The sequence below is a fragment of the Miniopterus schreibersii genome (genome assembly GCF_964146895.1).
Source record: "Miniopterus schreibersii genome assembly, chromosome: 6".
In the NCBI taxonomy this organism is placed as follows: domain Eukaryota; kingdom Metazoa; phylum Chordata; class Mammalia; order Chiroptera; family Miniopteridae; genus Miniopterus; species Miniopterus schreibersii.
Window position 1 is genome coordinate 1,721,329 of NC_138107.1, and position 72,089 is coordinate 1,793,417.

At 44.5% G+C, this 72,089-nt stretch overlaps 1 pseudogene across 1 annotated transcript; it reads left to right on the forward strand.

The window, feature by feature from the left end:
• Positions 1 to 17,580: 17,580 nt before the first annotated feature.
• Positions 17,581 to 27,375, forward strand: LOC308558664 (pyruvate dehydrogenase [acetyl-transferring]-phosphatase 1, mitochondrial pseudogene; annotated as a pseudogene). The gene is made up of 2 exons: positions 17,581 to 17,710; positions 25,763 to 27,375. The product of its transcript is annotated as a pyruvate dehydrogenase [acetyl-transferring]-phosphatase 1, mitochondrial pseudogene (transcript).
• The last annotated feature ends 44,714 nt before the right edge of the window (positions 27,376 to 72,089 follow it).

Here is a 72,089-nt window from a genome sequence, read left to right on the forward strand (position 1 = left end):
CATATTCCCATATGTATGAGGCTATTCCTTGTCTTCTTAATGTTTCACAGGAAATCAGGTGTCTAGGCCTGACGGCAGTCACTTCCTGAACACTGTCCTCTTTTCATGATGTCATAGTTTGTCTCTATATGTAGCAAGAATCCTTTGCTTCATGTCTTTTTACATCTCTGTTGCTGTTTAACATATTTTTATTGATTTCAAAGAGAGGAAGGGAGAGGGAGAGAGAGATAGAAACATCAGTGATGAGTCATTGATCAGCTGCCTCCTGCACAACCCCTACTGGGGATAGAACCCGAAACCCAAATATGTGCCCTGACCTGGAGTCGAACCGCCATCTCCTGGATCCTAGGTCGATGCTCAGCCGCTGAGCCACGCTGGCCGGGCTGTTTTTACGAAGTAGTCTGGGTGGGACCCCTCAGTGTGTTCAGTGGTTTCTGTTTCTTGGTTTCTTCTTTAAACTTTCCACATAAAGCTACTTGGATTCGAGACAAGGGACTCTTCTTTGAAAGCTCTGTGGCTTTTTCCTTCCTCTGTTATGAGCTATTACTCATTTTCCTTGGAGAAAAATTCCTCATCTGCATTTTAGCACAATAGGTTCTGTTCACTCAGAGAGCAAATCGCAAAAATATGACAAAACCAAAATCCATATGAAGATAAGAGGAAGAAGGAAGAATGTGAATGGGTGCCTAAAAAAAAGGACAGCAGTCGGGCCAGTACATTAATGGTGACCATTAAGGGCCAGCGTTGGTTTGCGTCACACGCGCTGCACTCGTTCTTATGGGAGATGAGGAACGAGCAGGGCACAGGCGCCCCCCCTAACCCCCACGCCCCGATTCCTCATCTGTAAGTAGGGACAAACATATTTACTGCGTACAATTGCTATGAGTAATAAATGAAACAATGCACAAAAGTGCTAAGTCAGTCTATTACCCCTGAGTCTCCCTCTCAGGATGGCTGTTGCTGTGTCCCGTCATTTTGGGGGGCTGTGTTCACACTTTCCTTTGTTTCAAGGTATCTTCTGGTTGTTTCCTTGATCTCATTGCTAACTCATCCATGTTATTTGGCCTCCATGTCTTTTTCAGTTTTTTTCTTGTGATCTATGTCTAGTTTCATATGATTATGGTCAGAGAAGATGTTTGATATGATTTCAATCTTCTTAAATGTATTGAGGCTTGTTTTATGTCCTAACATGTGGTCTATCCTAGAAAGTATTTTATGTGCACTTGAAAATAATGTGTATTCTGCTGCTTTAGGGTGAAATATTCTGAAGATATCAATTAAATCCTTCTGGTCTAGTGTATCATTTAAGCCTGCCGTTTCCTTGTTGACTTTCTGTCTGGAATATCTATTCATTGATGCCTGTGGGGTGTTCAAATCTACTATAACTGTGTTACTGTCGGTCTCTCCCATTATGTTCATCAGTGTTTGCTTTACATATTTAGGTGCTCCTATGTTGAGTGCATAAGTGTTTATGAGGGCGATATCCTCTTGTTGCATTGCTCCCTTTATCATTATGTAGAGCCCTTTGTATCTTACCATTGCCTTTGATTTAAAGTCTATTTTGTCAGATATAAGTATTGCTACTCCAACTTTTTAAAATTTTCATTTGCATGAACTATCTTTTTCCATCCCTTTACTTTCAGTCTGTGTGTATCTTTCATTCTTATGTGGGTCTCTTGTAGACACCATAAATACGGATTTTGTTTTTTTATCCATTCAGCTACCCCATGCTTTTTGGTTGGAGTACTTAAGCCATTTATATTTAAAGTGATTATTGATAGGTATTTATTTATTGCCATTTTATTCTTTATAACGATGATCTTATTTTTCTTCATCTTCTTCCCCTCCTCCTCCTCCTTCTAAAGGACCCTTTGGCCCTAGCTGGTTTGGTTCAGTGGTTAGAGTGTTGGCCCTCAGACTGAAGGGTCCCGGGTTGAGTCAGTCCCCTACCAGTGTGTCTCTCTCACCTCAATGTCTCTCTCTCCCCTCCACTCTCTCTGAAAAGCAGTGGAAAAAATATCCTTGGGTGAGGGTTAAATAAAAAAACACTTTAACATTTCTTGCACTATTGGTGTGGTGGTAACAAACTCATTTAGCTTTTTCTTTTCTGGAAAGCTTTTTATTTCACCTTCAACTTTAAATAATAGCTTTGCTGGGTAAAGTAGTCTTGGTTGTAGGTCCTTGCTTTTCATCACTTTGAATATTTCATGCCAAACCCTTCTGGCCTGAAGTGTTTCTGTTGAGAATTTAGCTGACAGTCTAATGGGAGCTCCCTTGTAGGTAACTGTCTTTCTCTTGCTGCCTTTAAAATTCTCTCTACTTTTACCTTTGCCATTTTAACTAGGATGTATTTTGGTGTGGGCCTTTTTTGGCTCATCGTGTTTGCAACTCCCTGTGCTTTCTGGACTTGGGTGTCTTTTTCCTTCACCAGGTTAGGGAAGTTTTCAGTCATTATTTTTTAAATAGGCTTTTGATTCCCTGTTCTCTCTCTTCTCCTTTTGGTACCCCTATGATGTGGATATTGTTACACTTCATGTTGTCTCCAAGGTCTCTTAAACTATCTTCACTTTTTAAAATTCTTTTTTCTTTTCGGTGCTCTGATTGGATATTTTCTTTTACCTTGTCTTCTAAATCACTGATTCAGTTCTCTGCTTCATCCAAACTACTGTTTGTTTTTTATGGTTTTTATGTCCTTTTTATGGTTACTATCTCTTTGGTTAAGTTCCCATTATTTCACCTATTCTTCCCCTTTGTTCCTTGAGCATGCTTATAACCATTATTTTTAACTCTACATCTAAGAAATTGGCTCCATTTCATTTAGCTCTTTTTCTGGAGACTTCTCCCATTCTTATTTGGGGCATGTTTCTTTGTCTCGCCATTTTTGCTGCCATTTGTGCTTTTTTCTTAAAAAAAAAAAGTTTTTTGTTTTTTATTGATTTCAGAGAGTTCAGGAAGGAAGAGGTAGAGAGAGATAGAAACATCAATGATGAGAGAGATTGGCTGCCTCCTGCCAAAAGCCAGGCATGTGCCCTGATAGGGAATCAAACCATGACCCTCCTGGTTCATAGGTCAATGCTCAGCCACTTAGCCACACTGGCTGTGCTGTGCTTTTTTCTATGTTTTAGGTAGATCTGCTATGACTCTCAGTCTTGGTAGGGTGGCCTTATGAAATAGGTGTCCTTTGGGAGCCCCTGCACAGTGTACTTGATCACTTGTGCTGGGTGCTCCAGGAATGTCCTTGTGTGGGTTATGTGGACCCTCCTGTTATAGTTAAGTCTTGATTGCTATTGGCCCATTCATGTGTGGGGTCAACCCTCAGGCAGGCTGACTGTGAGGATCAACCCCAACCGCAGTGCATGAGCTGCTGTACAGGTGCTGACCACTCAGAGCAGAATTTGCCTCGGTAGGGTCTCATGCCTGCCAAGATCTCTCTTTGGACGTGCCACTTGTAAAACTAATTCGATCCTGCTCTGATATTTTCTGAAGTTGACCTCTGGGTATGCCGATTCTGGGACCTCTTGGGAGAGAGCCTGGTGCAGGTCCATGTTAGATGCTGCCTGTGACTGGCCCTGGGCAACCTGTGTGGAACTACAAAGCAATTGACAGTTTGTGGCTGCCTCTGCTGGGCCTTGGTGTGTGCCAAAAGGATGAACTACACCACTGAGGCTCACTTTTGCCAGTGCTGGTCCCGGGGCAGGTCAGCAAAAGTCCCCAGGAACCCCAAGGTCTGCTTCCACTTGCTGGCTGCCTTTTAGGTTCAGTCACTGAAAGAGCCTCTGGTGGTGCTCGAGCTGCATGCAATAGGTTCTCAGTGACTCACCAGGTAGGTTTGGGAGGTGTTCTCCAGATCTATATGGATTCAATCTTGGTGCCAGTGCTGGGTCTAAAGCCACTCAGCAAATATCCGAGGATATACAAGTCTAGCTGCCACCCACCGGGTACTTGCATATCTTTGTGGTGGGGCAGTATCTCAGGGAGTCATCAGGGTGAAGCCAGCAGAGTTTATCAGGTTTAAACAGACCAGGTTTTGCCATGTGAAGGGAAGGCTCTGCACTGGTCGAGCATTTGAGGTAAACATTTCTTCTGTCCTAGAGCCATGCAACTCAGTTTTTCCCAGATTCTGCCAGAAGCCTAATCTCAGCAAGGAGAAGCCACTGGGAGGGGGAGATGCCAGTCAGGGTGGGGTAAGTTGGGGGGTTGTGGTCTCTTCCCTAGAGCCACACACTTAAGACTGTCCCAGATTCTGCCCTCCCTCCACTGGGGCCCAGGATGAGTGGCTGTGAAAGAGACTTTGTGTGTTGGCCCTTTAAGAGGGTGCCTGCGTTTCCAGCCATCTCTCCCTCATAGACAAAACCTTGCTGCTTTTCACAGCCAGATGTTATGCGGGTGCGTCTTTCATGTTCTGGTGCTGTGGGGTGGGGAGACTTGGGCTTGAGACCCCAAGCTTCACAGGGAACCCACCCTACCTTCCCCCGACCCCACTGTGGCTGAGACATCCCTGTGGAACCTGCTGCCGCCTGGGGAGCAGGGCCAGCCTTTCTGCATCTTCGCAGCCATCTCAGTGTGGCTTCTTCTGTAGATCCCTGCTTCTCAGGCTTCTCTTCAGCTAGGCTTTGCCTGGTTGCTTGGGTTATAATTTTAGTTTTGCTTCCAGTTTGGTCCTGGCAGGAAGTGGGTGTAGCTATGTTCATGTCAAATATTCAGGAAATATCAAAAGATTTCTGGACTTCACGCTAGTAATTTGAGGTTTCTTACTGCAGGATTGAGAATCAGTGGAAGTTTTTAAAGCAAGTGTCAGGATCATAGCAACATTTTAGGAAGACAAACATCACGTTAAAGACAGACTGGAGTGTAAAAGTATTATAACCGGGCTCAATACAAGGGCTTCTCAGGTTTTACAACAGAGTGTCAGCCTTGCCACTCCCTCCAGCAACTGGTGTCTGAAGAATGTGACACAATGAACAACACAAAACATCAACACTCTAGGGTTGTCCAGAACTGAAACCGGAATTGAAACCTTGCAGATTCTGTTAAGAGACTGACTAAAGAAGTAATATGAGGTGATGCACTGTAAGGTTTTCAAGATGGGTTGGGACTTCGAGTGAAATAAACATCTTCAACATGTATACACATTTTCCAAAAGCATATACATGCTGCTGTGATCCACAAAACCTCAGATTCCCCAGGAGGGGGCATTTTGTCCTCAAGCATTAAAGTACAGCTACCATATTGTATGTGTGCATGGGGAGAGGGTGCTGGGGAAATTTGTTGATCACCAATTAAGGGTCTTTGTACTAAAAATCTCCTGGAAAATCACTGCCAATTCTCCAGACGTATCCTAAATTCTGTCATGTTGTAGCATCTCAAAGCCACACATCGAGTTTCATCCTTCATAGAAACAACTATATTAGGAAATGGCCATCTAATTAATAGGTTCTAATTTCCTGTTGAAATAACATAAGGAACAATGTTTTAATCTGTCTTTTGTGTAATAAACTGTGGTGACAAGCGGCTACGTCTTATGTGGCCACAGAATTTGGGGGTCGAATAAGCATTCACCACACACACTTGAGACAGAGTTGAGGCAACAAAACACTATTTATTGGAGCATTAAGTGAAACAGGCAAAGTAAAGCAAAGTGAGAAAGTAAAGCAAAGTGAGACAAAGAGTAAAGCAAGTCCTTACCAAAGTGTTTCCAGGACGCAGGGGACTGAGGCAGTGCCTTGGCTTCGGGGGTGTCCGGCAAGCGCCCCCGTGGGAGAGTTCCGACTAGGGACTCGGGAAGCTATTCTTATAGGATTTCTTATAGGTGCTTGATTTATGGAGTCTCAACAGCTGTATGCTGTGTGTGAGGTTTCTATAGCAAGGGGGCAGCCCACAAGCGGTTACCAAAACTCCGGGGGGGGCACCTCTGCGTGATCCTGTGCATGCGTTCCACCGGTGGGTCAGCTGTCAGCCACCCAGGGAGGCTGGCGAGGCCATTTGGAGCTCGCTGCTGCTGACGAAAGAGTCAATGCCCGGGTGCCCCCAGGCAGACGTTCCTAGGACACAAGTGGAAGGCACAAAGGGACACCTGCTTCCTATTGTCTTTACTTAAGGTAAACCATGTAGCCCAGCTGGCGTGGCCCAGTGGGTGAGCGTCTTCCCAAGCACCAGGAGGTCACCAGTTCAGTTCCCCCCAGGGCACATGCCTGGGTTGCCAGATCCCCAGTAGGGGGCGTGCAGGAAGCAGCCTGTTGATGTTTCTCTCATTGATGTTTCTTTGCCTCCCCCTCCCTTCCTCTCTCTGAAATCAATAAAAACATATTTAAAAAAATAAATCATGTCATTCCCTTTGGCGTTTATTACTAGAAAGCTGCCTCCCTTGGTCTCCTTGTTCATTACTGGACAATGTATAACCATTTCCCAAAGTGTTTTCTGTGAAACAGGAATCTATAAAGATGCTCCTCTGAACAGGATTCTTTCATCAATTACTTTTGGAAAGTAATGCTCTTTATAGCTCCTTTGTTTAAGATTCAGAAAGAACATTAGCATATTATAATCCCTGAGAAGTCTTTAAGGGAATAAAAAAGCCTCACTTAGCCAGCATTTCTCAAACTTTTTATTTAAAACGGGGTGGGCAATGTCCGGCCCTCGGGCCATATGTGGCGTGAGAATCATTTGGTCTGGCCCTGCCAACGTAACTTCAGGTGGGACTTGAAATTCAATAAATCTAGGAGCTTTTTTCATAGCTAATTTTTAAGTTGATAATTTTGTGTGGCCCTTGAATAATGTTATAAATATCCAAATGGCCTTGGCAGAAAAAAAGTTCCCTACCCCTGGTTTAAAAAAACAAACAGTAACTTGTAAAATAGCTTTGAGAAATGTGGGGTAACCCATTGCTCATCCCTTTCTTTACCAGCCAGAGAACTTAAACTAGATTTAATTCTCAGTTACAGTCATTGTGTTAATTTAGCTGATCAACATTTGCCTCCTTTTCTGGGGTCTATGATTTCACTTTGATAGCCTCACTGTATGTGGGTATTTTAATTCCATCTGCAGTAAAGTCCTCTAACATCTGAAAGAGAAAGGATGGATGTTAAGAGACACCGAAAGGCTTGAATAGATATAAATTAATACATTTGAAAGATCATTTCATGTTATGCAAATAGACATAGCAAATATATAAGAAATCAACACCTTGAAGAAGTTTTGATGTATTTATACCAAAGCGGGGCAGGCTTCATGCCCCTTCTGTGTGTAAACTGCACCTTAAGCAGTGTGCAGCTGACTTCCACTTATCTGTAACTTTTTTTTTTTTTCAAACAGTGGACAGGTAAAGACAGATAAAGTGATGAAAAGTCTGAATATCAAAGGGGAGGATTTTTAAAATATATATATATATCTATTGATTTCAGAGAGAGGAAGGGAGAGGGAGAGAGAGAGAGAGAAACATCAATGATGAAAGAGTTGCCGGGGTCCAGCCCCAGCAGTCCAGGGGTCCCCAAAGGTGTGGACGGCGTTGGCGAAGAATGAAGGACACGGAGACAGCGTTCAGAGCATCAGGACAAACAGGTTCTTCCTCCTTTATTGCCTTTTTTCAACTGCATTTATACTAGTTGACTTTGTTACCGGTTAGACAACATGACATCATGCTTCATTCTGGTTTCTGTTTTGACCTTTTACAATTCCTTATTTTATGGTTACACTTTCTTATCTGACCTTTGCTAAAGAATTTATTACTGTTTAGCTATGTTGATTTTAATCTTATCTATGTTTCTACTGTCTATTCTAAAGGTTAATCTCTAGTTTGCTATTTCTATTCTAAAGTTACCATTCTATTACTTTCACCCTTAAGCTATAAGGCAACAACTGAGGCAGATTTTCCCAAGCAAAGGTTATGCAAGTACTGAGTGAAAGTTATGCAATCTGCGCGTGATTATTTTTAACTGCGGTGGTTACCCGCCCGTCTGGCGCCTAGCCTTGGTCTCTTCGCTTACAGTCCTCGCAGCTGTTTCTCGGGGGAACTGCCTGCATAGTTTGCAATGGTATTTTTTAAGTTGTCTGCGCAAAGCCTTTTTTACCTTCTCTAACGGGCACCAAGGAGGCCCCGTCCCCCAGCCTTTCCAAGCAGCTTGGGATGTTTTGTTCCCGTGTATGTTTGCCTTTGTACATGACTGTGCCGTATCCGTCCTCACTGTAATATCCTGTGAAGGTAAAGGCATTGGAGTCTGAAACAACCTTAGTCCTAGGCTTCTTTTTTCCTTGTGGGGATTCCCAGAGTTTTCCATTAATATAAACATCCCCCAGTAGTACATTCCTTGGTGGGAGCTCACTGTGGCCTCCTGTGGACGGCCCTGTGCTGCCGAGTCAGCGGGGGCCCCAACCCAGGCCTCTTCCCTGGGGGGAAGGCCCCCGGGTAGTGGGCCCAACAAGTCCTGACTCTTCTGCTGACAGTCAGGGTCTGAATTCCTGTAAGCGGCACATGATATTTTTGCAATGCTCGGGGCTTTTACTGAATCATTGTCTTTTCCAGTCCCATCCAGTCCCCCTGCTAGGGAAAAGTTTCCAGCTAGAGCAATGCCCTTTCCTGGTGCAGTGACTCGGGTAAGGACACAGTGTCAGGACGGGGAACAAGCATGGAAGAGGGACATGCCAACACCCAGTCCCGTGGACCACTGGCTGTGCAGATGTCTCCTCCTCGAAGGACTGTGTCAAGCAGCAAGGACGGAACGGCTTCCGGCAGAGTCATTAATTAGCTGCCTCCTGCATGCCCCCTACTAGGGATCGAGCCCACAACCTGAGCATGTGCCCCGACCAGTAATCGAGCTGCGATCTCCTGGATCCTAGGTGGATGTTGAACCGCTGAGCCACGCCTGGCTGCGCTGTCTGTAACTTTTACATCTGCTCTTGCCCTACCTTTTCCCCTGAATCTCAGCAGTTCTGTTCCTATATGGATCCCACATGGAGAAATACCATTGATGCTTTATGCTCAAACACAACAAAAACTTGTTTAAAATGATCAATGTTTATCAATGAAAATGTTCTGTGTTGAACTGAGGTATAGCTTTACGTGTGACAGCTGTGGTGACGCACAAGGGAACTGTCCAGGTAAGTCTGAGAAGTTGGACATTTGTGTGGAACTTATTAGCTGAATGATCCTGAGCAGGTTTCTTAATCTTTTTATGCTTCAATCTCCTCAACCTGTAGGGATGCTGTATGGAGTAAATGAGTTAAAACTGTAAAGCCTTTAAAAGAGTGCTGGCATGTGGCAAGCACTAATAAGTATCTAATATTAGTATTTCTGATAGACAAAACCTTGGCAGTGAATGTGCTCCCTGAAGCAGCACTGCAGGGGAAGGTCAAGGACAGAGGCCTTGGGGTGTCACAGTTGGGGGTCAGTAACCAGGAAGGACCAGACAGGACACAGTAAGAACCCGTCGAAGGAGAAGGAATGAGAAAGTGAATCATTACTCTCAGGTGTTGGTGGCCAAAACCCTGACTAATGAGAAGGTCTGAGAAATGGATACTGGACACAGGGACTTCCGACTTGGTGGGCTTCCCACGCTCTGTGCTTTCTTTTATGTTCAGTAAGGTCTGACTCACTCCGAAATCTTTTCCACACTGCTCACATTCACAAGGTTTCTCTCCAGCATGAACTCGCTTACGTCCAGTTAGAGCCGAGCCCTGACGGAAAGATGTGCCACACTGAGTGCTGGGTTTGGCTTCTCTCCAGTGTGGACTCTTCTGTGCTGCCTCAGGACAGAACTATGATGAAAGGCCTTTCCACACACCTCACGCTGCTAAGGTCTCTCCTCACTGCGAATTCTCTGATGGCTGGTCAAGTTTGACTTCCCATTGAAGCTCTACCACACTGAACGTTTATAGGGTTTCTCTCCAGTGTGGGCTCTTTGAGGGATGGTAAAGCAGTGCTGATCTTGGAAAGTCTTCCCACAATCCGCACATCGACAGGGCTTCTCCCCAGTGTGTCTCGTTCATGAGCCCTGCATTTAGTTATGACAGAAGGCTTTCCCGCACTCCTTACACTTGTAAGGCTTCTCTCCAGTGTGGATTCTTGTATGTCTGAGGAGCTCTACCTGGCTGCTAAGGACTTTCCCACACTGAGGGCACCCATAGTATTTCTCCCAAGAGTGGATTCTTCTGTGTTTTTTAACTCTGAGCTCTAGCTGAAGGCCCTCCCACACTCGTCGCACTCATAAGGTCGCTCCCCACTGTGGATTCTTGTGTGATTGGTGAGGTCTGAGCTCCCACTGAAGGCCCTCCCGCACTCCTCACAGTCACAGGGTTTCTCCCCCGTGTGGCTTTTGCCATGGATGGTAAGGGAATGCTTAAACTGAAAGGCTTCCCACAGCTACTACATTCATAAGGCTTCTCCCCAGTGTGCGCAATCTGGTGCAGACGGACGCGGTTTCTGGCCTGGAAGGCCTTCCCGGTCACAGCATTTGCGAGGCTTCTCCCCACTGTGGGTTGTTTTATGTTGGCAAAGAGCTGATCTGTTGTTAAAGGCCTTCTTACACTGGGTACAGTTAAAGGGTTTCTCCCTTGTGTGGATTATCTGGTGCATGGAAAGTTGATTTTTGGTCCTGAATACTTTCCTACACTCACAGCACACGCAGGGCTTCTTACCGGAGTGAACTCACTTGTGGACAAGTAGGTCAGACTGACAACAGGAGGCTTTGCCATATCTGGTACATCCACTGAATTTCTGTTCTGTAAGAACTCTTTTGTATGGAATATGTTTTGAATTTGGATTAAAGTTTTTTCTAAGTCCCTTCTGGTTCTTTCCTTTCTTGAAGCTTACTTTCTCACAGCTTTCTTTCCCTTCTCAGTCTCTGCCTCATAGTCATCTCCCACAGAGTCTCTAATTTTACATCGTATACACAAACTTCTCTAACCTCAGGGTCCTGGGAAACAACTTTTAGGAGACTTTTAAATTTTACCCAGTAGACTTCTCCATTTTCAAAACCCTTTTGTTCTGAACTTGCCTTCTCATTCTCAGGCTGTGTCTTGCCAGCTGATACGTAAACAAGAAAATGAAAACGTCAGGTGCCCAGAGAAAAGGAAACCAGTGAGGTGGGGAGTGACACAATGCCAGGCTGTGGGAAGGAGAAACAACATGCCCATGCTGGAAAAGGCTAACATTATGGCAAAGGCCAGGACAGGTTGAAATAAAGAAAAGTGCTAAGATATTTCAAACCCAGTGAACTTTATAAAAACCTTTACAAATGTTCTCTTTCTCTAGAATCTCCCAGTTTAGTGAATAGCAACTCCTTATACCATCACCAAAGACAGGAAACTAGAAATCATCTTCAACTCCTCATATTTACTCAGCAAACATTTTATAAATTCCCTGTGAAGTGAGCTGCAGAGGGTGCTAGAGAGCCAGTGCAGTCCCCTTCTGCGGATCTGGGTGCTGGGCTCCAGGAGCGGGTCCTGGAGAGCCCTGCTGCCGTGGTGGACCTCTGCCCCCCCTTAGATCGGGCCAGCACCTGGCCTGGAGCAGGCAAGATTCTCACTTCTTGGGCTTTAGAATCATGATGTGGAAGCAGGTAAGGCCAGGTTCTGAAGAGAGCGACTACATCTTTAGCACTGAAATCTAAGAGTCAGTGGTGGTGGGACAGTCTATTGTACAGGAACGTTCTGCTATCTGGACAGAGAAGAGAAGAAGGTCAATCTGCCAAGAAAGAAGGATAAAGCCAACCACAGAGGAGCAGAGAAGACAGCTGCAGAGGGGCCTGGGGCATGCCTGTCCCTCCTTGAGCCCGATGGGTACTTGCCCTTAAGTTCCGTGACACACCCTGAATGATACATAAATTCCCGTTCGTTTCTTAAACTAGCTTGAGTTAATCTCTACTGTTGGCAACCAAAGAGTCTAAATCAATCTCTTTATTTATTTATATATTTTTAAAAGATATTTTTATTAATTTTTAAAGAGAGGAAGAGAAAGAGACATTGATGTGAGAGCAAAATATCAACTGCTTCTTGCATGGCCCACACTGGGATTGAGCTTGTAACCTGGGCACGTGCCCTAACCAGGAATTCAACCAGCTGTGCAAAATGCTGCCAACCAACTGAGCCACATTGGCCAGGGCTCAAATCGACCTCTTATTATCTCTTAACCCTATTCCTTCCTCTTCATTTCTACCACCAGTGCATTCTCACTTGCTAACTTCAACCCCCCCCCCCCCCATGTCCTTTAGTCTGGCTCTCCTCTAATCCATCCTTTATACTGTTTCCAGATTATTCTTTCTAAAAATCAATCTAACCATGTCACTCTTTAGCTTAAAATACATCAATGGCACTTCATAGTTCACCAGACAGAAAGGAAGCAAAGCATATGTCCAAGAGCCCCAGCTCTAGAGGAGGACTGTCTGGGTTCACATCTTAATCTGAGGTTTAGCTGTGCAAACGTGGGAGGATGACATAACTCTCGGGCCTCAGCTTTATCTATAAAATGAAAAAATATAGACTACCCATGATAATTAAATGTCAATGTATGTAAAGCACTTGCAGCACTGAAGTAAGCACCTAATCAGTCTCAGCTCTTATTTTAAGAATAATGTTTAGGGCTGGCAGTTTATAAAAAGTTCAGTCATGACCTTGCCTGGCTACTGCTCCTGTGCTTTCCAAGCTGGCGACCCCAGGCCTTTGCTCGGGTCACTTCACAGCCTTTACTCCTCAATACTTCCTTACAGGTAATTCCTTCTGCTTAGAATGCCCCTCCCCAAAGTGGTCTCACTCCACATGACAGCTCAGTTGTCACTCCTTCTGCAGTCTTTTGGTCCCCAGGTCAGATGTAGATGCTTCTCTTCTGTTTGTATCTACCAGCGCAAATCTCCACCTACACATCTCTACAGCTCTTTGCATGCTGCGCAAGATAACCACCTATTTATGTCCCTGCCTTTCCCTAGAAAATAAGCTTCTGGAGGGCAGGGCTGATGTCTTAATTGACTCTGTATCTCTAGTACTTTTTCCAGTGCCTGGTAGACAATAGCTGCTCAATAAATGTTTGTAATGTGGGAAAAGGAAGGGAGTGAAGAAAAGTAGTTATTGCGATAGGGTAGCTGGAGTTGGCCTATAAACAAAGGACTTTTTTTTTTTTTAAGGACAAACGTAGCAAACAAACAAATGAAGAACTGATAATCGTTCATGACTGACTAGACAAGAGGGCCAGGGAGAAGGGAAAGGCAACGTTGTTCTGGGGTGACCCACCACAGACAACAACCAGAGTTTGTGTTTGAATTTTTGGAGCCTTCATTAGCTGGCCAGCGGCTATGGTTGTGGGATCTCACCCATGTGAGAGCCGAACTGCAGCCCCGACCCTCAGTTCTTTCCACATTTTGTACTCAGTAACCACAAAGGCAACTACAAAGGCACTGTGGTAAAGGGGCTTCTAATAATTTGATAATTTGTTAGTTTGTCAGCTTTTGTTACATGAAACAAGAGGGCACCTTTAGCAACATAAAAGGGACGATTTAAACACAATGTCTTACAGTGAGTGACGGGGTTATGCTTGGCCCGAGTGTGACTGGTTGGCTCTTTCTATGGGAACTGGGGGGGGGGGTAATTATTGGGCTGGCTTGTCCGGCCTTGTCCTGTACAGTAGGGATCTTGCTCTACCTTTACTGTTAGTTCCTTAGGGATATTCCTCTGGCCATTGTGGCCAGAACAGTCCCCACTGGTCTTTTCGGGGGATCAAATCCTTGATTCCTCTTCTTCTGAACCTATAATGCGCTGGTACTGGGCATGGAGAACCATGAGTTTTCCTGCCTGAATCCTTTCCTACACAAAATCGAGTAGGCATCTAGTGAAGCATGGCCCAAAAATCAAGAATAATATAAGGAGTACTAATGGACCAGCGACTGCCGAAAGGAGAGTAGTTAACCACGGGGACCAGGTGAACAAGTTCTCAAACCAGTTCTCTCCGTCCCTACGCCTTTCCTCCTGATCCAGGAGTCGCTTCCTTAGCTGGCTTAAACTCTCCTCTGTGACACCAGAGTGACTGGTGTAGAAACAGCAGGTCTCACCCAGCGCGAGACAGAGCCCTCCCTCTCCAGGGTAATAATACACTTGAGGTAAAATATGGGTTAGGATGCATATGCCAGGATGGCATATAGACTGTAGGGCAGGAGGGAAAACGCAGGAGGTCAAACCGTTACTACATGCCCACCAAGTACCTTCTGGGGCAACTAGGTAAACAGGGGTCCTGCCACCATCAGTATAGTTAACAGGGAAGATAATAGCCTGGGCACAGGACTGGGCACAGGGCGAAGAATGAAGGGGGAAATTCTCTGGGTATATACAAGCCCCTGCTCCTTGGCGTTATCTAAGGTAAGTTGAGGCTTATGTCCCCAGGTACACAACCCTGGGGGTGGAGTGCTTGTTACAGAGTAGTTACGAATTTGTGAGCTCTCCTGTCCTATGGAGATATTAGCCCTAATGCCAATATAGTGGGGAGGTTCGGGTTTAGGCATAACCAACAATCCTGGGTTATATTTGGGGAAGTCTTATTCAAAAACATAAACGGCCTCCAGAGTCCTCCTGAGTCCACGGTGTGGGAGCTCCAGGGGCGGCGGTGAGATGTCCTCTGGAGTCCTTGGTGCCGCATCCCCTCCGGCGCCGGGGGCCGCTGTGCGATTCCTCAGCCTTGGTGTAGAGGGTTCCCCAGCCCAGGTCTCCAGGGAGCAGGCGGATTCGGGGCCTGTGTCTGCAGGGTGGCCCTCTTGGTGTCTGCCTCGCACGATGCGCCTCGGGGCGGCGGAGCTAGTCTGGGCGCCTGCAGGGGTCTGGGGAGATGGTTAGAGGACTTTGCCATTTCCTCTTCCCTCAACTGGGAAAGGAGTGGGGGCGGCCGGCCGAACATAATCTCAAAAGGAGTTAGCCCCTTAACATCTGGGGTACACCGAGCCCTGAGGAGGGCGAAGGGGAGGAGACTCACCCAGTTTTCCCCAGTCTCTAACTTTAGCTTAGCCAGTGTTTCCTTTAGAGTCCGATTCATCCTTTCTACCTGCCCTGAGCTTTGTGGTCTGTAAACACAATGTAATTTCCACTTAATCCCAAGAGCCTTTGCTAACAGTCGGGTAATCTTGGCGATGAACGCCGGGCCATTGTCGGACCCCGTGTACAACGGGAGGCCGAACCGGGGAGAATTTCAGAGAGGAGTTTCCTTGTTACTATTTGTGCCATTTCAGTTTTGGTCGGATATGCTTCTGGCCAGCCCGAGAAGGTGTCCACAAATCCTAGGAGGTAACGGTAGCCCCCTATCCCTCTGGGGATCTCGGTGAAATCTACTTCCTAGTGTTCTCCCGGTTCGGTGCCCCGAAACCGGATCCCAGGAGGGGCGGACACTGGGGGCCCGGGGTTTACTCGCGCACAAGCCCGGCAGCGCCTGGCGATGTCCTTGGCCACCTTGTGCAGTCCCGGGGTGTGGTATTCTCTCCCTAGGCGCTCTACCATCTTCGTTCCTCCTCGCGTCAAGCTGGGTGGCTACTTTCTGCTCTTCCGGGGAATACGTGGGGCCTGACTCCAAAGTTCGTGCCGGCATGGTCACCAAAATTTCTAGAGGCCCCACTGGTCTTTTTGCCGCCTCCCGGGCCGTCTGGTCCGCGCACCGGTCACCCCTCGCGGTGGGGGAGCCGTCTTCCTGGAGTCCTCTGCAGTGCATTGCAGCCACTTCCGTGGGGCCCCACGTGGCTGACCAGAGGCTTCGGGTTTCCGGGCCACTCTTTACATTCTCCCCGCCGAGGTTAAAGTCCTCTCCTTACAGAGAGCCCCAGGTGTGCGCACAGTGGCCAAAGCACACCTGCCGTCCGTGTAGATGTTACCCTCTTGTTTCTTCCCCCCTCAGGGCCTGGCTGAGGGCTGTAAGTTCAGCCTTCTGTGCTGACGTCCCCCGGCCGAGGGCCTGAGCCCAGAGCACCTCCTTCTGGGTGACCGCTGCGGCCCCTGCATGCCGGACACCTTGTTCAACGAAGCTGCTGCCACCCGTGAGCAGAGTTTCGTCCGGGCTGGCAAGGGGCTGGTCAGTCAGATCTGCCCGCGGCGAAGTCAGGGCTGTCAGGGTTTCCTCACAATCGTGCAACGGCTCTGTTCCCCTGGTCCCATCCTCGGGAAGGAGAGTGGCAGGGTTCAGGGCCACCGTCCTCAGGAAAGTCACTCTAGGGGGGTCTAGCAGTTGCACTTGGTACTGGGTAATGCGTGCGTTGGACACCCAGCGCTCTGGGGGGCTGTGTAGCAGGCTCTCGACATTATGGGGAGCTATTACGTGCAGGTTTTGTCCGAAAGTCAACTTGGAAGCCTCCTTGACTAAGATCGCGGTGGCGGCGATGGCCTTCAGGCAGCCGGGCCACCCTGCCGCTACTGGGTCTAGCCTTTTGGACAAATAGGCTACTGGCCTCCTCCAGGGTCCCAAAGTTTGAGTTAGGACCCCTTTCGCTACTCCTTTGGTTTCTGCCACATGTAGTGTGAATGGTTTATCTAGATCGGGCAGAGCCAGGGAGGGGCGCTGGTCAGAGCGCCTGAGCATCTGGAAGCCCTCTTCCTCAATCTCGGTCCAGATTAAATCGAACCCTGGGCCTCCTGCAGCTGCATAAAGGGGTTTGGCAATCTCAGTGAACCCCACTATCCAGAGCCTGCAGTACCCTGCTGTGCCAAGGAACTCTCTCACTTGCCTCTTTGTCCTGGGCGTAGGTATGGACAGGATGGCCTGGATCCTTCCAGCTGAGAGAGTCTGTTTTCCTTCCTTTATTCGATACCCTAGGCATGTGACCTCAGTGGAGCAAAGCTGGGCCTTTTTCACAGAGACCCGATATCCTAACTGGTCTAGGGCCACGAGCAGATCTCGTGTAGCTTGTTTACACCCCTGTAGGTCCTTTGTGGGGAGCAGGAGGTCATCAACATATTGGAGTAGGGTAACCTCAGGGTGTTGGAGCCAGAATTCCCTAAGATCTGATTCAGGGCCTCGTCAGACAGAGTAGGGGAGTTCTTAAACCCCTGGGGTAACCGAGTCCATGTCAGCTGTCCTGATTCCCCTGTCTCCGGGTCAGTCCACTCAAAGGTGAAAATTGGTTGGCTCTGGGCTGCCAGGGGAAGGGAGAAGAGCGCGTCTTTTAGGTCTAAGACGGTGTAGTAGCAGAGCCCAGGTCCAAGTCGACTCAGTATAAGGGTGAGGGACTGTTGGGTGTGTCGTCTCTACTCTTTTGTTTACTTCTCTTAAGTCCTGGACTGGCCTGAAGTCCTCCGTGCCTGGTTTCTGAACAGGGAGAAGGGGGGGATTCCAAGCCGATTGGCAGGGGACTAGAATTCCCGCCTCCCAGAGTCTCTGGATGTGCTTGGCGATCCCGACCTTCGCCTTTTGACCATCGGGTATTGTCTGATGCGGACAGGGACTGCCGCACTAGTTAGTTGGATGACGATGGGAGGCCTGTGGGCTGCCAGCCCAGGAGGGTTCCCTTCCGCCCATACTCCCAGGATCTCCTGCCTCGACTGCTGCAGAAGCGGGTTGGGGGCAGAGGAAGCCGGGGGTGTCTCATGCAAACGGTATTCTTCCTTGAGCGGACATGTTAGGAGGACTGGGGCGGCATGGGCCGTCGGTCCCCCAAATGTCACTCGCGGTTCCCCTTTCGCAAAGGTGATGGTGGCCTGCAGTTTGCTGAGGAGGTCCCTACCGAGGAGGGGATGCGGGCCTTCTGGCATGACGAGGAAGGAGTGGGTAACAGTCTTAGTCCCCAGGTTAGAAATGCGGGCTTGGGTCCAGGGGTAGGATTTTACTCGTCCTGTGGCTCCCTGAATTGGGACTGTCCCTTTCGACACCAGCCCAACCAGTTGCTGTAGACTGAAAAAGTGGCGCCCGTATCGATCAGGAAGTCTACAGGTTTGCCTCCTATCTCTAACGTTACCCGGGGCTCCTGGGGGCCATCAGAGCCCTGACGTCCTCAGTCCATCTCTTCTACCAGTACGGGGATGGGTCTGCCTATCTTCCTCTTGGGGCATTCGCGCTTCCAGTGCCCTTCCTCCTTGCAATATGCACATTGGTTCTTGCCCAGCCTCGGTTTCGCTTCTCTCCTATTTTTGTTCCCCTCCTTCCTGCCTGACCTCTCTTGGGCTCCCCTGTTCTCTTGCATCACCAACAGGACCTTCGCCATTCGGGCGTTCAGGTTGGCGGCTTGATCCTCCGGATTATTAAAAACCTTCTGGGCTATTTCGACCAGTTCTGAGAGCGGCTTTCCCTCAAAGCTTCTAACTTCTGTAACTCCTTTCTAATGTCCGGGGCTGACTGGGACGCAAAAGCTGTGTTAACCGCTCAACGGTTATTTGCGGCCTCTGGGTCTATGGGGGTGTAGACCCAATATGCCTCGTATAATCTTTCAAGAAATGCCGCCAGGCTTTCATTCGGTCCTTGGACCGTCTCGGTGACTTTCGAGAGGTTTGTGGGCTTCCTGGCCGCAGCCCAGAGGCCCCTCAAGAGAGTCTGGCAAAACCTGTCAAGAGCCTCCCTTCTCTGATCCTAATTTGGATCCCAAGTGGGCTGGCCCCTGGGAAACACAGCCTCTAACCTGGCAGGGTCAGTGGCTGGCTGGCCATCTGGCCCCAGGACTAATTCCCAGCCCTCCGCCCTCATACTCTCTCTCCTCCGAAGTAAAAAGGGTTTGCAAGAGCTGCTGGCAATCATCCCAGGTCGGCTGGTGTGTGAAAAAGATCGATTCAAGGAGGGAGATCAGGCCCTGGGGTTCCTGAGAAGAAAAGAGATTCTGCTGTTTCCAGTTATAGAGGCCGCTGGTGGGAAAAGGGACATAAACCATAAAGGGCCTCCCGGCAGGGCCACCTGCCCCTACAGGCCCGCTTGTCATAGGGGGAGAATTGGGGCCTCCTGATCTAAATTATCTCCCTCCGTCACCAGGACTCCAGGCCCATAGGAAGAACCCTGCCTAGTGTGGGGAGGGCTCAAGGGGTCTCTAGGTGTTGGGGCTGAGGGTCCCGTGGAGTCTGGGGAGGGAGGCTGCTGGGGGCCAGCGGCCGGCGGGGAACATAGGGAGGCGGCCAGACAAGGGGAAAGTCGTCTCCTCCCTCGGCCTGCAGAATGGGAGGTTTCTTTTCTTTCTCTCTGCCCTTTGGTCCCACTAATAGGACCGTCTGTCTCTGTCCCATTTTCTTTTCAGAATTCTGGCACTTTTTTAGCCAACGGGGTCTATCAATGAGAAAATCAACCCATAACTGAATGTAGGGGATTTGGTGGGATGGCCAGGATTCCCATAGGCCTTACTGTGTACTTTATAGGCAATAACCAGATCAAACGTTCCACTCGGCGGCCACCCCACCCCAAATGTTGGCCATTCACGGTCACAGAATTTCTTAAGATCAAAGGCATTTATTCAAATCCATAGCTGGCTGCCCGCTGTTGGAAATCTTTAAAATTATTGAGAAAACATTGTAACGGCGCACAGGGAGACGACTGTCCCTGACCCATTTCGACAAACACAATCACAACAAAAAACAGACAGACCAGAAAGGTGCCCACTAAGGAGGCACACACCAGAGACCCCGGCCACCGTCGCAGCCGAGTGTCTGGACCTGGAGGTCCCGCTGCGTCCAGCCCTCCGAGGGTCCTCCGGAGGAACGTCCCAAATAGAAGACAGCACGTGCTCACCTCCCCGTGGGGGGCCCAGATCGCTCTCAGGGTCAGATCGCAAATTTAGGAGGAGATACTCGGCCTCCCTGGAACCTGGGACGGAGACTGGAGTATCCTCACCTGGGGCATCTGCCGGGCCCGTGGCCGGAGTGATCTCGCTGGGGCCTCCAAATGTTCTGGGGTGACCTGCGACAGACGACCACCAGAGTTTGTATTTGAATTTTGGAGCCTTTATTAGCTGGCCAGCGGCTACGGTTGCCCCGTCTCACCCACGTGAGAGCCGAACTGCAGCCCCGACCCTCAGTTCTTCCCACATGTTATACTCAGTAACCACAAAGGCAACTATGGTTTGATAATTTGTTAATTTGATAATTTGTTAGTCAGCTTTTGTTACATGAAACAAGGGGGGACCTTTAGCAACACAAAAGGGACGATTTAAACACAGTGTCTTACAATGAGTGACGGGGTTATGCTTGGCCAGAGCGTGACTGGTTTGTTGTTTCTATGGGAACTCAGGGGGAGCGGTCATTATTGGGCTGGGCCTTGTCCTGTACAATAGGGATCTTGTTCTACCTTTACTGTTAGTTCCTTAGGTGTTCTTCTGGCCACGGCGGCCAGAGCAATGATGGCCAGAACAAAGTGAGGAAAAGGTAGAACCAGATATAGAAACAGGGAGAGCTTAGTGAAGAGACAGCCTGTGGGGAGAGGTGAGTTTGACTTTAGCTATGTTGCTTTCCAGATGACAATGTGGTATCCAAATAAAAACCAGAACTTAGAAACATAAGCCTGCTGCCCTGGAAAGAGGTAAAGGTTAGAATTACAATGTGGCAGGTATCTGCATCAGAGCCAAGAGCTGAAGGCATGAGAAAACTAATGTTGCAATGAGAGAATAGAGGAAGTCAAACGACAAGGCCCAGGGCTCACAATGGGTAAGGTCTTGAACAGAACTGAAGGCAGAAAAGCAATGTGCTCTGACCACTGGAGTAATTGATACACAGAAGGAAGGTGAAGGCTCTTAACTGTTTCTTTGAGGACCAAATTGCAAAAAGCCTATTAGGTTGAAAAGAACCAATTAGATAATCACAGAATAATGTTTTTACTTCCTTTAAAGTTTCATAAATGTGTTTCTTTCTGAGCCCTCCAGGATGGATGACCCACCACTTAGAACATTCTATAACCATTTTGCCACATGGAACACAGGAGGGGACTGAAAGCTCCTGTCACTGACCTGGGCAGAAACAGCTCACACTCCCTGTCCTCAAGGTCCTCAGCACAGGGCTCTGCCCCGCACTCCAGACGGGAGACTGACGGAGCTGAGGCAACGGGTGTCCTGGTTGCAGTGAAGAAATGAGAAGACAGTGTGTGGGGCGAGTCCCGCCTGCCTCCACTCGGTCACCTTTGTATGAGTCCAATGGGGTGTGGTGGGTTTTTGTTTGTTTTGCTCTTTCTTAAACGGTTTTTAGGTGATATTCATGAAAAGCAGTCAGTATCTAGAACTGTGCCGCTAATGAAAGGAAAGCTTGTCTGAGAAGGTGCGTTTCTTCCAGAGCTGTGGCCCCACCCGGGGCCTCCGCTGGAAACAGGACCGAGCCTCCAGCGTTGCCTTCTTAGCTGTGTCACACCTCTGCGCGTGCAAAACATCTGCCCCTGCTTCATGGTACGTAGTAGTGACCGGGCTCTGTCAGAGCTGTTTTTAATGATGTTTTTCTAGAATGTTTTCTTTCCAAATGATGATGGGAGAAACTAATAAAAAAAATGGCGCCAGGCACCACGACAGGAACAGAACTCTGCTGTTTCCTGGGGGTTGTTTTACCTTTTTTCCTTAACGGAGTGTGCTGGATGTCTCTGTAATTTCGGTCAGATGGCTGCAGACCCTGGAAGAGCGGCTGCTGCTCTCGATGCCCAGCACAGCACTGCTGCTCTTTCCATATAAATACGTGTGTAACTTGAGCTTTTGGAGACTTTGTGCTCTCAACTTTGGGCCGGCTGTCCCAGCCGCGCCGTGCTGGGCTGGCACTGCACAGAAGTCAGCAGCCACATTGGCCTAGAAGCGTCCAACATCATTCTTCCATCTGTGCAGGAGCGATGCGCTGGGTTAGACATGTGAGGTCTCAATCCGCACGGTCTGCTTACAGACACTAACCAAGTATTCTCTAAAAAAGAAGACAGTGTGTGCAGCACACAGACTGTCCTGACCCTGCCGCGACTGCTCCGTTTGCTCACGGAAACAGGAAGGAACACCCGTTTGGACAGAGAAGGGTTTCCTCAAGGGCCTGGCAGCAACAGGCTCAGGGACTCTCTCAGACCGAGAGGGCAAAGAAGGAGACGGTGGGGAACAGCATTTGCCTGCATTTCCTGTCCTCTGCCGGAGGACGGGCCTTTGTGTCAGAGGCTGCGTCTGCCTGGGCCTCTAGGAATGAGTTCACCACCAGGAGGTGAATACAAGAGCAACCGATGAAAAACAAGAGGCTTGAGGAGGCAGGAATCCAGGGAGGACAGAGCCACGTGTCTCCCTTTTCACCCAGGCAGAGTCCCAGTCCAAAGAACTGGAAAACAGCAGCTGGGTTAGCCAGACAGAGGCGCCTCAGAACTCTAATCGGCCCGGCCGGCGTGGCTCAGCGCTCGAACGTCGACCTAGGATCCAGGCGACAGGGGTTCGATTCCTGGTCAGGGCACATGCCCGGGTTGCGGGCTGATCCCCAGTCGGGGGCGTGCAGGAGGCAGCTGATCAGTGACTCTCTGATCATTGATGTTTCTCTCTCTCCCTCTCCCTTCCTCTTTTTGAAATCAATAAAGATTTTAAAAAACACAAAACAAAAAACTCTAATGGGGCCCTGGCTGGTGGGCTCAGTGGTCAGAGCATCAGCCTGTGCCCTGCAGGGTTGCAGGTTTGATTCTTGGTCAAGGGCAGGTACCTGGGTTGCAGGTTCAATCCCCGAGCCCCTAGTTGGGGAACGTGCGGGAGGCAACCAGTCCATGGTCCCTCTCACATGGATGTTTCTCCCACCCCCTCCCTCCCAACCTCCCTTCCACTCTCTCTCTTAAAAAAAAAAAAAAAAAATCAGTAGAAAAAAATACCCTCTGGTGAGGTAAGAAACAACACAAGCCCCCTAAAACTCTAATGTTGGGAGAAGACCCTAATGGCAAAGAATGAGGGCTCCGACTTTCAATATGACACCCCATGCACGTCAGTAAATGAAAGCGATTAAAGGGAAAGGAAGGGAGAAGGTGCCCGGCCAAGCACAGGCAAGTCCTCCCCATGATCCCGCAAGTTCCTAAAATCGCATCTTTACAGGGCGCCTCTGAGGGCTCCGACGCTGCCATGCCCGGCACCGAAGCGCACGGCCGCCGCCTCGGCCGTCAGGACTCTGGAGCAGAGCTGCTGGAGGCCAGGCCCAGCGCGCTCGGGACGCAGCGGACAGGGACGGACAGGGACGCGCGGGGCCTCGGGACGCAGCGGACAGGGACGGACAGGGACGCGCGGGGCCTCGGGACGCAGCGGACAGGGACGGACAGGGACGCGCGGGGCCTCGGGACGGAGCGGACAGGGACGGACAGGGACGCGCGGGGCCTCGGGACGGAGCGGACAGGGACGGACAGGGACGCAGCGGACAGGGACGGACAGGGACGCGCGGGGCCTCGGGACGGAGCGGACAGGGACGGACAGGGACGCAGTGGACAGGGACGGACAGGGACGCGCGGGGCCTCGGGACGGAGCGGACAGGGACGGACAGGGACGCGCGGGGCCTCGGGACGGAGCGGACAGGGACGGACAGGGACGCGCGGGGCCTCGGGACGGAGCGGACAGGGACGGACAGGGACGCGCGGGGCCTCGGGACGCAGCGGACAGGGACGGACAGGGAGGCGCGGGGCCTCGGGACGCAGCGGACAGGGACGGACAGGGACGCGCGGGGCCTCGGGACGCAGCGGACAGGGACGGACAGGGACGCGCGGGGCCTCGGGACGCAGCGGACAGGGACGGACAGGGACGCGCGGGGCCTCGGGACGCAGCGGACAGGGACGGACAGGGACGCGCGGGGCCTCGGGACGGAGCGGACAGGGACGGACAGGGACGCGCGGGGCCTCGGGACGGAGCGGACAGGGACGGACAGGGACGCGCGGGGCCTCGGGACGGAGCGGACAGGGACGGACAGGGACGCGCGGGGCCTCGGGACGGAGCGGACAGGGACGCGCGGGGCCTCGGGACGGAGCGGACAGGGACGAACAGGGACGCGCGGGGCCTCGGGACGGAGCGGACAGGGACGAACAGGGACGCGCGGGGCCTCGGGACGGAGCGGACAGGGACGGACAGGGACGCGCGGGGCCTCGGGACGGAGCGGACAGGGACGCGCGGGGCCTCGGGACGGAGCGGACAGGGACGAACAGGGACGCGCGGGGCCTCGGGACGGAGCGGACAGGGACGAACAGGGACGCGCGGGGCCTCGGGACGGAGCGGACAGGGACGGACAGGGACGCGCGGGGCCTCGGGACGGAGCGGACAGGGACGCGCGGGGCCTCGGGACGCAGCGGACAGGGACGCGCGGGGCCTCGGGACGGAGCGGACAGGGACGGACAGGGACGCGCGGGGCCTCGGGACGGAGCGGACAGGGACGGACAGGGACGCGCGGGGCCTCGGGACGGAGCGGACAGGGACGGACAGGGACGCGCGGGGCCTCGGGACGCCCCAGGCAGCGACGCGCGGGGGGCAGGCTCGCAGGAAGGGAGGGCGGCCGGGTGAACGGGAACACAGGGTTTCAACAGCGAGCCACAGTGAAAGAAGAAGCGGCCCCTCCGTGGTCTGCCACCGGCAGGCGCCCCGAGGCCGGGCGCGGGCTGCGGGAGCTGCGCGGCGCGGCTGCGGGGAAACGGCCGCGTCAGAGGCAGGAGGGGCGGGCTCCGGGGCGGCTCGGCTGGAGCCCACTCCCCGCGGGTCCTCGGCTTCCCGCTCTGTACGGCGGGGCGCGGAGGAGGCGGAGGCTGGGAAGAGGAATAAGCCCGGAGCGAGCCGAGCGCGGCGCCGAGGAACCGCGCGGGCCCCGCCCGGGCGCAGGCGCTGCGAGCCGGGAAAGGGCCGGGCGCGGGCGCGGGCGGGCCTGCCCCTCACCTCTAGCGCCCCGCCTCCTGCGGCCCCTCGCCCCTCCCCCAAGGCCGGGTCCCTGACGGCGGGCCCGGGGCCGGAGTGCCGGCGTCGTTTCTTCCGGGAAGACGGGGCGGCGGCGAGCGGCGGGAAGGCAGGGGAGGAGCGGGACCGGAGCGCCCAGGGACAGGCCTCAGCCTCGCTTCTCAATGGCCGGTCTACCTCCAGTTAGTTTATTGGAAAAACTAATGTTCCTCCTAGATTCCCTCCGAGTCCTTCATCCTCCCGCTAACTCTCTAGCATTAGCCGTCTTCCCCACACCGACGGGCCGGCGCACGCAGCTTTTCGGGATGCACAGGAAACTTCCTCAGGATGTAGTGTCCAGGCCGGGCCCGCGGGGACGGGGCGACTCGGCCTCTCCCCGAGGCCGGCCGGCTTTGCTCCCTGCAGGCCAGCTCACCCTCTCTTCGTGCAGCTTCACGTTCGCCGGGCCTGACCTTTCCCGAAGCTTATCGACACAGCCCTGTCCAAGTCTAAACTTCTTTCTGGTCTGAAGATACCAGCGCGGTCGGCCACCTGTTGGTAAGACTCTAGAATCACCCCTTGGCCACAAAAACTATCATTTCAACTTTACCAAAACCCCAGTTTAGGAGCAAACTGGCTTCTCCCCGCAGAAACTTCCCGAGAAGGCCGTTCTCCGGCCTAGGCTGCGCTTAGCGCTTGACCAGACCAGGGCTGCGTTCCCGTCCCCGTGACTTCGCCTTCCGCTGTCTCCGGGAGAAGCCCGCGCTGTAGAACTCTCAAGAGGTCCCAGCCCCTGGGTGTCACAGAGCTAACAGAAGATGCACGCTTCGCTCCGTAATGTTACATAATAGCTCTTTTCCTTACAACATCAACAAACTTAAACATCTCAGTTGGGTTTTTTTTTCAATCAAAATTTTACGGTGAACATTTAAAAATATACCGAAAGGTGCAGGACGGGTGGCCGCAGCGGCAGGGACAGGCCCGAGCTCCCGGTGTGCGGGCTGTGGGGGGGTGCTGGGGGCCCGGCGGGCAAGGCCACGGTCAGGGCCGGGGCCCTCGGGACGCGAAGGGCATCCCAGGCAGAAGTGCCAGCCTGCGGCCGTTCTCTGATGCCAGCACCGACTCAGTCGTTGCTCCCTCTGATTCGGAACCGTGCACAGAGCAGGCCCCAGGGCGCTGCCAGGGCCCCCGCATGCCTGCGGCGCCCGGCGCCCGTCCGGCCTGTGCGGCCTCCTGCGGCCAGGGGCGAGCTGGCGGCACACCCAGGAGAGGAGGTGCGCCTCCACGCCTCAAGTTTACCTCCCTCCCCACAAGCCAGCAGCATCCTGAGGGCCAGCGGACAGTTTCAAAGGGCCAGACTCTGATGGCAAAAAGGACAGTTCTGTCCTTGGGTTTGACAGCAACCAGCTACCTGCAAACGCACCCACTGAGGACCGGAGAAGCGCAGCCACCTGCCTGCAGACCAGGATGCCCCGGGCGGTTTTCTGTGGCCACAGAGGCTGTGCTTGCTCCCAAGCGGTCAGTGACAGACTCTATTCTAACGCTGTCTCTTTGTTACCCCACGAGTTTGCCAGAGATTGAAAATGCAGTGGAGGGTGGGCGGGCACTGCTACCCCCTCGCCAGTGGCACGAGCACCCCAATGATTACTTTAGTAAGGAGGCCTCCAAATTGTACTTCAACAACTTGAGGACTTACTGGCAAGAGCTTACAGACCTCAACACAGGGGGGTCGGCTGATGTTGACGTTAAGGAGGCTCTGATGCTTTCAAGAGGCTTGATAATGACATCTCCTTGGAGGCTCAAGTCAGCGATCCCAATTCTTTCCTCAACTACCTGGTGCTTTGAGTGGCATTTTCTGGGGCCACTGCTTGTGTGGCCCACGTGGGTGGTATCAACCTTCATGTGGTCAATACTGGCGATAGCAGAGCCATGCTGGGTGTGCAGGAAGGACGGCTCTCAGTCAGCGGTCATTCTCTCTAATGACCACAGTGCTCAGAATGAAAGCGAACTGTAACAGCTAAAATTGGGACATCCAAAGAATGAGGCGAAGAGTGTGGTGAAACAGGACTGGCTGCTTGGCTTGCTGATGCATTTTAGGGCTTGGAGACGTCAAGTTCAAATGGAGCATTGACCTTCAAAAGAGAGTGATAGAATCTGGCCCAGACCAGTTGAATGACAATATACCAAGTTCATCCCTCCTAATTATCATACACCGCCTCACCTCACCGCTGAGCCAGAGGTAACCGACCACCGATTAAGGCCACAGGGTAAGTTCCTGGTGCTGGCTACTGATGGGTTGTGGGAGACAATGCATAGGCAGGATGTGGTTAGGACTGTGGGCGAGTACCTAACCGGCATGCACCCACAGCCAATCGCTGTTGGTGGCTACAAGGGGACTCTGGGACAGATGCATGGCCTGTGAACAGAAAGGAGAGCCAAGATGTCCTCAGTATTTGAGGACCAGAATGCAGCCACCCACCGTCATCACCATGCTGTGGGCGACGAGTTTGGGACTATTGATCATGAGCGTCTTTCCAAAATGCTGAGTCTTCCCGAAGAGCTCACGTGGATGGACAGAGATGACATCACAATCATTGTTCAGTTCAATTCTCATGTGGTAGGGGCATATCAAAACCAGGAATCGTGAAAGCTTACCCTGGTGGTTCTCGAGTGAAATAGACTTAAAGGAAAGATTTTTTAAAGATACTAAAGTAATAAACCTTCCTGGTGGGTATTCTAAGCATTTACCCACTTGATCTTCTAGCTGGTCAACAACTCCATGGCCTTGGCAGCAGGGTGGCAGGAAAACGAGAGCGTCTTGCCTGGCTCAGACCTCGGCTCCTGCACTTGAGGCAGGTCAGTTCCTTATTGCACACTTTTTGTGACATTGGCTGCTTGTATCAGTGAGAAAATTAGGATGACCTGGCAAGTAGGATCTTGATTAGGTCAAAAGCAAGAATCTTGCTGGGTGTATTTTCTTGGTAAAAGAAACAGTACTGTTGACACCTACAGGCTCCGTTTGTCACTGAGATTCTAGTGTACATGAGAACATTTACTTATTGCATGATTTCCTAAATATACAATCTATGCATTACTCATAGAAATTTATTTTACCCTGAGGTGGTTTCCAAATGCAGTACTTTAAGCCATAAATGACCGAGAACCAAGCAACCTGAATTTGTGTTTGTGAATATTTGGAATGCCTTTGAAATGGAAAAACAAACTGCTCACTTCCCTACCCAATTGCCTAATGTCACTGACGCACATTTTGCCACACACTTGAAGACAAAGGTTTTTAGTTTTATCTACTCTTATATTGGTGTTAAATAAAGAAAAAATATTTTTTAGTTTGTATTAATGAAAAACTTTATTTACTTTGAAATAAAAGATTTAGAAAAAAATAAATATATACAGAAAAGTTGAAAAAGTTGAAAAAACTGTAAACATCCACACACTAACCACTTATATTCTACAATTAACATTTTGTAAGATTTGCTTTATCACATATATGTCCACCTAACTATCCCTCTCTGTCCATTAATCCTTTTTATTTCCTGTTGCCTTTCAAAGTGAACCAGCATGTTTCACTCCTATGTCCTTCATCATATATCAACTAGTGTTCCACATCTGTTTACATTCTTGTTTTTGGAGTAAAATTTACATAGTAAGATGCACATGTCTTATGTCTTTGGTGAAACACACCCCAATCTGACTCAACCCTCCGCATACATTTTTACTATATGCTCTTCACAAACTTGGAAAGTTTTGTCAACTCATAATGTTTCTTTTTTCTTTAAAATGCTCATTACAGCCCCGCCGGGCATGGCTCAGCGGTTGAGCATCGACCTGGGATCCAGGCGATCGGGGTTCGATTCCCGGTCGGGGAACATGCTGCCTGGGTTGCGGGCTCGATCCCCAGTCGGGGGCGTGCAGGAGGCGGCCGATCCATGACTCTCTCATCATGGATGTTTCCATCTCTCTCTCCCTCTCCTTTCCTCTCTCTGAAATCAATAAAGATATATTTAAAGAAAAAAATAAAATAAAAATTTAAATGCTCATTACATTAATAAATGTTTTTAATTGTGGTAAAAACACACAACATAAAGTTAACCATCTTAACCATTTTAAGTGTACAGTTCAATAGTGTTAAAAATATTTCACACAGTTGGGTAATAGATCAGAACTTTTTCATCTTGCAAAACTGAAACCCTATATCCATTAAACAATAACGCCCATTTCTCCCTCTCCCCAGCCCCTGGTGACTGTAGTGATTCTTAAGCATTACTTTTTTAGCTTCAGAATTTCAAAGGTCAGTTTCTGCCCTCAAGTTAAAAATGAACTTGGGAGAAAGGCTACATGCTCAAAAATAACAAGAAACTGTATTAGTGAACTTGGGCTGCTATAACCAAATACGACAGGCCAGATGGGTTAAACATCAGAAATTTATTTTTCACAGCTGTGTAGGCTGGAAGTCTGAGATCGGGGTGCCAGCAAGGCTGGGTTCTGGCAAGAGCTCTCTTTCTGGCTTCCTTCTCTCCTGTTCTCAGTGGGGAGGGTGAGAGCTCTGGTCTCTTCCTCTTCTTATAAGGACAATTTCACCACTGGGGTCCACCCTTACAACTTTATCTAAACCTAACTGCTTCTCAAAGGCCCCGCCTCTAAATATCACCATGTTGTGGTTTAGGGCTTCAACACCCGAATTTTGGTGGAACACCAACATTCAGTCTATAACAAAATTACCCGTTAAAGCGGTGTATAGATATTACCTGGGACAAAATTAATTCATTTATGTTGTATGTTAGGTAATTGTAAGCTTTATCATCCTGAAAATCACCTATGGGGAGATAATTCAAGAACTTCTGAGAGAAAGAAGACTGAGAAACAGATCAGATGTAAACTTAAGAGTGTACCTATTTTTACATTTTAAAAAATGAAATAAAATGAACACCTAAGTTAAGCAATATCTAGTATTTTTTTATTGCTCCTAAATTTGTAATAAATATGTTCTACATTATTAATTTTCATTTATGATTCCTTATACAGTAGAAATTTCAGGATTTCTCCTCTGGAAGTTCCAATAATATACTCAGAAATACATTTTCCTGTTTTTTTTTCTTTGCAGGTAAAATATACTAAAAAGCCTACTTTTGGGGTACCTAGTCCTCTGTCCAAAAGTTTATGCTTTGCCATCTAATTTTATGACCCCAGACTTGCTAATGCCATCTCCTGGCCCACTCCTCACCAGCCACACCCACCAAATCTTATCCACCTTCAGTTTCACATGCACGCCTTGGAGCACTGCTGAGCCCAGCCTCACATGCCTCCGTCCCAATTTATTTTCCCCAAAGTTCCATGACAAAACTTTTGCTCCTTCTTTTGACACTGCTTTATCTTCTACTTCTCAGGTACCTATGCTATAATTTTAAAACCCTCAAGATTCCAAAAAGGGTTACAGAAATAGAATGACACACATACTCAAATTTTACAAGTTAGTAAAACTGTAGTTGGATAGGAGTTACTGAATTACACCACAAGTTTTAATATGTATTAAATATAGGAATATATATATACACACATCTGTAAGCTATTTATCATATATGTCAAGTCGTATATATGACTGAATATATTCAATTTCTTTGATAAATTGCTTTGTAAAATCTTTTAACATGAATCTTTGATTATGTTTTTCAAATTTTATTTAAGAAGAGGGCAGGAACTGAATAATTTAGTTCCTCTCAATACTGATCCAAGCCTAGTATAGAAAAAACAGAAGACTTTCTACAAATGCTCAACAATGAGCCAACTGCCAGTCCTCAGGGAGCATCTCCCACCCGTTTCGTGTCCCTGCTCCATTCTCCGCTGCTGTGACTCCTCCCACAGGACCCCGTGAGCCTCGCCTCGTTCCTGTGGGAGGTGAGTCCCAGGGGTCCTCAGCAGCCGGCTTAGTGGCCCTGGACTCTCACCAGACACCGCAACCGACTGCAGGGCACGGAATGAATTCAGTGAAGTTATGGAGAAACGGAAAATATGTGGGGAGCTGCAAGCAACTATGAAGTTTTGTCCATATAAATCAACTCCTAGAAATACCTAGGGGGGAGGGAAAATCAGGGACTCAGTCCCTGAAAAAGTTTATAAAACATAAAAATGGTATGGGGGGGCGCTTGGGGGAGGTGGAAGAACTGAACAAAAAGAAAAAAAAAAGAACTGCTGGACTGGACAACGGTGCAGTGACTGTGGGCCGGCGGAGGTGGGAGAGGGCACGGGGGGGGGCATGGGGACAGGGAAATACGGTGCCCAGTTCTTCTCTACAGCTGGGAAACGGACCATCCCCGGGCCATCCGGGAAGAACACCCCGAGGAGGCCCCGCAAGGCCCCCGGGCCAGCGCCCGCGGCTTCTCAGCCTCCCTCCTTGCTGTGCCGCAGCTTTCCGTTCAGCTTTCCTTCACAGTCTCCCAGAGTGTCCGTTTCTTCTCTGCTGGTTGGATCCAGTTCCCAAAGTCAGTTGTGCCTTTGCCTACAAAAAAACAAAAAACAAAAAGAAGAAAACCCAACGTGTCTCTGGGGAATGCCAGCCGCCTTTGGGGGACACAAGCCCATGGGCCTCTTGGGCCCCCGGGGCGGCTGCTGTTTGCCTGATGTGTGAAACACTGCCCTGGATCTGGGGCTCATCGAGCATTAACTAGCTGTGACCTCACACCCGCCTTCCTGTATAATCAGAGAAGGGAAAAGCGAGTGACCACAGCAAAGGGATCACTGAGGAGATGCCGCGGGACACGCGGGAGCACAGGAGAACAGATCTGTTAATGCATCCAGGTCCCTCTCCACACTGAGCACTGCCTTCCAGGGTTCCTAACCTGTGTAGCTCCCTCCCACATTATACCAGGGTTGGTTTATGTGACCAACTGAATATGGTAGAAGTGATATTATGCTACTCTAATACTAGGTTCTAATATTTGGCTATAAAACAAACTGTAGCTTCTGTCTTGGCCTCTTTTTCTCTCCCTCTGCCTCAGGTCACTCGCTCTGGGGGAAGCCAGCTGCCATGTAGTAAGGACTGGCCCATATGGCAAGGCACCGAAGCCCCTGCCAACAGCCTATGAGTGAATTTAGAAGTAGATCTTCCAGACCCCAGCTGAGCGTTCCATGTCCCGGCTGAAAACTTAGGATAGACCAGAATCAACAGCTAAGTTGTTCTCAGATGCCTGATCTGCAGAAACTGTGAGAGATAATAAATATTTGATGTTTGATTCAGATGAGTGAAGATAGGGAAAATACAGAATGGAGTCACCTTAACCAAGCTGCTAAATTATTAACATTAGGAAGATCAAGCCATAAGAAAACAATTCTTTTTCTTGTGTTAATTGGCCTGGGAACTTTAGCTTTTGAATTATCCAATCCTGTGTCAATGCCTGAACAGTTTTTTACCTACAGACAACCCTCTGACTACCCTCTAAGGACTCAAGATGTGACCAGACCTCTTGGCACCTATCCTCCAGGCCACCTGGCTTCCATCATCCACACACCTGACATCTGACTGATAACCACCCTGGACAAATCCTAGGGCTAAAAATACAGGACTAATTATTCTCAAGAATGTATTTTTGTTCGAGGTCTGTGAAATGTGCTGTTGGTATTTTAATAGAAATTGCATTGAATTTATACATTGCTTTAGGTAGTATAGACATTTTAATGATGTTAATTCTTCCAATCCAAGAACATGGTATATTCTTCCACTTGTCTATATCTTCCTCTATTTCTTTTTTCATTTCAGTGTCCTGTAGTTTTCCTAGTAAAGGTTTTTTACATCCTTGGTTAAGTTTATTCCTAAGTATCTTAATTTTTTTGTTGCAATGATAAATGGGATAGATTTTTTAGTTTCTCTTTCTGAGAGTTCATTATTGGTCTATAAAAATGTCATTGATTTCTGGGTGCTAATTTTGTATCCTACCTTGCTAAATTTATTAAATCTAATAGATTTTTGGTGGAGTCTTTAGGATTTTCTATGTACAGTATCATGTCATCTGTGAATAATGACAGTTTGACTTCCTCCTTTCCAATTTGGACGCCTTTTATGTTTTCTTCCTGTCTGATGGCTGTGGCTAGGACTTCCAGTACTATGTTGAATAAGAGTGGGGAAAGTGGACACCCCTAGACACAAAACAAAAAACAAGCTAAGAAAACAATATTCTTTTATAAAACATAGTAAAATGTAGTTAAAAATCTTTTTTAAAAAATTAAAAATATATATATTATAAAATTTAAAACAAAGAAAAAACAAATCATTTTCCCCTTTCTCTACTTCCTAAGGAAAAACAGAAAAAAAACAAAGAAACATACAAACAAACAAAAAACAAAACAAAAAAAATAAAGACAGTCGGTCCTGGGTTTCCTCTGAGCAGCTTGTGTTGTCTGCGGCTCGCTGTTTTGCGGGCTGATTTCCGTTCTCCTGGGAGGTGCTTGTGTATCACCCACTGTGAGGAGCGTCCAGGTTTGGCTCTGGTGTCCTTAGGTAGATGGTTGGTCTGAGGCTCTCCGTGGGCCACCTCCTCTTGTCAGCTATTTTGCAGCCTTGTAGTTGCCTGGTCTTGCTCCAGAGTCTCCTGTAGTCTTTAGGGTGCTGGGTGGCTAGTGTAGCCCAGGGTGTCACTCCCCTTAGAGGTGTCGCTGTCAGGAACTCACTGTGAGGGAGTTAGTCTTTACTCTGCAGCCAGCTCCTCAGTCCCTACCCTTTCCCCTGATTCTAGCTCCCCAGGCTCTGGCCTGCTGCAGTTTCTGATTGATTTCTGCCTGTTGCCTTTTCTGTGTGGGCCGTTTCAGCAGCCTGGGATACGTGGGTTCGATTAAAAAACGTTCCAGTGAGCCCTTTGCCTGCCCAGCCCCCAGCAGGGATTTCCAGCTTTTCCTTTAGTTCCCAAATAGTAGTCCCTTAGAGTTTTATTATTGTAATATCCTCCCCTGAGCTGTTCTCCCTTGCCCCTCAGGACTGTGCCCTGTGGTGGTATCTGGGGCCTCAGTGAGCCGGACAAGCCTCTTTCCTGTTGGGGGTGGTGCTCCTGCCTCCCCAGATCTGGTTGGCTGGTCGCACCAGGCACGCCCATCAACCAGTCTACTGCGCAGACACAAATCCCAGCTTCTGCTGCTCTTCCCGCTCCGTGGGAGCCAGTTCAGCAATCAAAACTCTAAAATGCACAAACAACACACAGGCAGAGAGTCCGCCCTGCAAGACCCTGTCACCCATGCACCAAGGCCCCCAGCGGGAGGGGACCTAAGGACAGCTCGGGGCAGCTCCCCGCACCGCTGGTCTCCGCAAAGCTGGGGAGGCAGCAAGCGTCCCTGCGCCACTGCAGTGCCCCTCAGGACAGGCCACAAGTACCAGATCCTCCCCACCTGCGGCTCCGGGCAGGAGAGCTCTCCTCCCCTGCCCCGCTCCATGCAGTTCCAATGCTCTTTAGGGCTCAACACACTGCCTTACAGGGAGGCAGGGGTCCCCGCGTGCGGCTGCTCAGTGCAGACCTCTGGGCCCTTGCTACTCGGGTGCCACACACTTTGGAACAGCCTTTCCTACGGTCAGCACCCTGAGCATTAGACGCCACTCGCATCCTCCATTAGAAGCTTCGTTTAGCTAGGGAGGCACCGTCCCCTCCTCCTGGACCCACCACTCCCCGGGGTCCCTCTGCCCTCCGCGCAGGGCACTCCTTCCTTTCCTCTCCACTCTGGGCGTGAGGTCCCTGCTTCTGGGTGCCGGTCTGCGCTCCCGAGGGGGGAGCATTGCAGCCTCCAAGCCTTGGGGCTCAGAGCCCAGCACAGGCTTCAGAAGGGACTCCTCCTTTCTACAGCCCCCCCTCTTACCGGACCTATGATGTCTCTTCAGTGCTTCCTACTCCCACTATTTCCACTCAGGTATGTTTTTCTGGTTTTTCCAAGTTGGCTACATAGTATTTTAGGAGTAAATCGAGTCTGTGGCTGGGAGCAGGGCGCTCTGCTGCTTCTCACAGGGCCGCCAGCTTCCCTCTCTCAGCATTTTTCTTCTTGTTGTTGTATTTTCCCTCTTATTGGCGTGGAATGTTGCAGTTCTTTTCCCTCCGTGACAAATATTTCACTAGTTTCTTTATATTGTTTCCTGTGTTAAACTGTCAACAGTGATAATCTCTTTATATATAAAACATATAGGATAAGATATTTATTTGTTTAATCCTTACCCAAGGACATGTTTATTGATTTGAGAGAGAGAAAGGCAGAGAGAGAAAAAAGAAAAACATCAATGTCAGAGAGAAACATCAACAGGTTGCCTCCCATCTGCACCCCAACTGGGGATCAAACTCGCAACCTAGGTATGTGCCCTGACCAGAAATCAAACCCAAAACCTTTCAGTGAGTGTACGCTGTGTCGCTCCAGCCAACTGAGCCACCTGGCTGGGATGAGACCGTTAGTGAAAAGAAAGGAGTTAGTGTTACTTGGAAAACATGAGAAATTACATCAATAAAATGTGTTCTAGACAAGTAAAAGCAGTCGTTATTTAACAGTTATTCTTATGCAGAAGAAGGAGAGGTCCTAGTAGCTGTTTTGCCCATATCAATCACTCGTGTTTTGTGAACAGGCTGTACTGTGCCGCTAGGCTGTATGCCACACAGTGGGTGTCGGGCTGGGAACCTCAGGCTGAACTCTCACCCTCTCTAATCACCATCATCCCAGACACTTACTCCGACCAGGCATGTGAAGTAAATTTTTTACAGTGAAAGGATTCAAACTACAGTAATGGTCACAGAAGGAGGAGGAGGAGAATTAGCAGCAATTGATGTTTATATTCATTGTACGCATAAAAAGTCACATCATGAGTTCAGACTACCATTCCAACCCTGACTGAATGGCTGACCAGGGGTTGCCAGAAGCCAGGAGAAGTTCTTTGCCCACAACCTTTCTGTAGCTCAGTTTTATCGCACGTAAAGTGGGGTAACATTAGTATCTACCTCAATTTTGATATATAGGGTATCCCCTAAAATGTATACACAAACTTTGAGTAATTATAAAGGCAGTGTTTATTAAAATACATTTCATTTTCGCCCGGCCGGGCTTGGCTCAGAGGTTGAGCGTCAACCTAGGGTCCAGGCGATCGGGGTTCAATTCCCGGTCAGGGCACATGCCCGGGTTGCGGGCTAGCCAATCAGTGACTCTCATCATTGATGTTTCTATCTCTGTCTCTCCCTCTCCTTTGCTCTCAAATCAATAAAGATATATTTTAAAAATAAATAAATAAATAAAAAATAAAATACATTTCACTTTCAAAATTGAGTTATCAGTTGTTAAAGTGTGCATACATTTTTGGGGACACCCTGCATATAAAATCTTTCCTATATAAATGTATATAAAGCATATGTCTATCATACTGAAAACAGTAAAAATAAAATATTTTTTATTATGTATCAAATTTTTTAAATTGATATATAATTGACATAATATTGTGTAAGTTTAGGGTGTATAACACGTTTCTCTGACACATTTATACAGATGGTTTGACTATGCGATGGCTTGGCTATGATTATGGTTTACACAAATATATGAGTTAAAATCACAAAAATATATACTTAAATGTTAAAGTAACTGTATGTAAATTATATATTTCAACATTTTGAAAAAAGAAAAGTAGCGGGAGAAAGGAAAGATGTAATTATATGAAGTCCAAGATCAAACATGAAGCCATGAAAAGAGTAGTTGGCTAGAAGTGTAAGTTGTTGGACATGATGTAATCATAAAATCCTTGGAAAGTCTTTCCAGACCTTTCTACTCTTTCTATGATACCTTTTCATATCAACTGTTACACTTATTACATTGTGTTCTAATTATCTTATTAAAATGTCTGTTTCATCTATATATGATCAATTATTTGAGGCTGGAAAATTAAGACAACCGTATACACATTAGTATTTTCTGATATCCAACAGATACCACATTACCCCATATTAATTTGTAATCAATGGTAATTTTTATATTTTTGAATTAAATTTATTGATAACACTAGTTAATAACATTATATAAATTTTAGATGTACAACATTATAATTTGATATCTGTATATTCAACACCCAAAATGTACTCACCACCCAAAATTTAGTTTCCTTCTATACCATATATTTCACCTCCTTTACCCAGTTGGCCCTTCCCCATACTCCCTCTCTTCTGGTAACATCAGTCTACTGTCTGTATCATTCTCTTTGTTTTTATTTTTATTTTTGTTAATTTATTTATTATTTTTTGTTTTATATTCCACTTACAAGTGAAATCATACAGTTTTAGCCCTTTTCCACTTGATTTATTTCACTTACCACAATAATATTCTGAAGTTCCACCCATGTCATTGCAAATGGCAATATTTCATATTTTTATATGGCTTAATAGTACTTCAATGTATAGATACTACATCTTGTTTACACAGTCAAAATAATAAGTGAATGAGGTCAGAAGATCTGAGGTTAATGTGGAGGCTGAATCATCTAGTTGGATATTGGTTGTGCCAGCATGATTGCCATCTAAAGGCCATAGATACCCTTATGATGGTCAAACTTGGTACTAGGAATAAAACACTGATATGGGTGCCTAATACTCTGAGAGCAGGAACATGCCTGGGAAACAAGTAGATGAGAAAAATAAAAAATAGGTAGAGTTTTGCTGTTACAGGATATAAGCTTCAAAGGGCAGGGAATTTTTACAGGACAGGGAAGAAGTGACAGTCTGGAAGAAAATTAAGAAACTTGGGGAATGCCTATCTTGACTCCCCCGCTCTCCAAGTTTTGAGAGAAGGAGCAGCTTTGAATTAAGGAACAAGGCAAATAATATTTGCGGGGAAACCATTCATTAATGCACAGAAAAATTATCATGAAAAACTAGTGGTACTAGAGAAATCACAATATTGCTAGGATGCTAGGGAATTGTATGAATGGGAAAATGATTCAGTGGGGAACATCTAAGGTGCAAGGGCTGAAGGCAAAGAGAAAAGAATGAATTACCTGTTTTTATTTTCTCCCTATAGAACCTCTACAAATGAAAACACTTGCTTGCCATCCAGATATATATGTATTTTGATCTTAAAGAGGAAAGAAGATGTTGTTTTAAAGATGCACTAATATTTGGGGTTGAATACAAAGGGTGAGCAAAAGTAGGTTTGCAGTTGTGAGTACATGAAACAGTTTATTCTTGCATTATTACTTATTAATTATTGTATTATCTTCCGTACAAATAACTGTAAACCTACTTTTGCCTGGCCTTGTATGAATATAAAGACTATATACTTCTGGAGGGGAGTGACTAGAAAGATATGAAAAATCTCAGGGTTATTTTGGCAAGCCAAAAGATCATATAATTTCACCTTGGTTTACATAAGTCTTTTAGAAAGAAGTGTATATTTCATAAAATGAAAAAAGATAACATGTTTGTGTTAGGTGTTTCCTGCAGATAATAAAGAGAAATAGAAATAATTTTCCCCTAAGATATATTTAACATAATCATAAAAATATCTATCACATAAGAAGTACTGCTGGGCTCTGGCAGGTTTGGCTCTGGTGAGAGCATCGATCCATGGACTGGAGGGTCCTGGGTTTGATTTGGCCAAGGGCACTACCTCAGTTGCAGGCTAAGTCTCTGGCCTTCGTCAGGGTGCATGAGGATGGCAACCAGTTGATGTGTCTCTCTCACATCAATGTTTTTCTCTCTCTCCTTTCCAGTCTCTCTGAAAAGCAATGGAAAAAATATCCTCAGGTGAGGATTAAAAAAAAAAGAATTACTGTTGAACTTTATTGGTAGAATCAAATTAAGCATAGGTTACTAGAACTTGTGTTCATATTAATATAATTATTCTAAAATGAGGGTTAACCTGAGGTTTTCTGGAAAAAACAAGCTTTGAGCAAACAAGCTAGTTGAACAAACTGGTGTTTTGAATGTCTTCTCTCAAATTTCATTTGATAATATTTTCAAACTAAGAATTGCAATACTTTACTTTATGAAATTGTTCGAAAATGTACAGGACACATGGATTCAGGGTCATGTCATCGTACTCATGATTCTAAGTTTTTACCTGGTATATGCTCTCATCTGATATGAATCTGTAGCTGGGTTTGAATGACTGGAATAGGACAATTATAAGAATAGTTCTAAGTTGTGAGTTGAAATAAAATATTAGTTTTTTTAGTGAAAAAGCCTAGTGCAATATACAGGTGGTATACCAAAGAATTGTTCCCTTGAAACCTATATGACCTATTAACCAATGTCACCCCGACACATTTAATAAAGAAATTGTTTCCCAATCATCCTTAAAGCAGGATATAACTCTTGATCATATCATTTTTGTGTATATTATAAAAAATAATATAAACAGTCACTTCAAAACAGTCAGTGCCACCATCCGGAGGAACTGCCTTGAACATCTTTGTCCAAAAACCTTCAGGATGTTTCATATGGGAAAAATAACCTTGGCACTGGGCCAAAACAACACTGTATTCCAAACAACTGTTTGCAAAGATAACAGGAAAAAAGACATCCTGACTATAAGACTGAAAATAAAATTTTTGAGAACACCACCATGTACAGTTAAGAATAACTTAGCTTATGAGGACCTACAGACATTTTTTCCTTGGCTTATTAACAGCAATAGAATGCCTTCCTTTTATTTATGGAACTCTTTTTCTTCCCTTTCTTCCTTGCCTTCACCACTTAATCAAAACACTATTTGGTTTCTGCCTGAATCGGTGTTTTTTGAATAATTATTTTTTGTAATATCAAGTAAATATTTGATGCCTCTCACTTTGGCTTATTATTTTATTTTAACAATATAGTTATAGGATATACTCAAATATAGTAATGAAAATCAGTAAAATATCTACTTTACTGCTTTGTTTCCTTAGACTAATATTAAATTTGTTGTATCTTGAGGCATACACCAGGAGACTAGTGGGAAAAGAAAATGATGAGTTAAATATTAAGAATTTGATTTATGATTTTAAAATAAACCATCCTGAGGAGCGGCATGACCAGTCTGCCTTGACACTGTGATGAGTGGTACACCCAGACACATGAACATGCACCTGCAACCCAGTCTGCCTTACTTAGCACCCTGGATTACAGGTCTGCTAAAACAGGGAGACAAAAACAACCCTCAAATGAAAGAAAAAAAAGAATTGTCAGGAAAGGAACTAAATGAAATGGAGGCAAGGAATTTGTCAGATAAAGAATTCAAAGTAATGGTTATGACGCTCAAAAACTTAGCACTACAAGCAACTTAATGACAACTATAAGGTACTTAAGGAGAACTACTCCAGCATGAAAAACAGATAAAAAACATGAATAAGAATTCATCATAAATGAAGAATGACATAACTGAATTAAAGAATACATCAGAAGGAATCAACAGTAGACTAAAAGAAGCTGAGGACCAAATCAGAAAATTAGAAACAAAGTAGAAAAAAACAAAACAAAACAAAACACCATTCAGAGCAGCAATTGGAAAAAAATTACAAAGCAGGAGGATAGTTTAAGGGAGCTTTGAGAAAATATGAAACATGACAACATCCACATCATAGGGGTACAAGATGAAGAGGAATCTGAGCAAGGAATAGAGAACTTGTTTGAAGAAATAATGACAGAAAACTTTCCTAACACGTGAAGGAAAAGGTCACACAAGTTCAGGAAACATGGAAAGTCCCAAGCAAGATGAGCCCCAAAAGACCCACACCTAGACACATCATAATTAAAATGGGAAATGTTAAAGATGAAAAAGAATCTTAAAGGCTGCCAAAAAGAGACAGAAAGTTACCTACAAGGGAGCTCCCATTAGACTGTTAGCTTATTTCTCAATAGAAACACTACAGGCCAGAAGGGAGTGGCATGAAGAATACAAAGTAATGAGAAGGAAGGACTGAACTCAAGACTATTCTTTCTTTTCTTTTCTTTTTTAAAAATATATCTTTATTGATTTCAGAGAGAGGAAAGGAGAGGGAGAGAGAGAGATAGAAACATCAATGATGAGTCATTGATCGAGCCCACAACCCAAGCATGTGCCCTGACCGGGAATTGAACCCTGATCACCTGGATCCTAGGTCGATGCTCAACCACTGAGCCATGCCTGGCCGGGCAAGACTATTCTTTCCAGCAAGGCTATCATTCAAAATTGAAGGTGAAGTAAAGAGCTTTGCAGACAAAAAAAGGCTAAAGAATTTTATTACCATGAAAGCAGCATTGCAAGAAATGCTAAAGTGACTGTTGTAAGAAAAAGAAATACAGAGAGAGGGAGGGGAACACAGGTGTAAATAATAAAAATGGCAACAAATAAGTACCTATCAATAATAGCCTTAAATGTAAACAGCTTAAATGCTCCAATCAAAAGACACAGTGAATAAAAAAAAAAAAAAGACACAGTGTATCCCTAGTTGGTTTGGCTCAGTGGTTAGAGCATCAGCCTGAGGACTGAGAGCTCTGGGTTTGATTCTGGACCCAGTCAGTTGCAGGCTCATTCTCTGGGCCAAGTCAGGGCTCATGCAACCAGTCCATGTGTCTCTCTCATATCATTGTTTCTCTCTCTCTCTCTGTCTCTCTCTCTCTCTCTGTCTCTCTCTCTCTCTCTCACTGTGGCTCTCTCTCTCTCTCCCTGAAAAGCAATGGAAAAAATATCCTCAGGTGAGGATTAAAAAAAAAATGCACACAAAAAAGTCCACAAAATACACAGGGTAGCTGAATGGATAAGAAAACTGACACATCTATATGCTGTCTACTAGACTCCCACCTCAAAACAATAGACTCACAAAAGATGAAAGTAAAGGGATAGAAAAAACTTTTCCATGCAAATGGGAAAAAAACAAAAACAAAAAACTGGAGTAGCAATATTGGTATCTCACAAAATAGACTTCAAAATGAAGACCCTAATGAGAGACAATGAAAGCCAACTAATAATACTAAAGGGATCAACATAACAAGAGGCTATAACCCTGGTAAACATATATGCACCAAATATTGGAGCATCTAAATTTATAAAAAACTTCTGGAGGAAGTTAAGGGAGAAATTGACAGCAATACAGTCACAGTGGGGAGTTTAACAACCCACCGACATCACTGGATAAATCTTCCAGACAAAAAAAAGTCAACAAGGAAACAGTGACCCTAAATGACACACTAGATCAAATGGATTGAACTGACATTTACAGAATATTTCCCCCCAAAGCTGCAGAATGTACATTCTTCTCAAGTGCACATGGGACAGTCTAAAAAGTAGACCCAATGTTAGGACACAAACTAAGTCTCTACAAGTTCAAGAACACTGAAATCATATCAAACATCTTCTCAGATCCCAATGGCATGAAACTAGAAATCAACTAAAATAAAAACACCCCAAAACAACCAAACACATGGAGGCTAAATATCATGTTCTTAAACAATGAATGGGTTACCAATGAGATCAAGCTTCTTGGAAACAAATGAAAATTAACACAGAGCAAACACAAATTAATGGGACACAGTAAAAGCAGTCCTGTGAGGGAAGTTCATACCAATACAGGCCTACCTCGAAAAACAAAAAAAAACTTTTAATAAACTGTCTAACCCTAAAACTTAAAGAATTAGAAAGAGAAAAACAAGAAAAGCCAAGAGTAGGTGGAAGGAAGAAAAATTTAAAAATTGGGGTGGAAATAAATGAAATAGAGGCTAAAAAAATCAATAAAAGGTCAATAAAGCCAAGAACTGATTCTTTTTTAAAAGATAAATAAGGAGTGGCGGAAGATGGTGGCCCTGTGAGAAGCAGCAGCGCCCCCGCTCCAGCCACGGACTTGATTTCCTCCTAAAATCCTACGTAACCAGCTTGAAAAAAACAGAAACATATCTGAGTGGACGGAGTGCGAGTGGGGAGCACTAAGGAACCATCACGGAGTCCGGTAAGAGAGGGGGGCCAGAGAAAGGGGGAGTCCCCCTGAAGCCTGTGCTGCACTCCAAGCCTGAAGGCTTGCAGGCTGCAAAGCCCCGCGGACGGCCTCCAAAAGCAGGGATCCCAAACTCAGAGCAGAGAGGGGAAGGAGCGCCCCGCGCACAGCACAGAGGGACCCAGGGGAGTGGTGAGTCCGGGAGGAGACGGCGCCTTCCTAGGAGACAAAGCCGCTAGGGGTGGCTGTGACCCACGTCTGATGCTCGGGTGCCGACCATAGGGAAGGCTGTCCCAAGGCCTGTGGCACCCAAGTAGTGAGGGACCAGAGGACTGCGCTGAGCACCCGCACACGGGGACCCTCTGCCTCCCTGAGGGGCACTGTGCTGAGCCCCAGAAAGCGCTGAATCTGCGTGGCGCGGAGGAGGGGAGGAGCCCTACCGCCATGAGCTCCCGGTGCTGGGAGGCTGTGATCTGTGACCGCCCTGAGGGACCCCGTGGTGGCTCGTGAAGCCACTCCAGCTGTGCTCAGACCAGCGGTGTGGAGAGCTGCGTGGAGCTGACTTTGGGTCCCCTCCCGCTGGGGGCCTTGGAGCAAGGGCAGGGGGGATCTTGCAGGGCGGACTCTCTGCCTGTGTGTTGCTTTGTGCATTTGCGAGTTTGATCGTGGAACTGGCTCCCACCTTCCCAGCATGCACTGCACGGACAGACCAGCGGAGGCTGCCATTGGGGTCTGCACAATAGACGGTCTGAGGGGCGGGCCTGGTGCAACCAGCCAACCAGAGCTGAGCAGGGAGGGACGGAGCCCGCCGGCCTCTCCTGCAGCCGGGAGCACCGCCCCCAACAGGAAAGGGTGGGTCCCGCTCACTGAGGTCCCAGACACCCCCGCAGGGCACAGTCCTGAGGGGGAAGGAGAGCAGCTCACAGGAGGACTCGGCAAGAAGAAGACTCTCGGGGACTGTTGTTTGGGAACTGGAGGAAACACTGAAAACCCTGCTGGGGGCTGGGCAGGCAAAGGGCTCACCAGAATGTGTTGTTAATGGAACCCACTGGGCCCTGGCTGCTGAAACAGCCCATACAGAAAAAGCAACAGGCTGAAATCAATCTGAAGCTGCAGCAGGACAGAGCCTGGGGAGCTAGAATCACAGGACAGGGAAGGGGAGGGACTGAGGAGCTGGCGGTGGAGAAGACACTAACTCCTGCAGAGTGAGTGCCTGACAGCGACACCTCTAAGGGGAGTGATACCCTGGACTACACTAGCCACCCTGTACCCTAAAGACTCTACAGAAGACTCTGGAGCAAGACCAGGCAACTAGAAGGTTGCAAAATAGCTGACAAGAGGAGGTGGCCCACGGAGAGCCTCAGATCAGCCATCTACCTAAGGACACCAGAGCCAAACCTAGACGGCTCCTCACATTGGGGTGATACACAAGCACCTCCCAGGTGAACTGAAATCACAAAAAACAGTGACCCTCAGACAACATAAGTTGCCCAGAAGAAACTCGCCTGATTGACTACCTTTTTTTTCGGCGGTTTTTTGGTTTGGTTTGGTTTTGGTTTTTTTGGTTTTTGGGGGTTTTTCGTTTGTTTTTTGTTTGTGGGTTTGTTTATTTTTTCTCTTTTTTCCTTAGGAAGAAGAAAAAGGGGAGAAAAATTGTTTTTTCTTCTTTTTTAAATTTTATAAAAATCTTTTTTTCCTTTTTAAATTTTTTTTAAACATTTTTTTAACTACTTTTTTTTTTAAAAGAATTTTGTCTTGCTTAGCTTGTTTTTGGTTTTGTTTTGGTTATTTGTTTTGTTTTATCCTTGCTTCTACTATCAAGACTTTCTTGATATCCCTGCTTAACGACTGGGACCTTATCATTATAACCAAGTTTACTGCTTTCCTCTATAGTTTCCCCCAAATCTCTTACCAGACTCCCTGCCTGCCTGGGATTTATCTCTCTCTCTCCTCTCAATCCATGGCATAACTTTTTTCTTCTTTTTCTTCTTTCTTTTTCTACTTTTCTTTCATTCTTTCATTATGCTCCTTTCTGTCTTCCTGTCCGATGGTTAGTTTCTCTTATTCTCTTTATTGTATTTTTGGTTTCTCATTTTCAACTATTATTCTATTCCTATTCTCTCCCTTAATTTTTTGCTGGCCCTTCTTTCAGAATCTTTTCTCTGCTTCTGTTATCACCCAGTAGCTTCTCCATTTTTTACATTTTAGTTTATTATTATTTTCTAAATTTTCACCAGTAATAACAACAATATACACCTCTGGGCTCCACTGGACCCACAAGACAAAATCCCATCCCACAAGACTGGGACACAGCAAATATATCTAATATATAGATACACGAACTAAGACCTACCAAAATGGGGAGACAAAGAAACAACCCCCAAATTAAAGAAAAGGAAACATCGCCAGAAAAAGACTTTGATGAGATGGAGTTAAGCAAGTTATCAGATATGGAGTTTAGAGTATGGATGATGAAGATGTTCAAGGAACTTAAGAAGAATCTAGATGATAAGATTGAGAACCTTAGTGAAAACATGAAAAAAGAGATACATACCATAAATACAACTCAGACAGAGATAAAGAATGCTGTATCTGATATCAAGAATGCACTGGAAGGAATTAAAAGCAGGCTCAATGAAGCAGAGGATAGAATAAGTGACTTAGAAGACAAAGTAGAGAAAATCACATAATCAGAGCAGCAAAAAGAAAAAACACTTAAAAAGCATGAGGACAGTCTAAGGGAACTTTGGGACAACATGAAGCAAAACAACATTCGCATTATAGGACCACCAGAGGGGGAGGAAAGAGACCAAGGGATAGAGAACTTGGTGGAAGAAATAATTATAGAAAACTTCCCTAGGCTGGTGAAGGAGAAAGCCACACAAGTTAAGTTAACACAGAGGGTTCCAAACAAGAGGGACCCAAAGAGACCCACTCCAAGTAACATCATAATTAAAATGGCAAATGTCAAGGACAAAGAGAAAATATTAAGGGTTGCAAGAGAGAGACAAGCAGTGACCTACAAGGGAACCCCCATAAGGCTAACAGCTGATTTCTAAACAGAAACTCTTGAGACCAGAAGGGAGTGACATGAAGTTCACAAAGTAATGAAAAGTAAGAACATGCAACCAAGATTACTTTATGCAGCAAGGCTATCATTTAAATTTGAAGGTGAAATAAAAAGCTTCCCAGACAAAAAAAAAAAAAAAAAAAGGCTAAAAGAGTTCAGTACCACCAAACCAGCATTGTAAGAAATGCTAAAAGGACTGCTTTAAGAAAAAGAAGGAATAGTGAGAGAAAGGTACATCAGCATAAAGGGGGAAAATGGCATTAAATACGTTCATATCAATAGTAACCTTAAATGTAAATGGAATAAATGGGCCAATCAAAAGACAAAGGGTAGCTGAATGGATAAGAAAACAGGACCCAAATATATGCTGTCTACAAGAGACCCACCTGAGAGCAAAAGACTCACACAAGCTAAAAGTGAAGGGATGGAGTAAAATATTCCGTGCAAATGGAAAGGAAAAGAAAGCTGGAATAGCAATTCTTATTTCTGACAAAACATACTTCAAAATAAAGACCATCACAAGAGACAAACATGGTCACTACATATTACTAAAGGGATCAATCCAATGGGAGGAAATAACCCTTATGAACATTTATGCACCCAATACAGGAGCACCTAAATATATAAAAAATTTCTTGGGGGACTTCAAAGGGGAGATTGACAGCAACACAATCATAGTGGGGGACTTTAACACCCCACTGTCAGCATTGGACAGATCATCAAGACAAAAAATCAACAGGGAAACGCAGACCTTAAATGAATCACTAGACCTAATGGATTTAATTGACATTTATAGAACATTTCACCCCAAAGCAGCAGAATACACATTCTTCTCAAGTGCACATGGAACATTCTCAAAAATAGACCACATGTTAGGGCACAAGGCAAGTATCTACAAATATAAGAAGATTGAAATCATATCAAGCATCTTCTCGGATCACAATGCCATGAAACTAGAAATCAACCACTATAAAAAACTCAAAAATATTCAAACACATGGAGGCTAAATAGCATGTTATTAAACAATGAATGGGTTACCAAGGAGATCAAGGAAAAAAATCAAACACTTCATGGAAAGTAACAAAAATGAACAGACAACAACCCAAAACCTATGGGACACGGCGAAAGCAGTCCTGAGAGGAAAATTCATAGCATTACAGGTCTATCTCAAGAAACAAGAAAAAGATCTAATGAACCATCTAACACAACAACTAAAAGAACTAGAATGAGAACAGCAAGAAAAGCCCCGAGGAAGTAGAAGGAAGGAAATAATAAAAATCAGAGCAGAGATTAATGACACAGAGACTAAAAAAACAATACAAAAAATCAATGAAACCAAGAGCTGGTTCTTTGAAAAGGTAAAGAAGATTGATGCACCTTTAGCCAGACTCACTAAGAAACAAAGAGAGAGGACCCAAATAAATAAAATCAGAAATGAAAGAGGCGATATAACAACTGGCCCAACAGAAATACAAAGGATTGTAAGAAAATATTACGAGCAACTATATGCCAACAAATTGGGCAACATGGTGGAAATGGACAAATTCCTAGAAGCATACAACCTTCCAAAGCTGAATCAAGAAGAGGCAGAAAACCTGAATAGGCCGATAACAACTAATGAAATGGAAGCAGTAATCAAAAAACTCCCAGCAAACAAAAGTCCTGGACCAGATGGATTTACAGGTGAGTTCTATCAAACATTCAAAGAATTAACACCTATTCTATTCAAACTATTCCAGAACATTCAAGAGGAGGGAAAACTCCCAAATTCTTTTTATGAGGCCAGCATCACCCTAATCCCAAAACCAGGTAAAGATACTACAAAGAAGGAAAATTACAGGCCAATATCCCTGATGAACATAGATGCTAAAATCCTCACTAAAATACTAACAAACTGGATCCAGCAATACATTAAAAAGTTCATACATCATGACCAAGTGGGATTTATTCCCGGGATGCAAGGCTGGTACAACATCCGCAAATCAATAAATGTGATCCATCACATAAACAAAATGAAGGACAAAAATCATATGATCATATCAATAGATGCAGAAAAAGCATTCGGCAAAATTCAGCACCCATTTCTGATAAAAACTCTCAGCAAAGTGGGAATAGAGAAATCATACCTCAACATAATAAAGACCATATATGACAGACCTACAGCCAACATCATACTCAATGGGCAAAAACTAAAACCATTTCCATTAAAAACCGGAACAAGACAGGGATGTCCACTTTCACCACTCTTATTCAACATAGTACTGGAAGTCCTCGCCACAGCCTTCAGACAGGAAGAAAACATAAAAGGCATCCAAATTGGAAAGGAGGAAGTAAAACTGTCATTATTTGCAGATGACATGATACTGTACATAGAAAACCCTAAAGACTCCATCAGAGTACTACTAGATTTGATAAAAGAATTTGGCAAGGTAGCTGGATACAAATTCAACATCCGGAAATCAATGGCATTCTTATACACCAACAATGAAGTTTCAGAGAGAGAAACTAAAAAAGCAATACCATTTACCATTGCAACTAAAAACATAAGATACCTAGGAATAAACTTAACCAAGGGTGTAAAAGACCTGTACTCGGAAAACTACGTGACACTGAAAAAAGAAATAGAGGAAGATTTAAACAAGTGGAAGAATATACCATGCTCATGGATTTGAAGAATTAATATCATTAAAATGTCTATACTACCCAAAGCAATTTATAAATTTAATGCAATTCCTATGAAAATACCAACAGCATATTTCACAGGCTTAGAACAAATATTTCAAAAATTTATATGGAACCAAAAAAGACCCCGAATAGCTGTAGCCATCTTGAAAAAAAAGGACAGAGTGGGAGGGATCACATTACCAGACTTCAAACTGTATTACAAAGCCACTGTAATCAAAACGGCCTGGTACTGGTACAACAACAGGCATATAGATCAATGGAACAGAACAGAGACCCCAGAAACAGACCCACGCCATTATGGTCAGTTAATATTTGACAAAGGAGGCAAGAGTATCCAATGGAGTAAAGACAGTCTCTTCAATAAGTGGTGCTGGGAAAACTGGACAGATACATGCAAAAGAATGAAACTAGACCACCAACTTTCACCATACACAAAAATAAACTCAAAATGGATAAAAGACTTAAATGTAAGTCAGGAAACCATAAAAATCCTAGAAGAAAACATAGGCAGTAAAGTCACAGACATCCCATGTAGAGGACTTTTCACTGATACATCTCCTAGGGCAAGAGAAACAAAGGAAAAAATAAACATATGGGACTACATCAAACTAAAAAGCTTCTGCTCAGCAAAAGAAAACAGCCTCAAAATACAAAGGAACCCCACGGTCTGGGAAAACATATTTGCCAAGGATGAATCTAATAAGAGGCTAATTTCCAAAGTGTACAAAGAACTCATAGCACTCAGCAAGAGGAAGACAAACAACCCAATTAAGAAATGGGCAAAGGACTTAAATAGACACTTCTCCAAAGAGGACATACGGATGGCCAAGAGACACATGAGAAAATGCTCGACGTCGCTAATCATCAGAGATGCAAATTAAAACCACAATGAGGTGTCACTTCACAGCTGCCAGAATGGCTCCATCAACAAATCAACAAACAACATGTGCTGGCGAGGGTGTGGGGAAAGGGGAACTCCAGTACACTGCTGGTGGGAATGCAGACTGGTGCAACCACTATGGAAAACAGTATGGATGTTCCTCAAAAAATTAGAAATGGAGCTGCTGTTTGACCCAGTGATTCCACTCCTAGGAATGTATCCTAAGAATCCTGAAACATTCATCAGAAAGGATATATGTACCCCGATGTTCATAGCAGCACAATAGCTAAGATCTGGAAACAGCCCAAGTGCCCATCAGTGATGAGTGGATAAAAAGCTGTGGGACATTCACACCATGGAATACTACACAGCCGTAAAGAAGAAGAATCTCTCACCCTTTGGGACAGTGTGGATGGACCTGGAGAATGTTATGCTAAGTGAAATAAGCCAGGCAGCAAAAGACAAATATCACATGATCTCGCTTATAGGTGGAATCTAAAGAACTTAATAAACTGATGAACAGGATAGATTCAATGACGTGGAAGCATAGATGAGACTGAGGAGTGTCATAGGGATGGAGGACGGCGGGTGGGTGGAGGGGGAGAGAGTAACCAAAGAATTTATATGCATATATACACAACCCAAGGACATGGACAATGGTGGGGAGAGGGACTGGGGAGGGGGAAGGAACAGGGTGGAATGGGTCATTGGGGAGAAAAAGGGACATCTGTAATATTTTAAACAATAATAAAATAAAAGAATAAAATAAAAGAAAAATAAAAGAAAAGATAAATAAGATTGATGCACTTTTAGCTAAGAAACAAAGAGAGATGACCCAAATAAACAAAATCAGAAACAAAAAAGGTGACTTAACAAGTGACCCAACAGAAATGAAAAGGATTGTAAGAAAATATTATGAAGAACTATATGCTGACAAGCTGGAAAATGTGGACAAAATGGACAAATTCCTAGAAAAATACTACTTTCCAAATCTCAATCAGGAAGAGTCAGAAAACCTGAATAGGCCAATAACAATTGATGAAATTGAAGTAGTAATCAAAACACTCCCAGAAAACAAAAACCCTGGTTCCAACGACTTCATGAGGGAATTTTAACAAATTTTCATGAAACACCTAACACATATCCATCTCAAACTATTCCAAAAAATCCAAGAGGCAGGAACACTTCCAAGCTCTTTTTATGAGGCTATCATTAGCCTAATTCCAAAACCAGACAAAGACACTACAATGAGAAGTACAGGCCAATATCCCTGATGAACATAGATGCTAAAATCCTCAGCAAAATATTAGCAAATCAGATCCAGCAATATATTGAAAAAATCATACACCATGACCAGGTGAGATTTATTCCAGGGATGCAAGACTGGTAGAATATTTGTCAATCAATAAATGTGATACATCACATAAACAAATTGAAAGACAAAAATCACATGATCATATCAATAGATGCAGAAAAAGCATTCAACATAATCCAACACCCATTTTTGATAAAAACTCTCAGTAAGAATAGAGGGTTCGTAACTCAACATAGTAAAGGTCATATGTGAAAAACCTACAGCCAACATTATACTCAATGGGCAAACACTAAAAACATTTCCCCTAAGAACAGTAACAAGACAGGGGTATTCGCTTTCACAACTTTTATTCAACATAGTACTAGAAGTCCTAGCCACAGCAATCCAAAGAAAAGAAAAAAATAAAAGGCATCCAAATTGTAAAGAAGTAAAACTGTCATTATCTGCAGATGACATAATATTGTACATAGAAAACCCTAAAGAGTCCACCAAAAAATTATGAGATTTAATAAATGTATTTGGCAACATAGCAGGATACAAGAACAACATCCAGAAATCAATGGCATTTTTATACAACAATAAGTAACTCTTAGAGAAAAATTTTACAATCCCATTTACCATTGCAACAAAAAAGTAAGATACTTAGGAATAAACTTAACCTAGGAGGTAAAACACTTTTACTGGGAAAACTAGAGAAAGTTGAAAAAAGAGATAAAAGAAGATATAAACAAGGGGAAGAATGTACCATGTACATGGATTGGTAGAATTAACACCATTAAAATGTCCATATTACCCAAAGAAATTTATATTCAATGCAAAATCCCTATGAGAATACCAATGGCATATTTTACAGATCTAAAACAAATACTCCAAAAATTTATACAGAACCAAAAAAGATCTCAAATAGCTGTAGCAATCTTGAGAAAGAAGAATAAAGTTGGAGGGATCACAATACTGGACATCAAGCTATACTACAAAGCCACTGTAATAAAAACAGCCTGGTACTGGCACAAGAACAGGCATATAGATCAGTGGAACAGAACAGAGAACCTAGAAATTGATTCAAGCCATTATGCTCAATTAATATTTGACAAAGGAGGCAAGAACATACAATCGAGTACAGTCTCTTCAGTAAATGGTGTTGGAAAAACTGGACAGGTACATCCAAAAAAAAAAAAAAAAGAAACTAGATCACCAACTTACATCACACACAAGAATAAACTCAAAATGGAAAAAAAGACTTAAATGTAAGTGTAAAGCCATTGAAATCCTAGAAGAAAATGTAGGCAGCATAGTATCAGACATCTCACGTAGTGGAATTTTCACTGACACATCTCCTAGGGCAAGAGAAACAAAGGAAAAAATTAACAAATGGGACTACATCAAACTAAAAAGCTTCTGCACAGCAAAAGAAAACATCCTCAAAGTGAAAAGGGAACTCACTATATGGGAGAACATACTTGCCAATGATACATCTGTCAAAGGTTTAATTCCAAAATATATAAAATACTCATACAACTCAATAAAAGGAACACAAACTATCAATTTAAAATGGGAAGAGGACCTAAATAGACACTTCTCCAAATTAGACATACAGATGCCAAGAGACATTTGAAAAAATGATCATTACTAATCATCAGAGAGATGCAAATTAAAATGTCAATGAAGTACTCTAATCTCACACAGGCCAGAATAACTACCATCAACAAATCAACAAACAGCAAGTCCTGGCGATGGTGTGGAGAAAGGGGAGCCCTGGTGCACTGCTGGTGGGAATGCAAACTAGGGCAGCCACTGTGGAAAACAGTATGGAGGTTCCTCAAAAAATTAAAAATGGAGCTGCCATTTCACCCAGTAATCCCACTTCTTGGAATATATACTAAGAATTTCAAAACAGTAACCAGAAAGAATATATGCACCCCTATGTTCACAGCAGCACAATTTACAATAGCTAAGATTTGGAAACAGCCCAATTGCCCATCAGTAGGTGAGTGGATAAAACAGCTGTGGGACATTTACCCCATGGGATACTAAGCAGCTGTAAAAAAGAAGGATCTCCTACCTTTTGGGACAGCATGGGGGGACCTGGATAGTATTATGCTAATTGAAACGAGCCAGTCAGTGAAAAACAAATATCACATAATCTCACTTATATGTGGAATCTAATGATCAAAATAAACTGACAAACAAAATAGATCCAGGCATGGAAGCATGGAACAGACTGACGATTCTCAGAGGGAATGAGGTGGGGGCAGGAAGAGATAAACCAAAGATTGTTAAGAAAGCAGAGAATTTTTATTAGAATTAAATGGGATGATTTTAGCACCATCTTAAAATGTGTTCTCTGCTATTTTGAAAAGGATAATGGTGTATATCCTGTGCCAATTAATGAAGTGAGAATGCGTTTTCATCATGTAGTTCTGCAGCATTTAATTATTGATGTGTTTTAGTATGGTTAAATAAATGATATTTTCATATATTTTAGAATATTTGAAAGACATCCATCCATTTCTCCCAGGAAATTACTGATTAGTTTATTAATACACAAAAAGCAGAAGACTTGGAGGAAGGGAATAATGGTGGTTAATTTAACTGTTCCACATGTAATCATAAAAAAGTTCAGTTCTAGAGCAAGGCAACTTAATTATGAGTTTATAATAAAAATATGCAGCTATCAAGAGAGGTAGGAGGTGATTTCTAACAGAACTACTATTATTGTCCTGTTCTTATCTAAAAAAAGTTCTTCCCTTTTTTAAAAAAAAAGTTATCTTTATTGTTGAAAGTATTACAATGTCCCCTTTTCTCTCCTCCATTTACCTCCTCCACCACATACCCTCTCCCCAGGCCTTCTCCATACTATTGTCTGTGTCCATGGGTTATGCATATATGCATATAAATTTTTTGCCTAACTCAGAATCTTACTTCTTGTAGGTTCTTAAGTGTGATGATACATGTTTCATGAGCTAAAATAATCTAATAAAATACTCCAAATACACTATTTTATTAACTGTATCTATATGTATGTAATCTTTATATAGCATTATAAATATATATTTATAATATGCAAACAGCTTTCATAGCTAAATTTTTAAAAATATGATAATTTAGTAGCAAATGTCAAACATAAGACTGTATACCTAACAGTAAATTGTGTTCAGATATTTAAAATATATACCATGTTTCATAAATAGCAATAAACTATAGAAATACATGAGGTTAAATTATGCAAATGAACAAAATTATTTATTTCTATTAAATTTATTGGGGTGACATTGGTTGATAAAATTATATAGGTTTCAAGTGTACAATTCTATAATGCATCATCTGTATATTGCATTGTGTACCGTCCTCTTTATCCAGTCATATATCAAAGGATACTTTGGTTGTTTCCATGTCCTGGCCACCATGAATAATGCTGTAATGAACATAGGGGTGCATAAATCTTTATGGATATATGTCTCCAAACTTTTCAAATATATACCAAGATGGGTTGATGAGTTATATGGTAACTCTTCTTAATTTTTGAAGAACCTCCATATTGTTTTCCAAAGTGACTGTACCAGTTTACATTTCCATCAGCAGTAAAGTTGCAGGATACAAAATCAATGTACAAAAAACCCCTTGCATTCCTATATACCAACAATGAAATTTCAGAAAAAGAAATGAACAAAAAATTTCTTTTGCAATTTCAACAAAAAGAATAAAAGACCTAGGAACAAACTTAACAAAAAGAACGTAAAGGACCTATATTCTGAAAACTCCAGAGCATTATTAAAAGAGATTGAAAAAATACAAAGAAATGGAAAGATATTCCATGTTCATGGATTGGAAGAATCAACATAGTTAAAATGGCCCTATTACCCCAAGCAATACACAGATTTAATGCATCCCCATCAAAACCCCTATGGCGTTTTCTAAAGAAATAGAACAAAAAAATCATCAGATTTGTATGGAACCACAAAAGACCCCAAACAGCCAAAGCAACCCTGGGGGGGGGGTATAAAGTCAGATGTGTCACACTCCCTGACTTCAAGTTATACTATAATGTGACAGTAATCAAAACAGCACGGTGTTAGCATAAAAACACACACAGACCAATGGAGCAGAACTGAAGGCCCAGAAATAAACCCACATGCAATGGGCAAATAATTTTTGACAAAGAAGCCAAAAACATAGAGTGAGGAAAAGAAAGCCTCTTTAATAAATTGGAAAGCTACATGCAAAAGAATGAAAGCAGACAACTGTTTGTCCCCATATACAAAAGCTAACTCAAAATGGATCAAAGACCTAAATATAAAACCCAATACAATTAATTACATAGAACAAATTATTTAAAATACTGAAATATAAATATCAAGTGGAAAAAAAGCTTTAATGTTACAATATGAGGCATATTCTTAAAAATTATGTTAGCTAAATTATTATTCAATTTGTGAGTTAATTAGAGTTTTGAATATGGGAGATCATAACAACAATGATCCAGTATGTCAGAAAAACCGACTGAATGAAATAAGTGAGTTAGTGAATGAATGATGGCATGAATAAAGTTGATATTAACATGGACCCAGTTCTCATTCATTCTGGGGTTAGTGACTCTTAGAGAAAAAGTAAACATCCTTGAGGTTTCCTAAAGTGTCTTCCTATTTCAATAGTAAGGACTCTTTCTACTTTACAGTTGAGTGGTGTTTGTGCGCAGTTACCTACTTCTTCTTTCCTGAGGAGGGAAATGCATCTCATTGTTAGGCAGCCTGCTCCCAAAGGCCTCTTCTAGGAGCAAAAGTGTGGAATTATTAAAACCATGGGGCAAAATTGAAATAGAAGCACTAGTGAACCTAACAAAGCTGGCATCTCTGTTGATAAAGCATTTAGTATGTATGTTCTTATGAATCATACTTCAAAGAAAATGGCTTTGAGGCACTTAAACAATTATATACTTACTACTTTTGTGAAAACATTTATAACATTTTAATAATACAATTATTCGTAAGCATACTAATGAGCCCCCAAGTGACCTTGGTAGAATAAGAACTTGCTTGACAACACCCAATTTCCAAGAAGACTATTTTTAATTGCTTGGAAACTACAAAATTATAGCTTTAGTCAGCTGCTTACTCTGTGTGAAAATAATGGACTATCCTGGTACTGTTCTGGTGTGACCCGCGACAGACGACCACCAGAGTTTGTGTTTGAATTTTGGAGCCTTTATTAGCTGGCCAGCGGCTACAGTTGCAGCACCTCACCCATGTAAGAGCCGAACTGCAGCCCCGACCCTCATTTTATACTCAGTTTTCCCCACATTTTATACTCAAAGTAACTACAAAGGCAACTACGGTAAAGGCGCATCTAATAATTTGATAATTTGTTAGGTTGTCAACTTTTGTAACATGAAACAAGGGGGGGACCCTTAGTAACATAAAAGGGATGATTTAAACACAATGTCTTACAATGAGTAGTGGGGTTATGCTTGACCTGAGAGTGACTGGTTTGTTTTGTTTTTCTAAAGGACTTCAGGGGGAGCGGTAATTATTGGGCTGGCTTGTCAGGCCTTGTCCTGTACAATAGGGATCTTTTTCTACCTTTACTGTTAGTTTTTTAGGTGTTCTTCTGGCCATGGTGGCCAGAACAGTACCAGTCTCTGTGAGCAAGGTCTGTAGTACAGATTACTGACTTCCATAATCTGGAGTCTGAGAAAAAAATAAATATTGTGTGGACCTCTAAAGTTAATCTAGTTGACTACTCTCCATATTAGCAGAAAGAATTCAAACTCCAAAATTTGAAATTTTTGTTTTGTGTTTAAATGATTTGGAATTATCTAATGAAATACTCCAAATAGACTTGTAAGGTTCTTCATTTTTTAAACTTTTCCATGAAAACAATAAATATGCTGATTATTCTAAATATAGTATGTACATCAGTTAAAAATACAGCTTTTAGAATAATATCATTTCAATTTGAACAATGGCCCACCAATCATTAGATACGTGACCTTAGGAAAGCTAGGTAGCAATTCTGTGGCTGAATTGTTTATCTGTAGAAAAGACAGGGATTGTGCCTGTCTCATGTGGCTATTGTGAATGTCAAATAACTTAATGTACACTAATCACATTAAATAGAGTGGCACCTAACAAACACGCACAAAATGTTAGCTCTTGTCATTCTGCCACCCAAATAGCAATGTGTGTTTTTACAGTTATTTATTCCAAAAATTACTTTAGCGTTTATTTTTTTTTAAATTATGTTCATTTCTTTGAATGGCTCAAGTACCATATGGCTTCACACATATGTGGAATCTAATGAACAAAATGAAACAACATGCAAAATAAAGACAGTCTAATAGATAGAGAGCAGGCTGACAGCTGTCATCAGGGGCTAGGTGTGGGTGTGTCAAGGGATTGAGCAAAAAAAAAAGAAGAAGAAAAACTAATGGACTCAGACAACACTGTGGTGATTGCCAGGGGCTGGGGGACTGGGAGGAGGTGCAGGAGAGTATAGGGGGATAAATGGTGATGGATGAGACTTGACTTGGGGTAGTGAACACAAAATACAGTGTACAGATGATGTGGTGTTGAATCGTGCACCTGAAACCTGTATAATTTTGTTAACTAGTGTCACCTCAATAAATTCAATACAGAGAAAATTATGTTCATTTTACAGAAGAGAACATTGAAATGGAAGAGGAAACCATAATGGTCTTGAGTAAGATTGCCCTTGTATTCAACGATAATGTCCAACTTCAAACTCATCTTCTAATTGTCAATCTGGTGGTGCTTCCACCACCTCATAACTATATCTACAGCCATGTACAATTGCTATTATAGTCAATATTTTTCAGTTATGGAGTTAAAAATGGGGTGAGGACTGTGTTAAACAAATTCCTTCAAAGACAATAGATTTCCAGATGGCAGTGGACTGAGTGGAAGCTACACAGACACTCTCCCAGGACCAAATTGGAATTACAAATAAAATATATAAAAACAATCCTGAATAATCAACTGAAGATGAGCTGGAGAGAACCCTCATAACCAAGGAGGAAAAGTGGAGATCACATAGAGACTGGTAAAAGGGTAGAGGTGAGAGAGGGCTGGCTGGGCTCCCACAGGCAGCAGCTGAAGGTACGGAGGGATATCTCAGCTGTGGGGGTTTCCACTGAGAGCTCTAAAGTATAAGCCTGAATCTGGGCTTCCCAGACCAAAGCACCAGAACTGAGAAAAGTGTCCCCATAATAGCAGGCTGTGAAAAGCACAGGGTTTCTGTATGCCAGGGAGAGACAGCTGGAAATGCAGACACCCTCTTAACAGGCCAATGCACAAAGTTTCCTGTGCAGCCACTCACTTTGGACTCAGGCAAAGGGAGAGCAGAGTGGATTAGAGCTCTATGAGGAGAGTCTGGGATTGCTAGCTAAGGGGAGTGGACCTCAGAGGGCAGCCATCTGGATTCCTGTGCTGAGTCATTCCCCCATACTGCAGAAGACATCTTTCTCAGTCAGACCTTTACCTTTCAAGCAGCTTTTGCAGGGAATGGGAGGGGGGCAATTGCCCCACCCTGCTGGAAAACCTCTGGCCCCACCCTATGGAGTTTATTCAGCCTGAGGCTGATTAAGAAACTGATAAAAATCAGCCACCTCACCCCGTGGAGTTTCTACAGCCTGAGGCTGATTAAGAGACTGATAACAATGAGCCACCCTACCCTTCGGAGTTTCTGCAGCCTAAGGCTCATTAAGAAGCTAAAAAAAATGGCCTCTGGGTGCTTTGAGTCTTTGCCTGATTTGCTTCTGGACCTAAGGCCTTAGAAAAGCAGACCTTGGTGCATATCTTGGTCCTGTACAAACACACCCAGCATCAGCAGAGGAAACCACAAGCTGTGGGTTATTGAAAGCTACAAACAGGGTACTCAAGATCACAGACAGCATCTGACATTAGTCTGCACCAGAGACACTCCAAAAAGATGGAGCCCTCACAGATCTACATAATACATAGGCAGCCAAAATGGGGAGACAAAAAACAAGCCTCAAATGAAAGAACAAGAAAATGCTCCAGGAGCACTAAATGAGATTGAGATAAGCAATCTATCAAATATAGAGTTCAGAATATTGATTGTAATGATGATGAGAAGAGATAGAGAAACTATGAAGAAAATTAAGAATTGCATAGCAGAAAAAAAAGAATGCACTGGAAGGAATAAACAGCAGATAAGAAGGAGCTGAACATCAGATCAGTGAATTAGAAGACAGGGCAGAAAAATAATTCAATTAGAGATCTAAAAAGAAAAAGGAATTAAAAAACAGGAGGACAGATTAAGGGAGCTGTGGGACAACAAGAAACATAACAATATTCTGTCACTGGAGTGCCAGAAGAGGTAGAAAGTAAGCAAGGATTAGAGAACCTGTTTGAAGAAATAATGGCATAAAACTTCCATAACCTGGTCAAGAAAAAAGTCACACAAGTTAAGGAGGCACATAGAGTCCCAAGCAATAAGAATCCAAAGAAGTCCAATCCCAGACACATCATAATTAAAATGCCAAAAATTCAAGACAAAGAGAGAATCTTAAAGGAAGCTAGAGGAAAGAAATATGTTACCTACAAAGGAGCTCCCATAAGGCTGTCAGCTAATTTCCCATCAGAAACTCTACAGGCCAGAAGGGAATGGCATGAAGTATTCAAGGTAATGCAAAACAAGGATCTAAAGCCAAGACTACTCTATACAGCAAGGCTATTATTCAAAATAGATGGTGAAATAAAAAGCTTCTCAGACTAAAAAAGGCTAAAGGAGTTTATCATCACCGAACTAGCATCGCAGGAAATGTTAAAGGGACTACTGTAATAAGAAGTAGAAATAGAGAAACATAGGCATAAATAATTTTGTTTCTTTATCTTTATTGTTGCAAATATTATAGATGTCTGCTTTTTACCCCCATTGATCCCTCCACCCCACATCCACCCCTCCCCCAGGCCTTCCCCAGATCAATGTCTGTGTCCATGGGTTATGCTTATAAACATATAAGTTCTTTGATTAATCTATCCCCGCTCACTCCCCCATTCCCACCTTCCCACTGAGATCCATCAGTCTGATCCATGCTTATATGTCTCTGGATCCATTTTGTTCATCAGTTTATTCTGTTTATTACATTCCACAGATAAGTGAGATCATGTCTTTCTCTGACTGGCTTATTTTATTTAGCATAATACTTTCTAGTTCCCTCCATACTGTTCCAAAGGATAAAATATTCTTTTTTTTACAGCTGCATAGTATTCCATGGTGTAAATGTCCCACAGCTTTTTTATCCACTCATCTATTGAAGGGCACTTGAGCGATTTCCACATCTTAGCTATTATAAATTGTGTTGCTATGAACATGGATGTGCATAAGTTTTTGTGATTGGTGTTTTGGGCGTTTTAGGATATATTCCTAGAAGTGGGATCATTGGGTCAAATGGCACATCAATTTTTAATCTTTTGAGGAAATTCCATACTGCTTTCCATAGTGGCTGCACCAGTCTATATTCCCACTAGCAGTGTACTAGCACTCCCTTTTCTCCAAACCCTCCCCAGTACTTGTCAAGTTCATTGATTTGTTGATGGTAGTCATTCTGACAGGTGTAAAGTGAGACCTCATTGTGGTTTGAATTTGCATCTCTCTGATAATTAACAACGTTAAGCATTTTTTCATACGTCTCTTGGCCATCTGTATGTCCTCTTTGGAGAAGTGTCTATTTAGGTCCTTTGCCCAGTTTTTAATTGGATTGTCTTCCTTTTGTTAAGTTGTATGAGTTCCTTATATACTTTAGATATTAATCCTTTATCAGATGTGTCATTGGTAAATATGTTATCCCGGCAGTGGGCTCCCTTTTCATTTTGTTGATGGTCTCTTTTGCTGGGCAGAAGCTTTTTATTTTGATCTAGTCCCATTTGTTTATTTTCTCCTTGGTTTCTCTTGCCCTAAGAGCTGTATTGGCAAACATATTTTTATAAAAGATGTCTGAGATTTTGCTTCCTATGTTTTCCTCTAGGATTTTTATGGTTTCACGTCTTACATTTAGGTCTTTTATCCATTTTGAGTTTATTTTTGTAGGTAACAGATTGCTTTCCTCTTGCTGCCTTTAAGATTCCTTGTGTGTCTTGAATTTTTGGCATTTTAATTATGATGTGTCTGGGATTGGGCTTCTTTGGATTCTTATTGCTTGGGACTCTTTGTGCCTCCTGAACTTGTGTGACTTTTTTCTTGACCAGGTTATGGAAGTTTTTTGCCATTATTTCTTCAAACAGGTTCTCTAACCCTTGCTTACTTTCAACCTCTTCTGGTACTCCTATAATGCAAATATTGTTACATTTCATGTTGTCCCACAGCTTCCTTAAACTGTCCTCCTGTTTTTTAACTGTTTTTTCTATTTGGGTCTCTGATTGAGTGACTTTTTCTACCCTCTCTTCTAATTCACTGATCTGATTCTCAGTTTCCTCTAATCTGCTGTTTATTTCTTCCAATGTATTCTTTATTTCTGCTATGTCATTCTTCATTTTGTTCATAGTTTCCATATCTTTTTCATGCTGTCGAGCATCCTTACAATCAGTATTCTGAACTCTGATAAATTGCTTATATCCATTTCATTTAGCTCTTTTTCTGGAGACTTCTCTTGTTCTTTCATTTGAAATTTGTTTTTTGGCCTCCCCATTTTGGCTTCTTTTTGGGGTTGTTTCTAAGTATTAGGTAGATATGTTAGAACTCTCAGTCTTTTTGGAGAGTCTCTGATACATACCAATGGCAGATGCAGTTTGTGACTGGCCCTGAGTACCCTGTTTGGAGTTATCAACAACCCTAGGCTTGAGGTCTCCTCTGCTGGGGCTGGGTGCATTTGGACAAGACCAAGATGCACACTGAAGTCTCCTTTCCAAGGCCCTGATCCCAAAGCAGATCAGTCAAAGACTCAAAGCACTCAGAGGTCTGCCTCAGCCAGCAGGCTGATTAATCTGATTCTCTTAATGAGCCTCAGACTGTAGAAGCTCCACAGGGTGGGGTGGCTGGTTGTTATCATTCTCTTAATAAGGCTCAGGCTGTAGGAACTCCTTTGGGCAGAATGAGAGGCTTTCCAGCAGTGAGGGGATATTGCTTCCCCCTCAGGCAAAAACCAAAAATTGTCTGCCTGAGGAAGATGTCCTTCACATTCTGAGGGGTGACTCAGCACAGAAATCCAGGTGGGCATCCCCTGATCTCACTCTTCATAGCCCACAACTTCAGAGTCTCCCCACAAAGCTCCAGTCCTTTCCACTCCTTTTCTGCTGGAACCCAAGGTCAGTGGCTGCACACAAAACTTTGTGCCTTGGCTCTTTAAGAGAGGGCCTGCAGTTCCAGCCTCCTCTCCCTGTCAGACAGAAACCCTACTACTTTTCACAGCCAGATGTTATGTAGACACCTTTCTCAGTTCTGGTGCTCTTGGCTGGGAATCCCAGCCTGGGATCTAGGTCCCAGAGTCCTCAGTAGGAACCCCCCCCCCGAGTGAAGATCTCCCTCCAGACCTTCAGCTGCTGCCTGTGGAAGCCCAGCCAGACCCCTTGTGTCCACAATTCCTACCAGTCTCTATGTGGTCTCCACTTTTCCTCCATGGTTATGAGGGTGCTCTCCAGCTAGTCTTCATTTGGTTTCTAGGATGGTTTTTCTATGTTTTAGTTGTAAATCCAGGTTGGTCCCAGGAGAGTGTCAATGTAGCTTCTACTCAGTCTGCCGCCATCTTGGATCCCAGGCATAAAGAATTTAAACAGCAATAAATAAATACCTATCAATAATAACCTTTAATGTAAATGCATTAAGTACTCCAATAAAAAGACATAAGGTAGCTGAGCAGATAAGAGAACATGGCCAAACATATGCTGTCTTGTGGGGAGCCGCTGTGGCCCCAGGCATGGAGGAACAGCCTGGGTGAGCTGCTGATGTGCTCCCCTGCTCCCAGGAAGATGTGGGTGAGCTGCTGTGGCCCCAGGCACAGTGCCTGGATGAGCAGCAGATGTGCTCCCCTGCTCCCTGGGAGATGTGGGTGAGCTGCTGTGGCCCCAGGCACCGAGGAACTGCCTGGGTGAGCTGCAGATGTGCTCTCCTGCTCCCTGACCCAGTCCTTGAGGCACCAAAGCAATACTAATTTAGCTTGCGGCCATAAATTCTAGAAAGGCTAATTAGGAAGCTGGCTCCGGCCTGAAGGGTTAAGGGATAGTTAAGCCACATACCAAGCCAAGGACTCAATCCTCCCCAAAAGTTCCCATTAGAAGCCGAGATAAAGATAGTTACCAAGGTCTGAGCTCCTGCAGGGGGCAGGGTGTTTACTCTGAAAGACCATTTGTAGGGCCTTGAAGGAATTACTTTGTATTGGGCAAGGGGAAGGAATGCGGGGCGGGGTGCTATTCAGCACAATCAACAGTGCCTGTATATATTGAGCTGAGAAAATAAACTCGGGGCTGCAGCCATCAAGAGCTGCAATCCTCCCGATCCCATCTTTTTTGTGTCTGTCTTTTCTCCATCCTCACCCCTACTCTCGGGACCGTTGGACTCTGCCAGTGGGCTCCGGCACTGTCTACATGAGACCCACATCAGAACAAAAGACTCACACAGGATGAGTGAAGAGCTGGAAAAATTCTCCATGCAAAGGCATGGGGTAGCAATATTCATATCTGACAATATAAACTTCAAAATGAAGACCATAAAAGAGACAACATCACTACATAATAGTTAAAGGATCGATCCAACAAGAAGATATAACTCTAATAAAAATATATGCCCCAAATATAGGAACACCTTAATTTATAAAGAAAACTTACCTCTGGATGTCTTTAAGGGAGAGATTAATAGCAATATAGTAGGGGACTTTAACACCCCATTGACTTCACTGGATAGGTCTTCCTGAAAAAAAATCTACAAGGAAACAGTGACCCTAAATGACACAGTAGATCAGATAGAATTAATTGACATTTACAGAACATTCCACCCCAAAGCTGCAGAATATACATTCTTTTCAAGTACGCATGGGACATTCTTACAGATAGACCACATGTTAGGACAGAAAACAAGTCTCTGCAAGTTCAAGAAGATTGAAATCATATCAAACAGCTTCTTAGACCACAATAACATAAAATTAGAAATCAACTTCAATAAAAACACTAAAAACATTTAAACACATGGAATCTAAATAACATGTTTTTAAACAATGAGTGAGTTACCATATATCAAAAGGAGATCAAGGAAGAAATAAAAAATTTCCTGGAAACACATGAAAATTAACACACAACAACTCAAACTAAAAGCAGTCCCGAAAGGGAAGTTCATAGCAATACAAGCCTATGAAACAATAAAAACTTCTAATAAACTCTTTAATCTTACAACTTAAAGACTTTGAAAGAGAAAACCACAAGTAGCCCCGAGTAAGTAGAAGGAAAAAAATAATTAAGATCAGAGTGGAAATAAATGACATAGAGGCTACAAAAACAATACAAAAGATCAATAAAACCAAGAGCTGGTTCTTTGAAAAGACAAATAAGATTGATGCACACTTAGCCAGACTCACCAAGAAACAGAGTGAGGACCCAAATAGACAAAATCAGAAATGAAAGAGGTGAAGTAACAACTCACCCAACAGAAATACAAAGGATTGTAAGAAAATTCTTTAAACAACTATATTTCACCAAGCTCGACAACATGGATAAAGTGGACAAATTCCTAGAAAAATACAACCTTCCAAAACTCAATCAGGAAGAGTCAGAAAACCTGAATAGGCCAATAACTGCTCGTGAAGTTGAAGCAATAATCAAAAAACTCCCAGCACACAGAATCCCTGGTCCTGATGACTTCATAGGGGAGTTTTACCAGGAATTCAGTGAAGAACTAACACATTTCTTCCCCAAACTATTTGAAAAAATCCAAGAGGAAGGAACACTTCCAAGCTCTTTTTATGAAGTCAGCATTAGTCTAATTCCAAAACCAGACAAAGACACTACAAAGAAAGAGAATTACAGGCCAATATCCCTGAAAAACATAGACGCTAAAATCCTCAACAAATGTTAGCATATGAGATCCAGCAAAATCTTAAAAGTATCATGACCAAATGGGATTTATTCCAGGGATGCAAGGCTGGTACAATATTTGCAAATCAATAAGTGTGTTACATCACATAAACAAATTGAAAGACAAAAATCACATGATCATATCCATAGATGCAGAAAAATCATTTGACAAAACCCAGCACCCATTTTTTTCATAAAAACTCTCAGCAAAGTGGGAAGAGAGGGAACATACTTCAATATAATAAAGGCCATATATGACACACCTACAGCCAACATCATACTCAGTGGGCAAATACTAAAACCATTTCCCCTAAGAACAGGAACAAGACAGGGGTGTCCACTTTCACCGCTCTTATTCAACATAGTACTGGAAGTCCTAGACACAATGATTAGACAAGAAGAAAACATAAAAGGCATCCAAATTGGAAAGGAGGAAGTCAAACTGTCACTATTTGCAGATGACATGATATTGTACATAGAAAATCTTAAAGACTCCACCAAAAAACTATTAGATTTAATAAATAAATTCAGCAAGGTAGCAAGATACAAAATTATCAACCAGAAATTGATGGCATTTTTATACACCAATAATGAACTCTCAGAAAGAGAAACTAAAAAAACAATACCATTTACCATTGCAACAAAAAAAATTAAGATACTTAGAAATAAACTTAACCAAGAAGGTAAAAGACCTGTACTAGGAAAACTACAGGACACTGAAAAAAGAAATAGAGGAAGATATAAACAAGTGGAAAAATATTGTGTGTTCATGGATAGGAAGAATTATCCTTGTTAAAATGTCCATACTACCCAAAGCAATCTATAAATTCAATGCAATCCCTATTAAAATACCAACAGCATATCTTACAGATGTAGAACAAACACTTCAAAAATTTATATAGAACCAGAAAAGACCCCAAATGTCCACAGCAATCTTGAGAAAGAAGAACAAAGTTGGAGGGATCACAATACCAGATTTCAAATTATACTACAAAGCCACTGTAATCAAAACAGCCTGGTACTGGCACAAGAACAGATATAGATCAGTGCAACAGAACAGAGAACCCAGAAATCAACCCAAACCATTACACTAAATTAATATTTGACAAAGGAGTTAAGGACTTACAATGGAGTAAAGACAGTCTCTTCAATAAATGGTGCTGGGAAAATTGGACAGGTATATGCAAATAAATGAAACTAGACCACCAACTTACACCATACACACACAAAAAAACTCAAAATGGATAAAAGACTTAAATGTAAAACATATAACCATAAAAATCCTAGAAGTAAACATAGACAAAAAAATCTCTTACAGAAATATGTTTGCCAATCAGCTCCTAGGGCAAGAGAAACCAAGGAGAAAATAAACAAATGGGACTAGATCAAAATAAAAAGCTTCTGCCCAGCAAAAGAAACCACCAACAAAACAAAAAGAGAGCCCACTGTTGGGAGAACATATTTGCCAATGACACATCTGATAAAGGGTTAATATCCAAAATATATAAGGAACCCATACAACTTAACCAAAGAAAGAAAACAATCCAATTAAAAACTGGGCAAAGGGATCTAAATAAACACTTCTAGGCCAACATACAGATGGCGAAGAAATATACAGAAAAATGCTCAAAGTCACTAATCATCAGAGAGATGCAAATTAAAACCTCAATGAGGTCTCACCTCACACCTGTCAGAATGGGTACCATTAACACATCAACAAACAAGTGTTGGCGAGGGTGTGGAGAAAGGGGAGCCCTGGTACACTGCTGGTGGGAATGCAGACTGGGGCAGCCACTATGGAAAGCAGTATGGAGGTTCCTCAAAAAATTAAAAAATGAGCCCGGCTGGGCATGGCTCAGCGGTTGAGCATCAACCTAGGATCCAGGTGATCAAGGTTTGATTCCCTGTCAGGGCACATGCCTGGGTTGTGGGCTCAATCAATGACTCTCTCATCATTGATGTTTCTATCTCTCTCTCTCCCTCTCCTTTCCTCTCTCTGAAATCAATAAAGATATATTTTTAAAAAAAAAAATTAAAAAATGAGCTGCCATTTGACCCAGTGATCCCACTTCTAAGAATATATCCTAAAAATACGGAATTGCCAATCAAAAAGAACTTAAACATCCCTATGTTCATAGCAGCACAATTTACAATAGCTAAGGTCTGGAAACAGCCCAAGTGCCCATCAGTAAATGAGTGGATAAAAAGCTGTGGGACATTCACACCACAGAATACTATGTATAAAAGAAGGATTCCTTACCCTTTGGGACAGCATGGATGGAACTGGAGAGTATTATGCTAAGTGTAATATGCCTGTCAGAGAAAGACAAGTATCACTTGACCTCACTCATATGTGGAATCTAATGAACAAAATAAACTGGTGAACAAAATAGATCCAGAGACATAGAAGCATGGAACAGACTGAGGGATCTCAGAAGGGAGGTGGGGGCAGGGGAGTGGGTGGTGAGAGATTAATCAAAGAACTTATATTAATAAATGCATAACCCATGAACACAGACAATAGTGTGGGGAAGGCCTGAGAGTGGGGTAAATGTGGGCTGGAGGGGGTCAATGGGAGAAACAGGGGACATCTGTAATACTTTCAACAATAAAAATAAAAATTTGTTTTTAAAGTTCTTCAAAAGAAAAAGGAAATAGTGAGGAACATAGAGATAAAGAATAAAGTGGCAATAAATAAGTACCTAGTAATAATAACCTTAAATGTGCCAGTCAAAAAACATAAGGTAGCTGAGTGGATAAGAAAACTTTACCTATATATATATGTATGTTGTCTACAAGAGGCCCACCTCAGAACAAAAGACTCACACAGGCTGAAAGTGAGGGATGGGAAAAAAATTTTCATGAAAATGGAAATGAAGAAAGTTGGGGTATCAATACTCATATCTGACAAAACAGACTTCAAAACAAAGTCCATAACAACAGACAAAGAAGATCACTGCATAATACTAAAGGGATTGATCCAACAAGAGGCCATAACCCTGGTAAACATGTATTCACCCAATCAATATAGGAGCACCTAAACATATAAAGAAAATCTTGGAGGACTTTAAGGGAGAGATCAACAGCAATACAGTCACAGTAGGGACTTTTACACCCCACTGACATGACTGAATAGATCTTCCAGACAAAAAATCAACAAGGCAGTTCCAAGCTGGCTGCAAAGGAGGTGAAAGCAACACACACTTCCTTTGTCAACAAACTGGATTTACAGCTAAAATTTAGAGCAGTCAACCTGAGTAAACAACAGAAGAGCACCTGAACAGGAATATTATATCCAAGGACTGAAAAGAAGCTACACAGAGAGTAGTAAGAGTGGAGACGTGGAGAGGGCTGGTCCTCACACTCAGGGGCACTGGCTGTGAAGCTGGAGGAATATTGTGGCCACAAAAGCCCCCACCCCAGAGGAAATAAGGGTATCAGTCCCACGCCAGGCCCCAAACCAGAGCACCAGGGTTCGGGAGGAAGGGCCTGCATAGCATTTGGCAGCAAAAATAAACAGGGACTTTGTCCACTGGAATGAGGAGGGAGCCTGCTCATGAGACTCCCAGTTGATCTCCTTAAGGGCTAACACACAGGGGCTCCCCCTCAGGCACTCATCCAGGGTTCTGGTAGAGGGAAGGAGATTCAGGGCATAGGGAAGCCATAAGGAGAAGATCTGGGTTGAATAACTCCAGAGATCTGGAAGGTAGGCTTCTGAGGTCCCAGTCCTAAGCCAACAATCCACACACCCTCAGGTGCCTTCTCCCAGGGCCCAGCACTTCTACTCTTACAGCACCAGCTGGAGAAAGTGCACTAACCTGGTTGTGCAAATACTGGCTGCACCCAACAGGTACTTGAGGTGAGCTTTTTTTCTAGAGAAACTATAGACAGACTTTTAAATGATCATGGAACTCAGTGGCTTTGGAAAAAGAGCCAATATTTATCCCCTCCCATGGGTTAGGCAGATGCCACCCCCCGTGGAAGGCTCCCTTGTTAGGGTCTCAGGCAGCAGGCATCTGTGGAGCTAAGAGGAGGCATGCACTTGCACCCTTCCTGAGGCCCTGCACCACCCCCAACAAAGGGCCGCTTGAATTTGCATTCCCAAAATCTGCTTGCACAAGCCTGCAAATTGTAATTCCACAGTGGAAGGAATTATAACACAAAACTGGGACATTTTGTGAGCCCTTCATCAGGGCCTCTGGTAGTGAACTGCAGCTATAGAAGGAGGTGAGCAGCTCTCTCCCCTCCCAAGGGCAGGTACCACCCTAGGCATGGGAGCAGCCTTGATCTGTTCCTCCAAGCCCTTCCAGCACCTTTCTCCTGGTGCAGACTCACAGGGGAAAGGGGACACAACTCAGGACTGGGACTTCAGGCATGGCCCCTCCTTGGAACCTCCCTTCAGGGTCTCTGGTGGGGTGCCACCAAGCTAGAAGGCAAGCAGCCAGCTACCCTCCTGAGGGCTGAGGTCCTGTGCCACCCTAATCAAAGGGCAGATTGGATTTGCATTCCCAAATCCTGCTGGCCTCATCCTGCTAAACTCATTTCCAATGCAGGACGAGGGTGCAACTCAGAACTTGGACATTTGACACAAGCACCACAGAGCCCTGCATCATGGTCTCTAGCAGTGTTCTGCATAGATATAAGGAAGCAAGCAGCTCACTCCCCACCCAAGGGCCAGTGCCACCCTAAGTGGAGGACTGCCCCGATCTGTTCTGCCAAGTCCTGTAACAGGGGAGGGGGCAGGGAAAACCCAGCTGGCCCCATCCTGCTTAGCTCAGTTTTGAGGAGGAAGGAGGCTCTGCTCACAGCTAAGACACTCAGAACACATCTACTTCAGAGGCTCCAGTCCAGGGCTTCGGCAGGAGTGGCTACAGAACTAAAAGGAGGAGTGCAGCCCATCCCCTTCCCATGGCACAGCTGATGCCACCCCTAAAAGAAGGCTTTCTTGATCTCTTTGCCCAAGTCTGAGTGATTCCGTCCTGTCCTGCTCAGTGTTCTCCTGCAGTGAGGAGAGGGGGCTACAGCCACAGTGAACCTGTGGTGAACTCCTCCAGGGGAAGATAGAGTTAGAGACTCAGGTAGAGTCTGAATGGTATGGCTCAGGAGTAGGATCCACAGTCTCCCTGTTGAGTACCAGACCATGATGCCCCAAATTAGGGGACAATCTAACCCTGTCTGCCCAACCTGGTCACCCTAACCCCCAGAGCCTGAGCCTTGTGGAAGGATCAGTGGGGTGTAGGCAACTTGGGCCCACTCTACAGCTTTTCTGCTTAAGACTCTGGAGGAAGTCCAGGCAACATTGAGGGAGAGCAGAGTAGCCAAGAAGCGGATCCCAACCTCAGGAAGTCTTGGTCTTTTATAGACCTAACTGCAGCTCAGAGCTCCAGGAATCTGACTCATCTATACAGAATGGCCTTCCCATGGATACCCAGGTCCAGTAAATGCAGACACAAACAGTGAACAGTGTGGCAGCTCCATACAGGTAGCCACAAACGGGTTACATACAACATTTGAATATGAGCTGTACCCGAGCCCCACCCAAGTGAACCCAGTACCAACACAACCAGTGGTGGGCTTCAGACCACACCAGAGTGTGACCTAACAAGCCACACAAGCAATACACCAAAGGAAGAATCCAGCAGACAACAGGCCTAACTAAGAACAATTCTGCCTTAGAGGGCAGCTTCTACACAACATCACATACACGGTGATGAAAATTTACCCTTATAGCTACCAAGCCTGAAGGGTAATCTCTACTCACAAAAGTGCCTACAACATTCATCAAGACACAACTACAACAGAGGGTGCACATAACTGACAGGAAACACCCCTGGAGATTCCAAGATGGTGGTGGATTGAGTGTACTCTTCCAGTACCAAACTGGAATTACAATTAAAATACAGAAAAAAACATCCTGAAAATTCAACTGAAGACTAGCTGGAGAGCACTCTCATAACTGAGTAAAAGTGGAGACAGCATAGAGACTGGTAGGAAGTACAGAGTTGTGAGAGGCCTGGCTGGGCTTCCACAGGCAGCAGCTGAAGTTCTAGAGGGATATCTCACCTGGGGGGGTCCCACAGAGAACTTTGGGGCCTAGACCCCAAGCTGGGCTTCCCAGACCAGAGTACCAGAACTGAGAAAGGTGCCCACATAACATCTGGCTGTGAAAAGCAACATGGGGAAATGCAGGCACCCTCTTAAAGGGCCCGAGCAGTGGGCCTGAGCAGAGGGGGAGCAGTGTGAGGAGAACCTAGGGGTGCTGGTTTGAGGGATAGAGCTCAGAGGGCAGCCATCTGGATTCTTGTGCTGAGTTATTCCCCCATACGGCAGAGGACAACTCTCTCAGGCAAACATTTACAGTCCAAGCAGCTTTTGCATGGGGGGACGCAACTGCCAAACCCTGTTGGAAAATTTCTCACCCACCCTGTGGTGTATCTACAGCCTGAGGCTCATTAAGAGACTGTGAATATCAATCAGCCACTGGGACCTTTGAGACTTTGCTTGATCTGCTTCAGGACACAGGGCTTGGAAAAGCAGACCTTGGTGCCCATCTTGGTCCTGTCCAAATATACCAAGCCCCAGCAAAGAAAACCACAAGCTGTGGACTGTGGAAAGCTTCAAATAAGGTACTCAAGGCCAGTCACAAATAGCATCTGACACTGGCCTACACCAGAGACCATCCAAAAGATTGAGAGTCCTAGAAGACCTACCTAATACAAAGAAACAAATGCAAAGAGGCAGCCAAAGTGGGGAGACAAAAAAACAAGCCCCAAGTGAAAGAACAAGAGAATTCTCCAGAAGAAGAGATAAATGAAATGGAGATAAGCAATCTATCAGATATAGAGTTCAGAATAATAATTGTAAGGATGCTGAACAGTATGAAAAAAGATATGGAAACTATGAAGAAAATTAAGAATGACACGGTAGAAATTTAAAAAACAATGGGAGAAAGGGAAGATGGCAGCTCTGTGAGTAGAAGCAGGGCGTCCCCAGTCCCAGCCACAGACTTGACTTGCTCCTAAAATACTACGTAACCAGCTTGGAAAACCAGAGAAACATACCTAAGTGGACATATTGAGTGTAGGGAGCACTTAAGAAACATCATAGAGTCTGGTAAGGGGGGTGGCATAGAATGAAGGAGTCCTCCCTGAAGCCTGTGCTGGGCTCTGAGCCCTCAGGCTTGAAGGCTGCAAAGTTCCCTCCCCTTGGGAGTGCAGACTGGCATGCAAAAGTGGGGATCTCAAACCTGGAGAACAGAAGGGAAGGAGTGCCCCATGCAGAGAGCAGAGGGACCCAGGGGAGTGGTGTACCTGTGAGGAGGGGACAGCACATTCCTAGTGAAACAAAGCTTCTAATGGTAGCTGCGACCAGCATCTTATGCTCACAGTGCTGATCATAAAAAAGGCAGTCCCAAGGTGTGGGGCACCAAGTAGTAAGGGTCCAGAGGTCTGCACTGAGCAGCCACATACAGGGACCCTCTGCCTT